Below are 72,089 nucleotides of genomic sequence, written 5' to 3' on the forward strand. Positions count from 1 at the left end.
TCTGGATCAGTGGTATCAAAGTGGTCTGCTTTCTCTTTGTTTTTCTTTGCATGTCCCCAACAAGGTCAGGATATAAGGAGTTAGGGCTTGAATTGGTTGAACCTTTGCAAGTCTAGCCTTGCAAATCCTGACAGCCTCCCATGGCAGATGAAAAGAAATATGAGGGGGCAGGATATCCTATCAAAATCTTGCTCGAAGAAGCCCTCGAGTGACAAAGGAATGCGATGATGGACAACTTTACCCAGATCCTTTAGCGACTACCCAGGGTCGATGCATCAACTTCCAACAGCTACTCTAGAAGTAACACGCCGTTTAAGGTACAAGTTAATTTAGAAATCCCCATATTCAAGGGCCAGATAGACGCAGATGTCATCGATAAATGGTTAAATCTGCTAGAGGGTTATTTTTCTAGTCATGACTTTTCCAGTCGGGAAAAGATTATTTTCGCTCTTCTCAAAGCAGCCCCCCATGTCAAGAACTAGTGGAAAACCTAATGCAAGTAGAAGGATGAAAGTACAAGCTCACTATTTTCAACTGCACCCACTTGGGATTCATTCCAGGATGCCATCAAGGAGTAGTATTACCTTGTTAGAAGCTATGAGGATCAATACATAAAGTGGACCATGTTGCGCTAGGGAAGGGACCAAGACGTGCCAGAGTTTACCAATATTTTCCATACCCTTCTCAAAAAGTTTTGCATCAAGGATTGAGAGCAGCATTTGGTACTCAAAAACTGCAGCTACTTACACAAGTACATCCAGGAAGAAATGGAATTCCTGAACATCCCCTTGCTTGGCACGACATACCAATATGTTTTAAAGGTCAAGAAAAAGTTTAAACAGAAGAAGATATATTTTGTATCTATAAATCTGAAGCAAGTGAAAGGTGCCCCCAAACCTCAGAACAAAGGAAAAAGCCAAGGCGGGGTAGCCCATGACAACCTACCAAAGTTGTAAGCAAAGAATAGCATCATGAATCTGAAAAAGGACATAGGAAAGTGGTGTGAGTTCCATAAGAGCTCCACTCACAACACAAGTGAGTGTTGGGCCAAGCAGTCATTGGTGGCCGACCTAAAGGTTTCAAAATCAGATGCATGTTTTGACTCTGAGTCAGAACCCAATAGGGGGAATAACAAAGGGAAGCATATTATCAATGCGGAGCGCAACACCACCATTGCCACCACGAAGATCTAGAAGGAGGAACTCGATGATCCAGAGGAGGAGGAGCATCTCTTCCACTCCCAGATGTGGGTAAAGGGCTTGCCGCTATAGTTCATTATCGACAGAAAGAGCCAAAAGAACCTCATTTCAGCAGAGGTCGTGAAGTAGCTGGGCTTACCGACCACAACACATCCACAACCGTACACCATCAGGTGGCTTCACCAAGGACGGGATCTTCACGTGAGCCAGAAGTGTCGCATTCCATACAACATCAAACCCTTTATGGATGAGGTATTATGTGACATTGCTCCCCTTGATGTTTGTGATGTATTATTAGGACAACCATACTTGTGGAAGCAACATGTTGTGTATGAATCAAGACCCCGTGTTGTTATTGTTACTTTGGGAAATAAGTTGTACAAGATATCGGAGGTAGCACCACCTACTTCCATCTCTTGGATTACTGCAAAACAATGGAGTAATCTCATTTCCAAAACTAGGAAATTTGTTTTCCTGATGATATGCCCTCAAGGAAATAAGAATACGGTGGCCATGACATCGAGACATGGTCCCTCAGCACGACAACTACAGATGGACAAAGTCATCGAGGAGTATGAGGACATCTTCACCTCCCCTCTAGGGGTTCCTCTGCACTGTCAGGTCAAGCACTCCATCGATCTAACCCCAAGTGCGCCACTGCCCATTGGACCAGTACATCGGCACTCCGTTCTCGATAATGATGAAGTCAAGAGGTAGAGTCAGGAGCTACTACAGAAAGGTCACATCCATCCAAGCTAATCGTCAATTGGGAGCTCGATCATGTTGGTATAGAAGAAGGATGGGACTTGGAGACTCTGTATTGACTATTAGGTGCTGAACAAGATCACCGTCCGTAATAGGCACTCGATCCCATGGATTGATGACCTCTTGGACCAACTAAAGGCGGGAAAATATTTCATCAAGATCGATTTAAAGTCAGGATATCACCAGGTACCAATCGAACCCACTGATGTGTGGAAGACTGCCTTCAAAGCCAAGGAGGGCCTTTTTAAATGGTTGGTTATGCCTTCTCGATTGACGAATGCTCCTGCAACCTTCATGAGGGTAATGGATGACATATTTCGACTATTCACCAACTCATTTGTAGTGGTATACTTGGATGACATCTTGATCTTCAGCCAAAGTTGGGAAGACCACCTCCATCACATCCGACAGGTTCTCCAAACACTGCAACAACATAAGTTATGTTCCAACTTGGAGAAATGCGCTTTTGGCATGACCCAGGTTCAGTACCTGGGATACATTATTGATGAATAGGCGGTGCATGTGGATCTAGCCAAGATCCAAGTCATTCGAGATTGGCCATCTCCAACCACTCTGACAAAGCTCTGTAGCTTTCTAGGTCTTGCCAACTTCTACCGCAAGTTCATGTTGGGATTTTCTCATATCAATTGGCCCTTGAGTCAAGTCACCAAGGGAGGAACGAAAGAAAAATTCTTTTGGTATAAATCTCAACAGAAGGCATTCAGAGAGTTGAAAGATCGCCTATCCATGGCACCATTGCTCACATTACCAAAATTGCAACGACCATATGTGGTCGAGACAAATGCCTCTAACTATGCTATTGGTGCAGTCCTTACTCACCATGAGCATCCAGTGACATATCATAGTGAGACACTTTCAAACATAGTCCAAAAGTATCCCACTTATTAGAAAGAGAGGTATTCCATTATGCGGGCCTGCCGACAATGGAAGCATTACATTTTGGGGAAGGAAAAGGTCGTCCACACAGACCACCAACCCCTATAGTTCATACAAACCCAAGGGAAATTGCAGAATGATCACCATCAAAACTAGTCCACATACGTACAACAGTTCCATTTGAATATCAAGTATAAGAAGGGTAGCACCAATAATGTTTCAAATTGCCTCAGTCGACCACCGATGATGGCGCTAACCATTGTGCTTAGCTCTTGTGGGAACGAGACTTTTGATTGGCCACTTCTCTATAAAAGTGACATAGAATTTGGCCACACATACCAGACACTCTTCGAGGGTCAGCATGTTGTAGATCTTCCCCTCCACAATGCTCTATTATGCCACTTGGGTTACCTTTGTGGTTCTTGAAGCGAGTGTGCTAAGATGATTTGGGAATCACACTACAGTCGGGCTGCTAGACATTTTGGGGTTGAGAAAATGGTGGTAGTACTCCAGAAGTATTTCTATTGGCCGAATCTTTGACATGATGTCAAGAAGTACATCAGATCATGCACTGCCTGCGCCATTTCCAAACCGACCATCAAGAAGCAAGGCTTCTATACCCCACTACCTACACTTTTTCAACCTTGGGAATCCATCTCATTGGATTACATGTCAGGTCTTCCTTCCACTAAGCATGGAAACGATTGTGTTTTTGTGGTCATCAACAGGTTCTCGAAGATGCCCATTATGGCTACCTGCAAGAAGAATATCACAACAGAAGCCACTGCTAAACTCGTTTTGAACGAGTCTGGGTACACTTTGGGGTCCCACACTCTATCATCTCAGATCGGGATAACAGGTTCCTTTGTATATTTTGGTCCAGTCTCTAGTCGATGCTCGATACCAAACTCACTAAATCCACAGCCTTCCATCCTTAAACTGATGTCCAGATAGAGGTTGTCAACAGGATGATTGTACACATTTTGTGCATGTACAAATCAAAGCATCCACACACATGGTACAAGAGTCTCCCCTATGTTTAGCATAGCTACAACTGGGCTCTCCACAGCTCAGCTGGCCACAACCCTTTTTAGGTGGGCTTGGGATTCCAACCACTATGTCCCATTGATGTGGCCATTCGATTTGTAGCTACTCACGCAGATTCAGCTCATGTCGAGTCTGAAACAGATAAGGCAAACAACTTCGTTGAGCACATCCAACATATTCGCCAGAAGGTCCATTCCATTATAGATAAATCAAATGCCAAGTACAAGCAGCGACATGATCAACATCGGGTACCACATAAGTTTTACGTGGGCGACAAAGTTTGGTTGCATTTGCGAAAGGAAAGCCTTACCGAAGCCTATCAGAAACTCAAACCACTCTAATATTGTCACTGCACCATTACAAAGGTTGTGGGAGACAATGCATTTGATCTTAGCATTCCCCCATTCCTTGGCCTGCACCCAGTGTTCAATGTGGACCACCTCTGGTCATACTTTCCACCATTACTAGACACATCCGAAATTGCAGAACAACTCACACCCACAGGTTAAATCCATATTTCATGGAACAAGCTACAACTATTTGGTTCATGGACACACAAAACAAGCACACTCAGCAGCAAAATATCCAACTGTATCAAGTTGTCAAAGCAGGCCAACTCCTTCACCAAGGCAAGTGGCTCACTAGGGGCCAAGTTCAACAGAAGCTTCATCATCTCATGGAGGAACTCAACGCAATGGGGACCATTGCTACCTAAGGGGGGAGGAATGATCCAAGTGGATATTGGTGGCCATCTACCAAGCCCACTTGGATGCCCACCATCATTTCTTTCAGCTTTTCAGTTTCCTTAATTGTAGCACAGTTTACTATTTTTAGCATTTTTTCGAGTCTTGAACTTCCTGAGCCATTTTGAGGCCCTAAATGACGTTTTTTGGGAAACATGGGAGCAACGTGGGTCCACAGACCTATGTTTCTCTTCCCAAAGTTGTAGTTCTTAGATAGATATTTCTAATGAGATATTGTGCACGTCAAACAAAGATCAGATGCCAAAGTTACGAACCCAGGAAGTTGATGTACCAGTTTACCCAAACAAGGCCCACAGTTTGGCATTTCATTTTCTAAGGTTAGGTTTTTGGATGTTTAGGATTTTCTATTGTTTCTCAGTGATAAATAGGCCTTCAAGCCTCATTGTAACATAGTTTAGAGGAATGTAGCCACCACATCTCTTCTCAGAGATAAGCTACCATCGCCCTCGTTGGTTTATTTCGATTGTTATTTGTAAGTATATTTCAGTATTTTACATTAATCAAATGAAGTATTATTTGTATTACATCTTTGTGTTTATGGTTATATCTATAATTTTCTGCATTGTTGTTTAAATCTGGATGACCTTCCTACCATTAAAATTTACTCTTCCAGGAAGTTTCCCTCATTTCCCTCTAAATTTGCGGTGCACAAAATAATAGAGTGCATTCCTAGTCCATTTTTGGAGACAAAAAGCACTAGAACAGGCTCTCCAAGTCCATCGTCATCGAAAATTTTATGGTCTCTTCAACATGACTCCCAAGCTTCAGAGCAAATAAATTGTAAAGGAAAACTAGTCGTTTAACATATAAAAGAAGATGAATATCTACGAAACCATCTTTCAGGTTTACTAACCATTAGAAACCAAAAATCTCGAAAGCAAACTAGTTGTTTTAACATATAAAGAAAATGAATATCTAAAAAACCATCTTTGAGTTTTACTAGCAATTAGAAACAAAAAAATATCGAAAGAAAACAAGTCGTTTCAACATATAAAGAAAATGAATATCTACAAAACCTCTTTTAGGTTTACTAGCCATTAGGGATGAAAATATCTCGACCAAAATCAACAAAATTGAAAATGCACAAACATCTCATTTAAAATTTATAACCATCAAAAATGAAAACTTGCAAAGAGAAACTAGAAAAATTTTAGCTACAACATGGTTGAATGTAATAAAATGAACTTAGAATAGATAGACCATGGTTATTGCAATAAAATGATAAGAATTAGCAAAAACGAAAATGGACAAATATATCATTTTAAATTTATAATTATCAAAAATAAAATCTTGATAAGAAAAGTTGGCAAAATTTTAGGTAGACCATGTTTGATTGCAATAAAATGTCTTAAGTAGACCATGGTTGATTATAATAAAAAGTTCTAGGTAGACCCTGGTTGATTGCAATAAAAAGTAGATCAAAGGAAAACTTGAAAAAATCTTAAGAATGTTGAATGCAACAAAACATAAATAATCGAGATAGAAACAATGATACTAACTAAAGAAACAATCATTGATAGTAAAAAGAAGAATGTATATTTAATTTCGTATCTAGTATGTAAGAATAACAACAGGGAATGCCTGAGTACACGACAATACTAACAGCAAAGAATGACCAAGTACATGACATTTCCAATTCGACATAGAAATGAGTACCACCAAGTACATAATTAGACACTATCATAAATTAATTAATTCAACGTTGACAATTACTTGTCCTCTATTTTACCTTTCAAGAACCCATACGAGAATATCAATATACCCACTACAACCATTCAAATATAAAAGTTCCTCTATATGAATATGATTCATGTTGAGCATACCAACAGCGGAGTATACCCAAATCACAAGAATTCAAAAAAAAAATCTATCATTTAATACCATATACACAATACAAGAACAAAATGCATGGAAATATTTCGTTAATAACAGCTCCATCATCAAGAATATTTTCTTAATAAAAATTTCATCAAGAATCAAAACACATTATTTAAAGAGTTCAAATGAGCATTTAAACAAACATAAAAATTCTATATATCTCTGAAAGTTATACTACATAGGATAAGTCATTCTCACCATGTAACATATGGTAAACCTACGAAACAATGACTCAAAAATTACCTAGTTACTAAGAGTCTAATTTGACAATCTATTGGAAAACCCCTCCTCTCTCAAGAATTTAATTCCATGAGTAAAAACCACATTTAGAAAATACCCATCACATGTAATCCTTTGCAAAAGAGTAAATCAATCAATCACCCTTCTTTCTAAAAGGGCATCCTTCAATTACTATTTTGTTTCCTTAGTTGGCTGACATACAATAGTTTGGTAGCTCCCACATACAACAACCATATGTGAATGACTGAAAATAGTAGTGTTGCATGGTTCAACAATTAAGATGTTTAGAGAAAATACTGACACAACTTTACAACTTCAAATGACACAAATTCCAATGAAAAAATAAATGAAATCACAATATACAAAGTAATCAGTAGATACTACTCACATTTGGAAGAGACCTTAGCACTTTACATCCCGCAAAAAAAAAATGAGTTCAAGAAACCAGACATCTAAAAACTAATGTGAAAAGAACAATTAACAGTCAAGCCAGTCAGTACCATGAAAAATGAGTTTGGAGATTGTGCAAGCCTTTTCAATTTGTTCGTTCTATTTTCCATCTCAACTGGGGGATGAAGAAAGTCAATATCATTAGAAAGAACTTGGAAATACCACACATGAAAAGCATTACAATATGTTAATGAATGAAATCCATATCCAATCCTTAACATATGCTAAAATGTTTTCAATTATATAAAAAATAACAAAACCACCACAAAAAACATTCTAAAAACATCTAAATCCCCTCGATTAGAACAATAATGACTGTCATAAACACCAATTGTTTCCAGGATTGAAATCGAAACTCCAATAGAAGATTGATATTTTTCAATAAGTCATGCTTAAGAATTTGCACTCTAACATTGGACTAAAGATAAGAATTTGCATGGCACTAGGTTGTAATGAGATATACATGTCGATAGGTGTTGTAGTGGCTACAACCACACTCCAAATTTTTTCCTCAGCATCATTTTTGAGCCTCCCTACCAACCATCATTAGCCGCATGTCTTGAATTTTCCAAGTACATAGGCTTCAACTAAGTTTCAATCACTTACTAGCCTGTGCTTGTCAACTTGTTTTCCTCCCATCCACAAGCTATCATTTCAGACTTAGTAATTTTTCTAGCTGAGGTGCTCACCTAGAAAAGTGCATAGTTCTGGAGGGGAACCACCCTTCCCTCCAGAAATTGCACAATCCTGCTTGGCTCTAGAAATGCGTAATCGAGCCAGGAAACCTTCCCTCTAAAATTAAGCAATCCAGCCCAACACTGGGCTTCATCTCAGAAAATGCACAATTATGACTGACAGCTAGGGCTTTAGTCCAGAAATTGCGCAATGAAAGAGAGACAACTAGTCTTGCTCAACCCAAAAACTTCACAAACTTCATCCTCAGGCTTGCAAACTATTGCATGTGCTTTCAGGTTGACTAGTTCCTCCCAAGATCTAGGAATCCTAGTTTGCATGCATGGGTTGCTTTTTCCTAAGAAGGAACAAAGAAAAAAAAACATTCCTATACTTTAGGGATCTATTTTTAGTAGCTAGAGGTTACACGCAAAGATCATTTCAGAAACTTCCCTCCAAGTGTCACTTTTTCTGAGATTTGTCACATGCGCATCATAAGCCTTATCCTTATCAAATTTATTTATTCGCTGCTACAGAGATAATTCCTCAAATCAATCTTGGAGCTCTGAAATCCCACATTGCATCTAGGAGTCTTTGAGACATCCAACTCAACTTTTTTCGGGTAAGTATGCTTTTCATGTCTTTTGCTACTTTTTTGTCACTTTTTGTATTTTGGTTTGTATGAATGTTGTTTGCTTTGTTTTGTTGAATGCCTGCTATCATTTTAATGTATGTTAGCTTATAAATCATTGTTTCAAGTTTTTCATTGCATCTCACGGTTGTCGCATGCATGACACTTTTTCTGCACAAATGATCGCCATTGTGGAAATTTACTTCACACATATGCTTGTTTTCCCATTTTATGAATCTTTCTCTCACTTTTTTCATGCATGATCATTCACTCTTGTTTACACTTAAGCTTCACCATGCATTTAGAACTTTTCATGTTCTCAGTCTGTCGACAGGTTTGGGCTGCTTTGGCCTAGACCTTGCCTTGCCCAGATAGCAATGCACATTTCTGAGAGTGAAGGCTTTGCCTTCCCTCCAGAAAATGTGAAAATCAGGCCCAGCACTAGCCTCCAGGCTTTCTTTAAGCATTTTTGGGAGGAAGTGCCTTGCTGGCCCTAGAAATTGTACAATGTAGTTTGTTGGGTTTGCATGTCATTGATGAATTAAACTACGCATTGCATAGTTTTAGTCCTTATTAGGCCAGGCCGAACTATGCATTACATTGTTTCAACAATTAGTTATCCCCCTGAGAGCCCAGACTGTGAATTGTGCCTTTTTGGCAGTTAGTCTCCCAACCTCAGGGTCAAAATTGCACAATCTTCCTCAAGTTGCTTTTGGTTTTCAACTAACAGATTTCTTTCCATAAGTGTTGTTATGTCTCTAGGTATCACAAGTCTTGATCCATCTCTGAGAAATACAGGTTCAATGGCCTCCAAGAGAGCAAGGTCAAAGGAAATTCTTGAAAGTGCAACTGTAGATGCAGTTGAGCTAGTGTTTATGAGCTTTCCTATCTACAAAGACACCAAGCTTTCCATAGAAAAATATATCAAGATGAAATTGTAGGACACCAATGATACATTCTCAAGCACATTTGAGGAAAATATGGAAGACTAGAGGGTCCATGTCAACATTTACAAGTATGGTTTGTACTAAATTGCATGCAGGTATCTCGCATTTCCATGCACGGACATGATCCACTAGGTTGTCTTGCATACGAATCCTAAGACAATGGTGTTGAGAAGTACCAGTGGAGCATAGATTGCTACGTTTAGGGAAAAGTACTTGTAGATGTATTTCTTGCCATAGTCGGTGATCACAATGGAGAAACCCTTCAATAGACCTAAGAGCAGTGCAAACTTAAGAGATATCTTGAAGAGTTGGGCAAAAGAGCCAGCCAAGTTCAAGACAACACCTAGCTAGGTTTACAAGGTGAGGACACTGAAGAAGGAATATTTGTACTTGGTCCTCTTTGTATGTCACTTATACGGCCAAGAGAGCATAAAGACCTTCCCACAAAGTTGGGTGATCATGTTGGACCAACTGGCCAACGAAGGAAGACTTTGCAACTAGTCTGACATATTGGCTCTCATGTTGAAGGAATTGGTGACAGAAGCCCAATATCAACCCAATGGTCAACAAGCGGAGATATACATGTCTGCCTACATTCTGGATGTAGTATGTGCCCGTCAGCAGTTCCCAGGCTTCGGTTGGGCATGATCACCTTTGGAAACCTCTATGCAAACTTATTGCAGATTGTTCTCCGAATGCAGCTTTTGTGGATTTATCATACAGTTGTTCTCCTCAGTGTAGAAACTGATATTTGAGCAAGATTCACCTTGCATGTCATAGGCAACAATGGAGGAATTTATCGACATAGCATATTGGTATGCCTCACCCCTCGGAACCTTCATATGATGTACACTGCGAAGAAGGCTCTGCATGTTTTATCGAATTTTTCCATGGACAAGCTCGTCATGCAAGAAGTGTCATATAACATCTCGACAGAGTTATCGGTGAGACTGCACAGGAAAAATAAGGCACCTTGGCCCGCTCTTCCTTTGTGGATCAGGTTGTAAGAGATTTAGAATATCAATCATGCTAAGGCCGAGATGGAGGAGTTCAAAAGATTCACCTTTGACACGAGAAGGTTCAATCAATACGACCCACATTGCTTGGTGAAGGACCACTTTTCGATAGTGAAATTTCCATGGATCCACAGGGTGTGTCATTGGCTTGAGGAAGACCCATGGAGATATTGTTATCACTCCTCCAGGCTCAATGAACTAGTCGGCATAGTTGTAGAGTGGTTGGCAAAGCAAAGGGAGGCATCATCCAAGCGATCAACATCATCATCAACAGTAGAGGGTAGAAGAACTATGCATGACAAAGGCAAGAGAAAGGTTTTTGATAGCGCAGAGGCATAGCAAAGTTGCAAGTTCTAAGAAGATCAACTTGTGTTGAAATAAGCTTTGGAGATTAAGGCTAAGAGGTGACAACAAGACAAGAGGATCACATAAAGGCTAAGAGAGAAACAGAGGAAGGAGGAAATAGAAAAGGAATTGTAGGAGTTGAAGAAGCAACTCAAGGAAGAATAGGTGTTGCGTAGAAGAGAGAAGGAAGCACAATGGGAAAAAGTACAAAAGGAGGCGCAACATGCACAGATTGATGAAACTGCACCCATATAGGTTATAGACTAATCGAAGCAAGTGGCATAGAGAAGACAAGGTGAGAAGTCGCCGGAGCAGAGCAGATGGACATGGGTATGGTCTAGCTAGAGTGAGATAGGATATTGACTTCATGCCTTGGAACCAAGAGGTAATCCTACCCACGTCACCAGATCCGGAAGCAGAGCAAGTGCCAAGCGATCAAGAAGACATAGAGATCCTTGTAGACAATCTAGAAGCAAAGATGCATAACATATATTTCAACGATTCACAAGAGAGAGTTTTGTAGTCGCGCAGCTTGCCGAACAGGTGATCATATCTGATGTGCACAAGCATCCAATAGTATTGTCCGATGTTACTAGAGCATAGGCCAAATCCACTAACTCGAGTGTTCAATTCTTGATAGCAAAGAACAAGCACATGGATAAGGAGTTACAACCAGTCAAGGAGGGAGGAGAACAGGTCACAACATCCACCAAAGTAGAGTTGAAAAGAGTGATACTAGATGAAGTACCATCCCTCAAGACAGTCATGCAGATGTTGTATTCTAGATTCATCATTGTTCACAAGTCAGTTGTCCATCTCAATGGTGGGTAGCGTCACTGTGCTAGGAGAGCACACATCTTGTCAAACCTACATACTATTCTCAATCTCATGCAAACAGGGAAAATGAGGTACAAAGGATCCCTATTTCACTTGCTAAATATGATGAAGCAAAAGGCAGTAGAGTTGACGGCATGCATCTAGAGTCAGATCCAAAACTATGAGGAACTCCCATAGCTCATCACCAGTTTGCAGGCTTCACATGCACAAGTGTTCAGAAGCATGGATGTTATTGTTCACACACACGCGATCCCATCCATTGGCACACTCACTGAGACAAAGTCAAACAACCAAGTCCAACTGGATCTGGACATGTACTTTGATGAGGTGATGCACATAGCCACCAGCATAGACTTGGAGATCAGCGCAGACACTATGCATCAGTATGTTGATGGCCCTTCTATAGTCAAGACTATGATGCACATGTTATCAGATGAGTTGGATATAGGTGCCAAATGAATGTACCCAGATGAAATGGGGGCAAGGATTCGCTTTCAATAGGATATCACTATTGAGCACGTGGATACCATAATGGACTACCAGGCTTGGTATCATTCGCCACAGTTGATCATCATGAGGATGTCGAAGAGTTGGTGTTCCCAAAGCTATCCGAGTCTTAGTAATGTCTTGCATGGCTTACTCAAGCCTATTTTGTCTCACATGGGTACATGTGCAGATTGTAATGTAACATCTAGTAAAAGTGAAAGACCAAGTGTCGATAGTAAGTGTAACAATCATGTAGTAGTTGAAGAGTCATGAGTGTAGGCGAAGAGTCACAAAGGGGAATTTCAATGTTCACCCCACCATTTTTTATTTATAGAAACTCATAGATCATTGTACAAGCTTTTGGGAGCCAATCTTCCTATATGTATCTTAGAGAAAGCTTGGAGTGTATTGTAACGAGCCTTGGTTTCTCCACAGTGCAGAGCTAGTATATCTCTTTGGAGGACCAGACAGTAGTGACTGTAACAGTCTATTGTTAGGACTAGTGGTTGGTCATAGTTGTATATATGATTGGATGTTTCACTTTCTTAATATAAAAAACCCAACAAATTTCATGCATATGTTGTTATCTTTTTTAATCTGTCTTGATTACTCTAATGATATATGTAGTTCTTGTTTACACATGTATGTACGAACTTTTCTATATATGTTTGTATGAATCTTAACGACATGTGTTCTTCATTTTGTTGAAAAGTGTGCAACAAGAAATGCTTGTTGAGAATGCAACAAGATGATGGAGGTTAGTGAAAAGAGTCACCTTCACTAAGTGGGCCCGCAGGAAAATTATGGCGCAAGTTCTATTTTTTATCCCAGCATGGATGATCATAGTGTGGGTGACCACAGTGTGAGTGATCACAATGTGGGTGACCAAAGTGTGGGTGACAACAGTGTGAGTGATCACAATGTGGGTGACCAAAGTGTGGGTGACCACAGTGTGAGCGATCAAAGTCTATTTTTAGACTGGCTGTTAAAAATAGAAAAGTCAAATATTATTGTCTCATAATAATATTTGGACTATAAACTTTGTCTTATTCTCTTGGAGCACTTCAAGATGAGCTACGGATGTGGTACATGCAAATCCCATAGGGAAATACATGGTTACCTATGGGATGACTAATATTTGCATGCAGGACTTCAGTTAGAACTCAAGTGAGTTGAGTTTAGTGGACTGGAGGTGCAGTTGATGGTGTTGTGTTCAATTTAGCCTTGCTAAACTAGTTGTATTTAGTCTAACTGATCAATAGACTAGAGATGAGTTCGGTGAATTATCTATTAATTAATTCACAAGCTATTAACTCATAATGCAACTATAGAATACATCAGTTAACTCAGTTGCATGTCAGTGCATGTTCAGTTGAGCAGGGATAGGTGTTAGAGGATCAGATTGCTATCAGTTGTGACTATAACTGTGCATTATGATTTGCACAATCAGAGGGATTGAGTATGCCAACGAATTGACCAATATCAAGAATTGTAGCCTGTGCTCACGTCCAACAGAGTGTGAGTGATTATTTGCAGGTCAAATACGAGTTTGTTAAGCCATTCGCATCAGTTCTTGAGCATGTATTGAGCTGTGGAGGCAGGCAAGCAACAGGGGAGATTTGGAGATCAGATCTGAGCTGTATTGTGTGTAACAGGTGGAGCTGGCACTGCATTGCTTGTGATAAGAATTGTACTTTTTAATGTTACATGATTCAATCAATATAATATACAGATAGTGTGGGGTTTTTAGCAAGATGCTTTCCCCAGGATACAGACTGTGTTAATGAGTTTGATTGATGCTTCTATGTGCGCCTGTGAATATTTTTGCTTATGTAAATTGATTATCAATGTAGAGGAGATTATGTATTATACATGTTCCGCTTATAATTTTATGATTAGGATAATCTCTGTGAATATGTGTTAAATTATTCAAAATTTCTACACGGTATCAGAGCTAGATGATTTGTAGAAAAATTTCTACATGATATCGGAGCTGCTTGATTTGTAGAAGAGATTTTTACAAGATATCAAGCGAGGATTGATCATCGGATCTATTATTCAAAAAGTGTTTACATTTTATTTCTTCAGGCAGAGTCTATGATCGGGCCCGGTAGCCTCTGGATTAATCCTTCTTTTGGAAGGTGAGATATCCGGTGAATGCCCATACAGTCGATCTCTGTACAAGAAATACTTTGTTCTCACGAATTCTAGATCAGAAGCGGTTGAGTTTTGAGCTGATGGAATTCGAATTTAACTCCAAAGCAAGAGATAAAACTTAGAAACATTAAGTGTGAGAATGGAGATAGTATGCCACAATATCTCACTAAGTTCACCCAATGCCGGGATGAGCTGGGAAATGTGGGGGTGACTGTCGGATGAGGATGGTAAGTCTAGCACTCCTTGACCTTCCTAAGAGTTGGCATAGCTACCAGGACTCGGTGAATGGAAGGGAGAAACTGTCAAATTGGGAACGACTATGGCCGAATTTGATGCAGGAGGAGATTAGACGAAGCACTAGAGACAGTTCTTCATCAATGCAGGATGAGGAGAACTGTACCTCAGCGAGTAAGGCGAAGAAGGAGAATGGGAAGGTTTCTCTTTCCGAATCCAATTCTTCCAATGATGGGAAGAAGGTTGACAAGGCGAAGGTGAGATGCTTTCGGTGTCATGTGTTGGGTCATTATGCTACTAATTGCCCAAAGAAGAAGTCCAAGAAGGGATCCGTGGAAGGATCTGAAGGTGAGGCACTTGCTTCACAGTTTGAGTTGGATTTCACACTCTTCGCATGCATGGTTTCATCCATGATGGGAAGTGGTTGGTTTCTTGACACTGAAGCTTCTTTGCACATGACCCGTGACAAACGTTTGTTCAGTACTTTGGAGGAGAAAGATATCAAGATACTCATAGGGATGGGTAATGATGAGAAGTATAGTGTCTCAAGTGTAGGCACGTTATTTTTCAGAGGGAGCATGGAGCTCACCTTACCTTGACCGATGTCAAGTATGTACCAGGACTGAAGAGAAACTTGGTGTCAATCGCGATGCTGGAAGACAGAGGTTATGATATAGTCTTCAGTAAGGGAAAGGTTTTCCGTAGACACATCATCACCAGACAGGTGAAGCAGATTGGTTCTCGGGTCAAGAACCTGTATGCTCTTGAGGTTCAAGATGCATGCAAAGCCTTGAGGAGCGAGGCAACTGATGGAGACTTGGTGGTTGAGAGGGAGCGTAAATTACCTCTCAACATGCAGAGCCAAAAGAAGTCTCAGACGATTGTGAAGGAGCCACGATTGGTGTAGCAGCTTCAGGAGGTTGTGGAGGAGCCACAACAAGGGGAAGCTGAGAGGAGATCAAGTAGAGACATCTACTCATCCAGAGACCTCCAGTAGGGGGAACCTTCAAGCCAGGTGGGCTGAGGGATCGCATGCAGCCATACCTCCAGGTAGGAGGTGGGGTGATGTGGATTGTTTGTCCCAAGGAGGAGGGGCAGGATCCTTGAGGTACCCAACCTCTTGGATGAGACCTTGCTACGGGAGCCCCAAATGTGTAGTAGCAGGAACTGACTGGTTGGGTAGAGACAGATGCGGACGGAGCGGTAGAGAGAGCGATAGTGCAGGGAATCCCAAGACAACGCATAGCTAGCAGGCTGCAGCAATGCGAGAGGCACAAGTGTTTTGCACAGTGCTAGGTGGCACAGAGAGGTGTGCAATGGTGCGACATGCATGGAGATGTTGCAGTAGCACAAATGTCAGAGAGGGAGCACTTGTCAGCAGCAGGTAGAGCTTCAGCATCAGAGGGTGTTTCTATCCAAACAGGGAGGTCAACTGGGAGGTGCAGTGCGGATGTAATGCTCAGAGATAGAACTAGTAGCAAGACAGATGCAGTCAAAGATCAAAGTGACAGAGGCTAGAGCAGTTAGATACTGAAGAGCACAGAGATGCAGAGTTTTCAATCGACAGAGGCAATAGCAGTCAAAGACTTTGATGACAGAGCAAGTGGACCAGCCAGATGTGTTGCATGGAGAACATTCCAGAGTTTCAGGATCGGGTTTGAGAGGAAGCCTTTCTTGTTGAGAGGGAGTGTTGAAAAGTGTGCAACAAGAAATGCTTGTTGAGAATGCAACAAGATGATGGAGCTTAGTGAAAAGAGTCGCCTTCACTAAGTGGGCCCGTAGGTAAATAATAGCGCAAGTTCTATTTTTGATCCCAGCATGGATGATCACAGTGTGGGTGACCATAGTGTGAGTGATCACAGCGTAGGTGACCAAAGTGTGGGTGACCATAGTGTGAGTGATCAAAGTCTATTTTTAGACTGGCTGTAAAAAATAGAAAAGTCAAATATTATTGTCTCATAATAATATTTGGATTATAAACTTTGTCTTATTCGCTTGGAGCACTTCAGGATGAGCTACGGATGTGGTACATGCAGATCACAGAGGAAAATACCTGGTTACCTATGGGATGACTAATATTTTCATGCAGAACTTCAGTTAGAACTCAAGTGAGTTGAGTTTAGTGGACTAGAGGTGCAGTTGATGGAGTTGTGTTCAGTTTAGCCTTGTTAAACTAGTTGTGTTTAGTCTAACTGATCAATAGACTAGAGATGAGTTGGGCGAATTAGTTATTAATTAATTCACAAGTTATTAAATCATAATGCAACTATAGAATACATCAGTTAACTCAGTTGCATGTCAGTGCATGTTCAGTTGAGCAGGGACAGGTGTTAGAGGATCAGATTGCTATCAATTGTGACTATAGTTGTGCATGATGATTTGCACAATCAAAGGGATTGAGTATGCCAATGAATTGGCCAATATCAAGAATTTCAGCCTTTTCTCACGTCCAATAGAGTGTGAGTGATTATTTGCAGGTCAAATACGAGTTTGGTAAGCCATTCTCATCAGTTCTCGAGCAAGTATTGAGCTGTAGAGGCAGGCAAGCAGCGGCGGAGATTTGGAGATCAGATATGAGTTGTATTATGTGTAACAGGTGGAGCTGGTACTGGATTGCTTTTGATAAGCATTGTACTTTGTAATGTTACATGATTCAATCAATATAATATACAGATAGTGTGGGGTTTCTAGCGAGATGCTTTCCCCGGGATACATACTGTGTTAATGAGTTTGATTTATGCTTTTATGTGTGCCTGTGAATGTTTTTGCTTCTGCAAATTGATGATCAACGTAGAGGATATTATGTATTATACATGTTCCGCTTATAATTGTATGATCAGGATAATCTCTGTGAATATGTGTTAAATTATTCAAAATTTCTACACGTTTAACCATGAGTTTGGATCGTTGGCTAACCTTATTTCTAGCTTGTGATGTATCTATGCTCATGTGTTCCCTTCCAACCTACATGGTATCATAGGTTTCCAAGGGGCACGCTCATTCCCCTGTTCTGTGTGTTAGAGCCATTCATGTAGCTTCCTTGAATTCCTACAGATGTAACATTCTTGCTACCAACATGGACATATTACTCACCTCTGCGTGAAACCATGGTCGAGGTGATACTGTATTACCATCTACTGGGACTCCTAGATGAAACGGTGTGAGGTCTTGCTGGGACTTCTTTCCAGGGATATCCTCAGACATATTGGTGGGCCCATCACCATCAACATTTCTGACACTAGAAGGAGGGCCATATCACATGTTGACTCCTCGCATCCTATTTTGAATATTTTCACATCTATCATGGATATCATTAGACTCCTCCCTCCGTGATGTCTATGTAACGATTAACCTATCGTCAACACAAGGGATTTTTATGATCTCTTATCAGAATTCATGTACAATGGTGAAGGCGAAGTGGCCTGGCCTGAGTACTTACATGACTTCCTTGCATTCCATGAGGATGTAAATGAGTTCTATGAAGTCAAGGTCATCTTGCTACATTCACACACACTTCGTGAATCCCCACAATGATGGTGCCACAACCTGCCTCACGGTTGTATGCACTCACTTAAGTATTTCAGTGATCTAATTAAATATACATTTCATCATTTTGATCCTGAACCCATTGACGAAAATATGTTGAAATAGCTGAAGGCCCTACATGAATCGCCTATGGATTTTTGGTAGCGCTTCCATGTACATCAATATGAAGCTATGAGAAAACAGAACAAATTCCAATATATTTGGGACAAATTCAAATATTTCCTTCACAAATAATTCTATCGTAAGATGAAGTTGAAGTTCAATCCCTGCTCAACATACTTCAGTGATGGAGCTCTGTAAGCATAAGAGGAAACAATCACTGTCACAGATGAATGTTCGCCTTCCCCTCATGAAACAACTCGACCACCACAACATGATGTGGGAGAACATGAATGCATGTTTGTTCAATTTTCATATCCTCCCAACATCACATCTCTCAATTTTCACACATATTGAGTTGCAAAGCCAATGGGTTGTCACATGCATTTGTTACCTCAGCCTTCATGTTCATGTTCTGCTCATCCACTGGATTGCACTATCCTGTGTTCTTTCATTCCAAACTCTACAGTTGTTTTGAATGAGGATCAAGCCATCGACAAAGTTGGTGTTTCCCAACCAACCTGCATTTTCATTTGTGATGAGTATGTACTATGACTGGGAACCTAAACATCAACTTGGGGTGAAGGATGATCTCCTGCTTCCCGCGCCTCCTCCACTTTTTCTTGACATCTTCGGTGATTATGCTATCTTTGATTTTCATTGTGTCAATCCTTCCATGGATTAACCTACTATTGATCATTTTCAGAACACGCCCGATGTTCGTCCCTCATTCAACAACGGAGAGGACAAATTGTTCATTGGCAATCCACTTGATTTTTCATCTGCCTTTTCAGGAAACTATTAGGTCCCTATACTACTAGTGTAACCCCTTATTGTTATTAATAAAACCCGCTTATTATATTGTTGTGCCCATGTAATCCCCATATGGTTATTATTGTGCCCCATAGAAGCTCACTATTGTTATTATTATGCCCTTACATTATTATTGTTATGTTGGCCCTCATTATATTATGACCCCTTAGACTCCTATATATAGAAATAAGGTCTTGTCATTTGTATCATACAAGAATTTTTCATTTACGTAATGTAAAGGAGGTTTACCCCTTGAAGAGGATGAATTCTAAGACGTTGATCTATCTTTTCTATCTTTTTGTGAGTTGGTTTCAAAACATTTCTTACGAGAGCTTTGGATTCTAGGGTTTTGCTGCTCCAAACAGCTCATCGTGAAAATTTCACTATAACATTTTTTCTGCGACCTTTCAGAAGCTAAAAATAAAACCCATTTGAGCCGAAATTGTTCTGCACTTTGGGTCCAAATTTCAAAATCAACGATCAAAATGTGATTGGCGATCGCATGTCGGAGAGGTCAGAGGACTAATGATAGTGGATAAGTGATGGTTGATACATTGATGCGCGATATGGTGATATCGCTGATATGCGATGATCGACGATAGGAGATTAGGGGTTTCAGAATGCAGACCCGACGATTTGTGGAATTGGGTTAATAGTATTTCATATCTGGCTTATGTGTTCAGCCGCATTATTTCCTATGTATTGCGTTAAAGTAATATGTTTTCGGATTATTAAAGGGAAACCTAATAAATACTTGGTCCATGGTTTTAATGCTTAAAAGCCTCGATGAATGCTTCCGATAGGCTTTGTGGGCCATAACCCACAGGCCCTAAGATCGATTAATTGTAAAGGAAATGGATTTTCGATTTACCCCAATATTCCTTTGCATCATCTTCCATCAAGACTCAACATACCAACATATGGAGGAAAAAGGGGGAAATTCTACTCTCCACGATCCTCAGTTTCTCTTCACTAATAGGAGGAGAATGGCTTCAACTGAAGCCATAAGTGTTAGATGCATAGAATAGGGCGAAATATACTAGTAATTAATTTGAATGGTTTAGGTAAGTTTGAGTCAATTTGTTGTTACATTATTGAATTCACTTATTTGTGTAAAACAACATTGCATGAGAAAAAGAAAATTCAAAGAACATACCCTCAAGGAGAGTATAATGCAACAAATCAAGATGCATGAAGAAGATAATAATTATTGGAGATGAGTTGCAATAGAAGATTTATATGTTAAAAGGGAATAAAAGAAAAATCAATTCCACAAGATCAACCCTTCAACAATAACAAAGAAGGAAAATGGAAGGAGATTAAAGAAAAGAGAGTGCATAGACTCATGTGGCGGTGGGGGGGTTTACAAGGAAGAAAATAAGACATCATCCACTGGACTCAATAAGAATTGATTTCTTAGGAAATGTAAGGTCTGCGTATCTTACATGACATACTCTTATTTCATTTAACTAGCAAATTTTTTATTATGCCCATTTTGAGTAGCTTTATCTTAAGGGGAAAAGCGATAACATTAAGTATTCTTTGGAGGAGTGAGCATATTCACTAAATCATCAACAGCAATGGAAAAGTGAGGAGAATATTATATCATAAAAAAATTGTATGAGTAGAAATAACACCAATTGTACTTTGGATTGCTACAAATATGCATTGGAATATGGGAGTGATTATCCATTGGATTCTCACACGTAAATGAGAAGCAAGGTATATGAAACAACAACGAAAACTGAGTAGTTGTTTATATCTCCTTGGGAGGAGTGTTGTTAGTAGTAATAGAGTTTCAAGAAGTAGATACAATTCCAAAACAGATAGTATATGTTTAGGGGGAGCATATCTGATATATCCAACACTTTACAGAAGAGAAACAACTATAAGAATCCATAAGGAATTTTTTTATTGATTGCAAGAATTATCATCCCTTGACATTGATGTCAAGGAGGGATGTTTGGCCTCCTTGGAGAAATTAGAAAGAAAATTTAATATAAATAGGTTGATTTATTAATGCTTTTTTTTTTTAGGTTTCTTTGGAAAAGTTCGCAAATGATTAAGGTTGTATATTAGATTGGATAACAACCTTCAAGTGCCTCACAACAGAGATATGAACCACTAAGGAAAGATAATAGTTTCCATGAGGAAGAGTGATAAAGCATCTAGTTCTCATAAGGAGAGAGATGGATTGACACTTTTCCATTGATGTCAAACGTGGGGGGAGGGACATCACAAGTTGCTCTTGTGTGATATTTCCCTCGAGCTTGTGGGAGATTTCCATCAGTTCCAAAGGGGGAGATTGTTGGCATTGTTAGGTTTGAATTTGGAATTTTTTAGGTTCCATTGATGTCCTCCTTAGTACATTGATGTGAACCTTAGCACATGAATGAGATGATTACACTATGGGACATTTTTGGCATGATTATGTTGGCAATGTTTGAGCATGCTAGTGGCTACAATTGTGTGTTGAAGTGTGGTACCTACCCCATTTGTTGTGGAGTAGGAGATTGATGAACGTTTATACTTAGCTCTTGAAGGTTATATATTCTAAGGATTTTTTTCCTCAAAATATAATCAATGTTTTTCTTAAAAATTGAACAATTGGATAGGCCTTCGAAGGACCTTTCCAATAATATATGGCAACTTGAAAAAGACCCATAAGTTCAACAGTTATTAAGTATTTAATTTTGACATGTTTATGAGGCTTAGGGTTTTAAGGACCTAATGATTCCACCAATGCCATGTTATCATGCCCTCAATTTTTGTTTGGTAGTATCACATATGAGAGAGCCCAAGAGATGGAATTTTTCTCAACAAAGTTGAAGATATTTCGTGTCCCACCCTAGAAATTTCAAGTCATGTTAAAATTCAAAGGCTTGTAGTTAACATACTTGAGAGATGAAGAAGATACTATTAGTTGACATGAATATTCATTTCCTACCCTAGGATCTTGGCTAATCGTTAATGCAAGGGAAAAATTATCCCACGATCCTACAATCTTGCAAAAAATAGAGCCCAAAAGATGGAAAAGAGGCTAACAAAAAATAAGAATATTGATGTTCCCTAGCCTATGGCGTAGAGGTGAGTTACATGGTAGCAATGGAGAAGGCTGCAGTTAATAGTCTAGGATAAATATATGGAACTGAAAATTTGGTCGGAAAATGGGAAAAAGATGGGAGAATAAATTTTAACATTGCAATCTCACCCCAGCCTATTTGAGATTGACAAAGTAATTTATCGTAGAACATAGGTGATTTTTACCTCTCTTCCACATAATATGATTTGGCAAGCAGTACAACATGGAATTCTCTTATTCCTCACAGGTTGATAGTATGGAGAAACGACAAAAGGATAAACATTATAATATTATTGGTTAACCAAGATTATGTGACAACTAGATTGGTACTGATGTTAACACGGTGATGACATGACATCTTATGAGAGAGAGATGTGGCATGCTAATTTGGAGTTTTTAGGTGGCCAAATGGGCCACATTTCGGGAACATGTGGTACCACTAAGATATGACCACATGGTAGAAGATATTTTAGTAGCTGATGTGGCTTGTCCTCGAAGTATATGCCAAGGGGCCCATGCTTGTGGATAATTTCTCATAATAACCAAGTTTGAACAAGTAGGAGAAAATGGAAAAAGAAAATCTAAGTAATATTGATTGATATGGTATTCCAAATTAAATTTGACATATAATCATCAACATATGGGGGGGTGCACCAAAGTAACCATTTAAAAAAATACCTAGATTCTCAATCTTTATTCTGCCTAATATGTGGACCCTAGATAATGGGAAAGTGGCACTATGACATGGAGGATAGTTGGTATTGATGTCACAAATAGGTGGTAGAGGTGATGACATGACAGTAGTAGCATATGACATGTAGAAATAAGAAATGGGATTTTTGTCTCGCTAACTAAGTGATTGGTAGGTGACACTTGGAATGTATAAATCAACATCAAGACACGTGCAAAGGTCAAGTTGATTGCATAAGGTGGCTTAGAAAATGAAGTGGAAATATCAATTATTTAATAATATAGGAGCATGCTAAAGTAAAGAGTTATTTTGGTCCACCTTCCAAAGTTGTGGAGGAAATTAAAGGAAAGTTTGATTTTGGTTCATGGTTTTGCACTAAAAGGCCAATGAAAATCCATCTATGCATTTAATAATATAGATTGGAGCCAGTTTGGTCCTTACTAATAAACCTAGATTATTAATTCAGGTGCGGAAAAACGAGATGATCAAGATTCTAGTAGCTATGTTTACACTAAAAAAGACGACATTTTAACATCCAACTAAATCCAATCATGGTACATTGGACCTATATATACCTAGATTCCCCAACGCATTCATTCAATTTGGCCTATAGCTCATTTAGGCTTCGAAAAACAATATGGCGCAAGACAAAGATACACTCCTACATATTCAAATCACACATTATATAAATATTAGTTACAGTCATTTTTGTTTTCCCTGGGTCATAGCACTTGGTTTTAACACTACTCCACTGAGTCGAGGAGGAGTCCCGTTTAGACACAAAGGTATTCTAGAAAAGTAATATGTCCAAATGATTGGTTATTAATTGCAATCATGTGAACTCTGATCTCAATTTTTTTGAAATAGTTACAAACATGATCATGGCATGTGGTTTCCAATGGTTAGGGGTTTAGAACCAGGGGGCCAAGGAAGCATGAAAATTGAAGAATAATGGATTTCATCCGAATTGTATCTCCATGACATGTTGGCTTTGACCATGTCTTTTCTAACAGAATCTGGTATAAATATCTTAAGTTGAAGAGACATAATGGGTGAAAGTAAATTGTTTGTGGAAAAGTAGTACAAAGTAGAAGAACAAAGAAATATAAGTTCTATAGGATTGAATGTAGGAAAAGTCTAGGAATGAAGTTTGAGGAAGACATCTGACATAGATAGTGAAGTTGTTCACTATGAGTGTGGATAAATGTTATAACATTCTTAATTACGATGTTGTTTGTAGTGTGGAAGAATTTTATTTGAATTCTAATGGATAGCATTGTGAAGAACTAGAATAGAATGGAGTGTGTAAAAGATTATAGTTAGTATTTTATTCAAGATTCTATGTTACAGAACACATAACTATCATTTTAGGGGACCGGTGTATCCTTCTAGTGAGTGCTAGTAAATCATTTCAGGTATTGATGTCACTGAGTTGGTGCCAGTAAATCATTTTAGAGGATTGGTTCCCTTCTCTTTAGTGTCAATAAATCAATATAATATATTCATGCCTACAAGATCATTTACAATAGAATTTTCGTACATATTTGATGTATTCTTATGTTGATAATGTGATTTCCATTTTATATGCATTGAAATGTTTTGAATAGTTAAAATCAACCATTATATTAATTCAACGCCCACCCCTCCCAATATAATTATAATTACAAAAATGGAAATGGAAGAAAAAATATCACTAAGGTCAATTCCATCTAGTGAGAAAGTCCCATTGCTACAAACAAACTTTGTAATTCTCCAATCTTCCTTCTACATTCTACTTCTGTTTTAAGAGCCATTTTCTCCCAATGGGATTTCTTGAAACTAGTGACTCCAATAGATCTCAAGCCTCATTCATTTGATCATTAGTAATAAATAAAGAAAAGTTTGAATGAAAAGCAGGTGGAATATATATTTTTGAATGCCTTCATTCCAAAACCACTCTCCTTCATACTAAAGTTTATGGTTCTTATTTTTCCAACATACCTTTATCAACATTTTTGAAGATTTATTATATCACCCTCTAAATTTAGATATGCAACTTGAGAACATATATTTCTATTTTTGGAATATCCTCTTATAAACAAGGCATCCCATTGTTACGTTCCTTGTTTTTCCATTTCATCTCCTTCAACAACAAGAATGAGAATATCTTATCAAACCTAAAGGTAGTTGTATCAATACCTATCACAACAGCCATACTATGTGAGAAGTTTGGTAGAAATTATAAAAAGTTGATGAGTTATATTCATTTGAAATTGTAATACCATCATATAATAGAAGACTTACCATAGTGTATGATTTATTGAGATGGTGTGTGATTTGTGTCTCCATCCTTCATTCTTAGGTTATACTTCTTTTCTACGAATAATTTGTTCACTAAGGACACCAAGGACTTAGAATCTTATAATGATCCTAACTTATCCCATGAATCATTTTCTATAGATTCCAGTGAAACATTTATTATTACTAAATATAAAAGATGTAATCATATTGTGCTCTTTCTCTTTTGATCCCACTTGGAGCAATATTCTAGTTTAAGCTTCCACTATTGAAAACTCTATCAATTGAATTTCTTGATATCTATATTTGAAGTAATAGCCATTTATTTTTTACCAAAATAATATCTCACACTATAATAGTGATTAGCAACAAGGGCCTCCCCTTGAAGCCAAAATTACTGTGATTCCAATTGTAGGTTTTAATCTTTTATATCTAATTGGTGTAATTATATTCTTAATAATAAAAATGCAATATCAAACACAAAGGTAAACACAAATATTTTATATTGGAAACTAAAAAGGAGAAAAGGAAATGAGTACAATGTTACAACATGTGACACACACATCCAAAGAAATAATTTTCATTGCATTTTCTTTTGATTACAATTTAACTATAACTACTTATCCCGAAGTGGAAAACCATGAAAAATCCCACTGTGCATGAGAGTGAAGAAATTCCTAGCAGGTGTTTATACAATAAATCAACTTCCCATCATCAAAATCCATTGGTCGTAATCGATGGAAGTTACCTAGAGGCCACCTAAGGTGATATATTAGAAAAGTCTAGGATGATTTTTTATGAGAGGAAACAACTAAATTGAAGAAATTCATTGAAAACAACAATTCATTTAAATAAAGTGTCAACCATATGAAGGAAAAAGCAAAGGACATGACATAAATGAAGAACAAGAGAATAAAAAAAGCAATAAAAGAAGATTGGGCAACAATAAACAATCAACATAAATTTCTTGAGGTGCTTCAAATGAAGATAGATTTGAGCATATTGTAATGTGAATCACACTTCATATTTATATCTAAGCATAGGATACATTGGTCTAAGAAGAAGTTGTAGTACCTTATATTGTATATATGTGGGATCAAGTATAAGAATTGTAACTATTTGAGCCAATGTTGATGTAGCTATGATAAGGAAAGAAGAATACAATTCAGTATATTGTATGGGTTGTGGTATGTCGAAGTCACTTGATAGTTCATGGTAAGCCAAAACCAATTTTCATGACAGGGGGTGGTTAGTAGTGAGTGAATAACTACTTGACTACTTGTGATAAGAAAAAGCAAACTCACGAAGATTATGATTATTGGTAATCCAAATAAAACTCATCATGTTGTTTTGGGTTAGCCAAAAAATGCCCAAGATTATGATTGAGCGTGATGTAAAGAGAGTGAAATTTTTTATGATTGAATATCTATGACTAAATCATGCATGGTAACTTTTTATATGCATTCAATAGAGGTAAATGGAAATAAAAACTTAGCTCATGGATACAATAGTTTATTTAATTCAAAGTATATTTATGAAGCCATTAGTTGATGGATATAATTTTTCAACAGAGTGTTGTAATATGTAACTTAACACTAAAGGAACCTATTATTAAATTATTTTTTTGAGTTAGATAGTCATTTTCTCAAGAACATCTAGGAAGAAGAAAATTATGCATAACTACCGTTGCATTTTCGTTTGATTACAATAACTATAACTACTTATCCCAAAATCCAAAACCAAGGGAAAGCCCATCATGCACCATAGTTAAGAAATTTCCAATAGGTGCTTATACTAGAAATCAACTTCCCATCATGATGGTTAATGGTTATCTAAAATCACATGTAAATTTTCTAGTGCTTGAAAACCATTGGCTGTAATGGATAAAAGTTAAGAAGAGAGCATCTAGGATGATATATTTGAAAAATACAAGATGATTTTCTATAAGGGGAAGCAAGTAAAATGAAGCAATTGATTGAAAACAACAATTCATTCAAACAAAGTGTTAGCCATATGAAGACAAAAGCAAAGTACGTGACATAAACGAATACCAAGACAACAAAAAAAAGCAGTAAAACAAGATTGGATATTGTTAGAAAAACAACATAAACTGTGAGAGGTATGTCAAATAAACTTGTAGTACCTTATATTGTATGTATGTGGGATCATGTATGAGAATTGTATATTTAAGCCAATGTTGATGTAACTATGGTAAGGGAAGAATAATTTTATACCATATAATGTTTGGGTTGTGGTAGGTGGAACCCACTTGTTAGTTCATAGTAAGCCAAAACCAATTATCATGATAGGGGGTGGTTATTAATGAGTGAAAAACCACTTGACTGCTTTTGATAAGCAAAAGCAAACTCACCAAGATTATGGTTGTTGGTAATCCAAAAAATTCTCATTATGTGGTTGTGGGTTAGCCAAAGAACACCCAAGATGATGAGTGGTCATGATGTAAGGAGAATATAATTCTTTATGATTGAAGATATATGACTAAACCAGAAATGGTGATTTTTATATGCCATTAAATAGTTAGGAACTAAAATTCCAAGTTAGATCATGCATAGAGTAGTTTGTTTAGCTCATAGTAGATTTATGAATCCATTAGTTGATAGAATTAGTTTAAAAAAAAAATGTTTTAATATATAACTTAACACTAAAAACACTTGTCACTAAATTTTTTTTTGGGGTAAAATAGTCATTATTCTTAAACACAACTATTTAAAAAACACTTATACTAATGTACTTTCAAATTAGATTGGATTAATATTAATAATGCAATCAATAAATACTTAACTGTTTTAGCATTTACGTACATAATAAATAAAATATATTTATTATAATATTTCCTTTTCAGTAGGAGTGGACGGATATGTATTTTTATAATATTTTTAACAGTATTGTTGAAAAAAATGATGGACAAAAGTTTTTTTCACGAACTGTATTAATTTTTGACATAGTCCAAAGGCGGTTTTGCTCCAAAAATAATGGAAATTTAGCAAGGTTTCGACAAAATAAGATAGAGATTTTTGGAAATCTTAGTTATAATTATGGAGCATCAGTTATCACGAATGGTCGAAAGCATGACGTTTCGACCATTCGTGATACCTGTCAGGAACGTTTAAAGGTTGTGACTATTGAGTCAAAGGAGCACGTTGTAGTAGATGAACAGGAACGTTTAAAGGTTGTGACTATTGAGTCAAAGGAGCACGTTGTAGTAGATGAAAGGGCCAAACAGTGCTATAGGCAAACAGCTGTGTGCAAAAGTAATTTACATTTCAATTTATTCCCAGTTTTATAAAACTGTAAACCATATGCATCAAGTATTTTTTTCACCATGCTACCCATACAATAGATGAGCTAATTCACACGAAACCCACATTGTAGATGGAGATTTGGGAAACAAGAATATGCTTTGGAAAACTTAATCTACGTTTTCAATTAAAAACATATGCGCCGGACAAACCTTTTATTTCACAGCATAACTTTAATTTATTGTAATACAATTTTTCATATATTTTTAAATCGTAAAATTTCTATATTAAAACATTGGTAAAACTTCATACACAACAGAAAAAAACAAATTGATATGTCATATGTCAACATTGTCCTTCCTCATTATAAGACTTTGATAGTAAAGCATATGCAGAATTTCATCAAAACACAAATCTTGCAAATATCAAAAGAAAAATGTCCAGCCTTCGCACATAGTCATTCAAAGATCATACAATCCACCTCAGGCTGATGCATGGTTTACTATATTTTATTCGCAAGCATCCGAATTGCGTCTTATTTATATCTTATATATGCCTTCGATAAAAATTAGTAAATATATGATTCAAAATTTAGAAGTCTTAAAACTATAATGCTTGCACTGCACGTGTAATATTCATGGGCACTTATGTTTATTGCGATGTGTTTTCAGGTTCGCATAGCAAGGGCAGAGATTCTCGTTTCCAGTTGTGCCAGGAGGAACACAATTGCATTTGCCACAGCAGGTGCCACAAGCTCTTAAACATATCTTTTGGCGGGAGGACTCTTTGCATCTTTCCCCACATGCTTTCTTGCAATCTGCATTAACCCCAGTTAATAACGCTAAGGATAAGGCTTCACTTCATAACACATGTTAAAACAACAAAAGAGTTTTTTTTTTTCATCTGTACCAATTCACACGGCTTTTGAATCACATGGCCTTTAATCCCAAAATGAATGGATTAAAAATTGATAACCACGATTACATGAACTGTATAAAATTTGGAATCAGTACTCGCAAACAGGCTAATTGTAACTGAAGGGTTAGGTTAATTGGTCTCTTTGATATGTTGCGAGTTGTTTCTGACCATGGGTTAGACTCTCAGTTGAAGGGAAGTCAAATAAGTAAGAACAGATGAAAAATGAATTATATATTTTCTTTACAACACTAAGATGATAATATCAAATATTTGCTACTTCAAACAAAAATTGAAATAAAGCAGGGACTTTCTTTGAACTTTGTGAGGGCCCAGAAAACAAGGTAACAAACAAAAACCATAGGTAAATTCTCCATTATCTTAAGAATAAGGAAACCTGAAATATATGGGTTAGCATTATTCAGTTTTGATGTCCAGAAATAGAAAGAATTATATTAATAAAAATATCAAAAGATAAACTATTTGTAAAATGAAACAAAGTTTTAAAGTTAGAAATAAGAAAATGAAGCAAGAATTTGGAACCATAAAAAAAAATATAAACATAATAAAAATAAAATACAAAAAGCACTAAAATTCCTATAAAGGGTCACTAGCTATCCTGTGGAAAAGTTTTGAAGGTTAGAAAAAACAGTAAGCAACAAATTATAGAAATAAAATAACCAACAAATCATAAAGAAGCAACATCTTTATAAAAATAAAAAAATATAAATTGTTCACATTAAAAAAAATAAAATAAAGAAATTATGTTCTTTGTCCTTGCACGTTTAAAATCTAAAGACAAAACCAGATAAATTTATATAGATAAGTATAATGCATCTGTGTATAAAAATAAATAATAAGCAATAGTTGGCGATAATGATCGGTTAATTTCTGACCTATTGGAGCTTTTGCCGGAGCTTTTGCGGGAGCCGGAGCTTTTGCGGGAGTGCTAGGAGTTTCTGGTGACGAGACTGGGGAAGAAACTATTAAACAAACAAAAAGATCATATTAGCTTAAGTAAATTACTATTGAGGTTACACAAAAGTATGGATAAAATATGCAATGTTGCAATTTCAACTAAAATATATTAAAATATTGCCAAGCTTAAAATATTTTCAAGATACAATAGCTTAACTCATCTACATAAGCAAGTGCTGGCATGATCAATGGCCTTTTAGTAAAGGTCAAAATCTAAAATCTTAAAAAATAAAATAATATAATAACAAAACATATTTTACCTCGAACCCCAGAGGATGTTAAAGGAAACACTGCAAAAAAACAAATAAAGTCAGCTTAAGTAGAAGTCCAAAAAAGGAAACAAGTTAAGACTGAAAGCTAACCATTTAGATCGTCTTACAAAATACGACCACCCTAACTACAACCCGAAACAGGTTCGCGAATACCATCAATCAATATCTACTGGAGGAGCTGGGATGAAAGCAATAATAAATAAAGAGGTTGCGATCAACAGGGTAGGGATCATCCAGACGCCGAACCATCCGATGTAAAGACGGTTTATAAAATCATGAGAGGCTCCCAAGCATAAGGCTAATCATTTAGATTGTCTTGACAAAATACGACCACCCTAACTACAACATTAAACTTACTGACTCCAAGAGAGAGTGAGCATATGACACCCAACAAAAACAACAATACAAAGCAAAGCGGAAAGAGTGGTATTAATAAACATTGAAGGTGGGCCTAGGGTTCATAATAAAATGTTGTTTAGCAACAGAAACCTCGGAGAAACTGTGACTTGACAGGAGAAATCTGAAAGTAACAGCAACTACCGCAGGATGTGAGAATGAGAACTCCGACTTTACAAGAAATGTGAAAGAAACATAGACAACAACAACTCACAATCAAAGATAATCAACCAATAATGGCTGAAACGAGCATTGAGTAAAACAACGACCAACAATAATTGGTGTGAGTAACAAGCGACACGCACGAACAAGTTAAATCATCAACCGCAAGTGTATCCAAAATGAAATTCGAATTGATATTACAAAGTTGAAGCAGTAACTACGATAAAATTGATGGCTATGCTTTTTTTGTCAACACCAAAAAGATATCAAACATTATAAAATAATGCAATACAATGTACGCCTTTCAGGGTAGATACCTGTTGCCTGTTGAAGCCTTCTGTTCATTCCATTTTCTTGCGGCTAGAATCAGGAAAGAAGGAAACCCCATGAGATTAGCTCAGTATAGGTAGAATTGGGCCTCTTCACTCATATTCAAAATGTATAAATATATACTTACATCACCGGTTGCTGAAGCTCTTATCCTGGTCGATTCAACATAGATCTGCGAATTCATGGATTAAAATCAGCTAAAACAGTCATATATATATTATTCAGAATTAGCGGACACAAATTACTTTTAATAAACATGTAAACGAAAACGGCAATTCAAAAAAGTTCTTACTGGAACAGCAAGTACTATCACCACCAGAAACAAAACAGAAACCCTTCCTGGAGAATCCATAGGAGCAGCTTATACGAAGAATAGATTTAATGGATATTTCACCGTGGAAGTTCTCCCTGAGATGTATATCTTTGACTCTGCAATGCAAATCGAGGGCACGGTGTCCATTTATAGTCTAATGGGGTAGATTTGATCGTTGAATTTTTTATTAAAATAATATGAATATTACACACGTTATTAATGGTAATTACTCCATACTTATCTACTTGATAATAAATATAAAATTAGTTTCTATAAAATTAATATCTTTGACTCTGCAATGCAAATCGAGGGGACGGTGTCCATTTATAGTGTAATGGGGTAGATTTGATCGTATTAAAATAATATGAATATTAGACAGGTTATTAATGGTAATTAATCCATACTTATCTAGTTGATAATAAATATAAAATTAGTTAATAAGAAAATAATTTTTTTTAAGTATTTTGATTAAAGAGATGATGTTATTTTATTGTGTCTACTGTAATATGGAAGAGATATTGTAATTTCTTATTTATAAAGAATTTGATTTGGTCCAATAACTTAAAAATAAAAATAAATCAAATATTGGATAGATCAAATCTTTTTACACGCGGATTTCACTTCTTGACAGGTGGTAGATCATGAACTAACATAGATCTGGCGTGGCTTAATTATTAATTATAGTTATTTTTTATTTTATTCTTATACTTATTTTATATTGATTCAGTCAAAATGTTAATAGGACATCACAACATCTCTACCATAATAGATGAGTTGTCTATAAAATTAAAATTAAAATAAATTTATTAGTTACAATTATTAATTAAAACATTTTGACTAGATCAAACTAAGTAAATAAAAAAGGAAATTAAAATAAAATAATAAAATTAGCATTTACAATTATAATATTAATTAATAATTAAATCAATTTACATTTCTCTAGCTTCTAACTTCAAATCTATCAAGGTTCAATCGAAATCAAATCTCTTTTCAGATTGAAAGAGGTTTGCACATAACGAGATTTGATCTTTTTTTGCAATTTGTAGTTCTATAGCTAAGATAAATCTAGGCTAGTGTAATGCTATGTTATGTTATATTTTGTAATCATTTTAAGTCATCAAATAACTTTCATACTCAAAAAAAAAAGTTTTCGCCTTAAGAAATTTGATCCCACTCCAAATTTAATAAATTTGGAATTAAAATAGATCTAAACTAATTATTATAATTTTTCTTTCTTTTCACACAAGTGATGAGTTAGTTTATAATAAAAATTGCAAAAAAATAGTTAGTAATAATTAATTTTAATATTAGCTAGATTATTTTATATTTATATCCTCTATTAGCTAGATTATTTTAAATTTATATCCTCTATTAGCTAGATTATTTTAAATTTATATCCTCTATTATATGTCCACACGAATATAAACCTCAAATTACAATTATATCCCCTCATGAGGAGTGTTTTTAGTGGTAACAAGGTGTAAGGACGAGATGAAATTCCAAAAGTGATAATATATTTTCAAGGGGACTTATCAACCATATCTAGGACATTAGAGAAGAGCCACAACTACAAGAATCCATAAGGAATTTGTTCCTTGGTTTCAGGAATTATTATCCCTTGAAATTGATCTCAAGGAGGAAAGTTTATTTTCTTTGGAGAAATTACAAGTAAAATATAATATCAATAGGTTGGTTTAATAGTGCTTGTTTTCTAGGTGTTTTTGGAAAAGTTTTTTAAATCATTGTGCTTTTGGTTGAGATTAGATGGAAATCTTCAGGTGCCTAACTAGAGAGATATGAATCATTGAGGTAAGACAATAGTTTGCATGAGGAAGAGTGAGAAAACATGTGGTGGACATGAGGAGAGAGATGAATTTGCCACTTTTCCATTGATGTCAAATGGGGAGAGACATACATCATAACTTGTGGTCGTGGGAGATTTCCATCAATGCCAAAGGTGAATATTTTTTGCATTGTTAGGTTGGAAGTTGGCATTTTTGAGTTGTAATTAATGTCAACCTTAGTGTTGGAAATATTGAGGGGGGGTGAATTAGTATTTCTTTTCAATTGTTATTTAACCAGTTAAAACATTTATATTTAGAACACAGGATGAACAACAAGAATAAATGCTTTCATTAATATAATATTTGCAATAAAGTTGATACTATATATATATATATACATATATATATATATATATATATATATATATATATATATACATATATATATATATATATATATATATATACATATATATATATATATATACATATATATATATATACATATACATATATATATATATACATACATACATATATATATATATATATATATACATATATATATATATATATATATATATATATATATATATATATATATATGTGGTTCCAATATGTTGCCAAGCACCAACTTGGACTTTTGTGAGGCTCCAACCTCGAGACCACCAACTATGTTTTGTTAAGGCACCAACCTTGGACTTAGGAGCACGAACTCCCAGGACCCTAATCCTTCCATTTCTGAGGCACCAACCTTAAGGACACCAATCCTTCTAGTTCTGAGGGACCAACCTCAAGGACACCAATCCTGCCAATTTTGAGGCTCCAACCCCAAGGGTTCTCACCCAATCTTGTCAAGGCATGTTTGATAGTAATGTTCCGCTCCCAAAACTCTTCTTTACTAAGTTCACTCTGTTTACAGCTTCACTGTAGTCTCCATGCTACAGCATCAATGGCAACCACTCTTCATATGAAGAGGCCTTTACAACTCCTCATACTGTCCACACAGAGTCTGCAAATGTTATCTCATGATGATACCAAATATCCATCATGATCTCTCATAATGTCTCCACACAGCTTTAGTAAGTCTACTATTAGCTGCACTAAGCTATGCACAAGAACCAACTCTCTCTTTCAAGCTTCCATTCTCACTATGATGGTGAATGCTTCGAGAGTGACTATTGGGCACTGTTCTTGCTATTGCAATCTCTTACTTCCTAGAAATAAATTCACATATGCTTTAATAATGGTGTTGGCTATTGTTCCCTTCAAGTGGTATCAAATGAAACTTTATTTATTATATCACAAAATTGTTCTTCAGTATACATTATATACTTGATTAATTCACTACAGGTCTGAGTCTTTCACAGGGTAACATGATCAACAAAGTTGCCTCCTGTCCTTCTGGACCTTTGTCTTCCTTCTATCCTGTTGGACCTTCACCCCTTTTCTATTTTGCTGGACCTATCACTTGCTCCTTTCTTTTGGTTCACCAAAAAACTACTATTTGAACCTTCATTGTTCACTGTTATAGAAGCCTGATACGCCTAACCTTTGGCTTTCGCTCGTTTCCTCTTTTCTCACTTGATATTTAGTCTTCCTCTATGCTCACTCTTCGACTTCCTCTATCTCTTCATATCCATCAAATTCTTATAGTACACATTAATGTGGAACAGAGGTCGTATTATAATAATATTTCATATTAAAGAAATAAATATATTAGAGAGGCCCCTCTTTTTTTCATTATTCATACAATGGACCCAAGCCTATCAAAAGCGTTTATTTGACTTTAAGTCGTTGGAAACACATTTACTAGAACCACAGGAATACAGGGAAATACACCCTCCGAACACATAAGGCTGGACTTGAAATGTATTACGCCCACATCTATAACTTCATTGGGTCTGCTCCTCCACAACTTTATCGCAATCGGTAGATTCACACATAACATAGCCAATTCCCCGATACATGGACATGATATTATTTTAAATTATTTTAATTACTTCGTCGGGTCCATATATATATATATATATATCGTAATCGACACTTTCAATGTGGCAAGGCTTTACAAGGGGCTTGCGATATGTGACGGATGCGATAATATATTAATGTTCTAGCCGGGTCCGTATATTATCACAATCGACACTTTCAATGTGGCAAGGCTTTATAAGAGTCTTGCGAAATGGCGGATGCGATGTAACTTTAAGGTGTATTACAATGGAATCCTAGGGCCCGAGTATTGTATCGCATCTATATAATATATGTATATATCGCAATCACATATTTAATGTGCCATCCCTTTATAACTTATGATATGATATTAAGTAGTATTCCTTAGCGATCCTCCACCATTGATTTGCTCACGATCCGATGGTCAACACTTAACCCGATCAACCCAAAACCGTTCATTGATCCTTCATTGTCAATCAACCGGCATTGGATCCAATGACTTGCATGAATTTCGGGTGAGCAATTTGAAAGGGAAATAACTACCCAAAAAAGTGGTTTTCTCTCTCCACTTGAGTGCTATGTGTTACTCATTGAATGGAATCAAGTGCTCTCCTCTAAATACCACTTACTGCCCAGCATCCACCCGAAAATCACTACAAGTATTACAAACCTAATTATAGTTGTTTAACGTGGAGTAACAACTGTCTGCTCCAATAGTTATTTTTCCCCTTCTCTGGTCTGATATGGCTCTATGCAGACACACAGATTAATGACTCTCTGCTGCAATAGCTCTTTCCACTCCTCTGGTCTGATATGGATCCACAATCATTTCCGATACAGTGCTCCAATAGATTTTCTCTGATATTCCTCCTCTATCACTTGAAATGGCTCCTCTATTAACTTCTCTTCTTCTGGCTTCTCCTCCTGATGCATGTTCCTTTTTTCTCCTTCTAATGAACAATATGGCTACTCTGTTAACTACTCTTTCGCTTATGCACCTCCGATATGTGTTTCTCTTTCTTTTTCGTCGCTTTCGATTACATCTTCATCTTTGCGAGACTTCTCGAGCATATAATACATGCGATATTGTCGATATGGCTCCTTTTGCTCCAATACGTCTTCCTTTGGCTTCACACTGTCTTTCAATAAACTTCTCTGATACCTTCATACCTTGTTGGCTTCTTGTATCTTTTTCGATATGCCTCTCTTGCTCTAATCTTCTACAATACTCCTCTCATGTGTTAACTCTTATAATACTCTGGAATACTCTTAAGTATAAGTGATAGCTTTGATATGCCTCCTTTGTCAATTCCTCCTTTAACAGACTCTTACTCATGGATTGGCTTTCCTCATGGCCTTGTTCCTTGGCTTCTTACTCCTGTTTCTTTATGGATCTCCTGTGCTTCTCCTTGGCTTCATATCATCATTTAGTATCCTAGAATATTGCCATATAGACATACTCTTGTTGCTTCATGGATCTACTCTACTTGGCTTCACATCATTGTTTACTGTCCATAATATTTCCATATTGACTCCAATGACAATCTAGATTAATAATATCCCCCTTTGTTATTGATGGAAATATTCCTCTTCTCTCCCCCTTTGACATCAATGACAAAGGAGTACACAAGGGCTCCCCGTGTCGAGTTGCTTCTCTTCTTCATGAATAGTAGATCTTCATGAGTCCGTTATTCTTCCTGTCATAGTCCTCTTATTTTTACTCAAGATAGAAGGACTGCTACAACTAGCACATTATCCCCTGTTCATGTCTCAGAACTACTTGATCATGGCTTCAACAAAGCTTAAAGATGCTCCACTTCAATGCTTTCAAGCATATTGCATATAGATACACACCAAGTGCGCAAGTCCAAGTTTTTAGGCTTCAACCCATATTTTGTTGTCACCACAATCAGAATTAAGAGGCATTCATAGTCTGAATGAAGAGAAAATGCCCACTAAAATTGTATTTCTTGATATCTCTCTTTAGATCAAAGTTCCTTTATATTTCTGTGCATTCTCCTTAAGTTGCTGAGCTATATTCGATTGCACAATAGTATTTTGAAGAACAATTTTTCCTTGTATTCTTGAAAAAGGATCTCTGCAAGTTATGTCCGTGACCAGATTTTGATATCCAATCTAAATTATTTTTAAATTATTTCTACTGATTGGCATCATTTTGCAATGGTTCAGTTTTGTTAGATGCTACCAACTGCTCTTGCTTCATGTTTCATTCCTAGATGTATCTGTTTCTTTGAAGGTTGTCTCTATTTGTGTGCATAATCTACCTATTCTCACATCAAATCCCTGAGTCAAAACATTTAACATTTGTAATATCAACAACATAGTTATTTGCCCTATTTCTCTAGAAGTGGATGGACTTCTCTACTGCTCCAATTTATACTTAGTGATTAAGTGGAAAGCATCTTTAACATAATCCAAAGAATGGTTACAGGATCATGTTCTTCAATGGAGTGCTCCTAAGAAATGATCTTTATCAAAGAATGATTGTTAATATAGATCAACAAGGATTTTATAAGGACCTTTTCATGAATAGCTTCTGTAATAATGATCAAGAATCACAGGCTCCCCTGACTGTATGCATCATCTATTTTGGTAGAGTCTTCCCATCAAATGCTTAGATTGTTGAAGATCAGGTCAACAACATGTGTTCTTGGCTGGAGATTTCAAGGGACTTTCAGATTGTATTGATTTCCTTCTCCATACTTGTGTAACTTTCTTCTTTTGCATGGTTCTAGCTTGTGTAAGAGCTCATGTTAAGTTACAATCATGTGCCATATGACCAATGTTATGACACTTGAAGCATTCTACATGGTTGATGAATAAGAATTCATGATTTCTTCCTGCAAAATTGTTCCTTCGAGATTGTTGGGGAGCATAATATCTATCTTTATGATATGGTTGGGGACCATAACATCTATCTTTATGATATGGTTGGGGACCATAACATCTATCTTTATTAAATACTTTACCATCCTCTTCCATGTGACCAAAGTTTGTACAAGAATAACAATAAGCAAGAAATAAACTTTGGTACCTAAGAGATGGAGATTTCCTTGATGTACTTCTAAAGTCTTTCTATCTTGGGATCCTTTGATGATAACCATTTCTTCTAGCATCCTTGACATTATCTACATTTCTTCTTGTAGTGGGATTTCTTCCATTGTTTCCTTGATTTTTCTCCTTGCCTTTACTGGAACTGGGAGCATCACCATTTCTTTCTCGCTTCTTCACATCCATTTGGTTTGAAGCATTATCATTCTTGTTTGAGGATTCACTTGCATACCTAAGACTTGATTTATCAAATGGACATCTTTTATGACTGAGCATGTCATCCAATGCTTGAGATCTCTTCAACGTTTTTTTCATCCCTTCAACCTTTTTCTTGAGGAAGACAATCTCTTCATCCAATATTTCACACTCATATTTATTCTTAGCAAGTTGTTTCTCGGTTTCTTCCTTGATATGAGTAGCTTCATTTGCTTCTATTTTAAGGGAGATGATATCTCACTTCATTTTGAAGATTTCTTCATTTTCCTTTGCTAGACTTCTCTCCATTTATTCCTTGATATTTGTAGCTTTACATGTTTCGGCCTTGAGAATTTTGATGTTAGATTTTAATTTGAAGATTTCTTCGTCCTTTGATTTTAGCTGACATATCATGGTGTTTCTCTCCTTTTCTGCTTCATCGACCTGTTCTTCTATTATTGTTAATGCTTCCATTATCTTCTCAGCTCCTTGTGCTAACTTTATTGCTTCTTGTAGTTGACTTGACAAGGTATCTTCCCTTTTCTTTGCTTTATCCAATTGATTTGTCATGGATATGACTTCTTCATGATGGTTTCTTTTCTTTTGATGAAATTTCTTCTTAAGCTTGGAAAGCTCTTCACCCCTTTCTTGTACTTGAAGCTTGACAAGATCAACTTGCTTCCTTGTTTGGTCTTGGTCACTGGCTAGTGCTTTCTTCTTAAGTTCCTTGTTTTCCTTTTTCAAATTGATAATCTCTTCCATGGCAGCCATAAGTTGAGTGAGGAGATCTTCTAGAAAATCTTTTTCATTCTCTTCATCTTCTAGATATTCTTTAGCCTTGATATCATCATTCTCATTTTTAGCTTCTATGATGGGTTCTGGATTTCCTTCTTGATTTCCATAATCTATTTGACTGATGGTCATGGTCAATGCTCCTTTTGAGTGAAGGTAATGAAGTTTGTCCCATATACCCTTTGTTGATGAACATTTTCCTAAATTGTTCTTTATAGAATAAGGTAGCCCATTCAAGATTTCCTTCATTGATTTCGCATTGTACTCCTTGGATTCTCCATCCATCATGCTACCAACAATCACTAATTTCTAGATTTCAATGACTTGTGTCTTTAAGAAATTCCTCATTCTTGCTTCTCATATATTAAAGTTTCCATTGAAACATGGAGCTTTCTCAAATTGATTTTCTTCTATTTTAGTGGTAGAGGGAGACACATCCTTAGGAGGATTGGAGACTTTCTTCTTTGACTTTTCCATTTGTGTTCTAAAGATCAACCTTCAAGTTGTTACACTTTGAATGAAGGTATTGAATCTGATACCAATTGTTTGAAATACTGGGGGGGTGAATAAGGATTTCTTTCCAATTGTTATTTTACCACTTAAAACATTTATATTCCAAACACAAGATGAACAACAAGTATAAATGGTTTTATTAATATAATCTTTGCAATAAAATATATAAAATATATATATGGTTTCAATCTATTGCCAAGCACCAAATTTGACTTTTGTGAGGCTCCAACCTCCAGAGCACCAACTTTGTTTTGTTTAGGCACCAACCATGGGCTTAGGAGCATCAACTCCCATAACACCAATCCTTCTAGTTCTGAGGCACCAACCTCAAGGACACCAATCCTTCCAGTTTTGAGGCACCAACCTCAAGGACACTAATCCTTCCAATTTTAATGCTCCAACCACAAGGGCTCTAACCCAATCTTGTCAAGACATGCTTGATAGTAATGTTCTACTCCAAAAACTCTTCTTTACTGAATTCTGTCTATTTACAGCTTCACTATAGTCTTTGTGCTACAACATCAATGGCAAACAATCTTCATATGAAGAAGTCTTCACAAATCTTCATTCTATCGACACAGGGTCTACAAACGTTATGTCATGATGATATTAAATAGCCATCATGATCTCTGATAATGTCTTGACACAGCTTCAGTGGGTCTACTATTAGCTTCACTAAGCTCTGCATAAGAACCAACTCTCTGCTTCAAGCCTCTATTCTCACTGTCATGGTGAATGCTTCCAGCATGACTACTGGCCACTGTTCTTGATATTGCAATCCCTTACATCCTAGAAATACATTCACATATGCTTCAATACTGGTGTTGGATATTTTTCCCTTCCAGTGATATGAAATGATGATTTATTTATTATATCACATAATTGTTCTTTAGTATTTCTTTCCACTGGAAAAATTGTAATCTTTCATTTATGTTTGAAAAATTACATGTTGTAGATGCCTTTCGGCATATGCTGCATTGGCCTATTGCCATTTATGTAAAAAATTTCAAATAATGGTGCTTTTTTTTTCAAGAAAGATGCATAAGTCCTTCATCACCATGAAGGGTGTTCAGTTCAGAAAAAACAAGAAAAATAACAAGATTAATGTACATGGTGGGAAAAAATCAGACTTTTCGCCCTTTTTTCTTCTCCACCTTTCTCCAACCCCCTTGTGACTCTGTTGGAGTTATGAGTGCTAGTGTTGTTTCAACCATAGGTTGTGGGTTGTCCTTGTCAGAGTCTGATGTGTCTGAAATGTGTTGCCGTTTTGATCTGCTTGTATCCATATTTTCTGTTGGCCTTGCCAGTTCTGTGGCTATATGTACCTGTGGATTTGTATCTTCAACCTCTGATTCTTTGTTCATCTGATTGGTTTCATTGGGGACTACATATTCCTCTTCTTCCTCCTCCTCATGTTCCGAGGGTGGTGGGGGGATTTGCCACCCCTTTGCTTGTTTTCTAGTTTTCTTCTTTCCGGTTGTCTTTATTGGCTGCTGGACATGTGCCTTGTAGGTGTTCTATTTGTCGACATATTCTACATTTGAATGCAGTGTTTTCATAATCTAGTACCTGAGTCCCGCTCCTCTATCTATGCCTCAACTGAATTTGGTCTGGTAGACATTTGCTGAGGTCTACTTCAACACATATTCATGCAAAAGTATAAATTCTTTCCTCTAGTTGATAGTTATCCATTTTGATGTAGCGCCTAGTAGTATTGTCGATTCCAGATAGTACTTGACGATTCCAGAGAGGAAGTTTGAGATTGTGTAGACGCACCCAGACTGACATCTTAGAGACAATCATTGTGTTTGCATCAAATTCTGGAAACCATGGTGTAATGAAGAGTCTTGTGGATCCCCAGAACCAGGGTCCTTCCTGTATTACTGTGTCTCTGTCCTCTGCTGAAAGAAAGTACACAATGAAAAAACCCTTGGAGCAGAGATGTATTTCACATTGTGTGGTCCAGTTCGTGAAGATCCAATGAAATAGATCAACCGGTTTGGGCCAAAAGAAGTTGAATCTACATATTATTGCATTTCTTTCATAAATGGCACAGTGCTCATCTGTTTCTGGTATATCTATGTTGTATTCTGGTATATGATTCAGCTGATCCACAATGTATGGCCTTGCGTCCATACCTATTTGATTTGGTGCTACTCCATCTGTATTTTTCCCTTGTAGTATGTGTTCTTTAGTATGCATTATATACCTGATTAATTCTTCATAGGTTTGAGTCTTTCACAGGGTAACATGATCTGCAGAGTTGTTCATCCTTTGACTTCCTCTTATCCTGCTAGACCTTATCTTCCTTCTGTCCTACTGGACCTTCAACCCCTTTATATTATGCAGGACCTACAACTTTCTCCTTTCTGCCGGTTAACCAAGAAACTACTCTTTGAACCTTCCTTGTTCACTGTTATAGAAGCCTGATACGCCTTACCTTTGTCTTCCACTTGTTTCCTCTTCGCTCGCTTAATATTTCGACTTGCTCTGCGCTCATTCTTCGGCTTCCTCTATCTCTTCGAATTCATCAAATTCTTGTAGTGCACATTAATGTGAAAGAGAGGCTATATTATAATAATTTTACATATTAAATAAGTAACCATATCAGAGAGGCCCCCATTTTTTCAATGTTCATACAATGGACCCAAACCTATCAAAACCGTTTATTTGACGTTAAGTCCTGGGCAACACATTTATCAGAACCATAGGAGTACATGGAAATGCACCCTCCGAACACAGAAGGTTGGACTTCAAATGTATTATGTCGACATCTGTAACTTCATCGGGTCAGCTCCTCCACAACTTTATCAATTAGTAGATTTCGACATAACATAGCCAATTCCAGGATACCTGGACGCGATATTATTTTAAATTGTTTTAATAACTCTGTCAGGTCCACAAACACACATATATATCACAATCGCATATTTAATGTGCCATCCCTTTATAACTTTGATATGATACTAAGCGGTATTCCTTAGCAATCCTCCACAATTGATCTGCTCACGATCCAATGGTCAATACTTAACTCGATTTACCCAAAGTTGTCCATTGGTCCTTCGCCATTGATCAACCTACGCTGGATCCAATGGCCTATGCGAATTTCAGGTAAGAAATATGCAAGGGAAATAACCACCCGAAAAAGTGGTTTTCTCTCTCCACTCAAGTGCTACGTGTGCCCCACTGAATGGAATCGGGCGCTCTGCTATAAATACCGCTTACCTCCTAACATCCACCCAAAAGCCACTGCTACTATTACAAACCCTCTTATAGTTGTTGAACATAGGGTAACCACTCTCCACTCTAATAGCTCTCTTCACTCTTCTCTTGTCTGATATGGCTCCACGTGGATACACAGTGTAATGACTCTCTGCTCCAATAGCTCTTTCCACTCTACTCTGGTCTGATATGGCTCCACGATGGATTCTGATACATTTCTCCAATAGCTCTTCTCTGATATTCCTCCTCTATCTCATGATATGGCTCCTTTCTTAACTGCTCTTCTGTTGGTTTGTCCTCCTGATGCATGTTCCTCTTTCTTCCTTCTAATGAACAATATGGCTCCTCTATTAACTGATATTCCCCATATGAACCTCCGATATATGTTTCTCTTTGTTTCTCGTGGCTTCTAATGACCTCCTCCTCTTGGTGGCACTTCTTGGGCATATAATACATGCGATACTCCCAATATGGTTTGTCTTGCTCCAATAGGTCTTCCTTTTTTTTTGCACTATCTTTCAATGAACTTCTCTGATACCTTCATACCTTGATGGCTTCTGATATCTTTTCTGATACGCCTCTCTTGCTCTGATATTTTGCAATACTCCTCTGATGTGTTAACTCTTCTAATACTCTGTAATTCTCTTAAACATGAGAGATAGCTTTGATATGCCTCCTTTGTTAACTCCTCCGTTAACAGACTCTTACTCATGCCTTGCCTTTCCTAATGGCCTTGCTCCTTGGCTTCTTACTTCTATTTCTTCATGGACCTACTTTGCTTCTCCTTGGCTTCATATCATCATTTAGTATCCTTGAATATTTCCATATAGACATACTCATGTTGCTTCATGGATCTACACTACCTGGCTTCACATCATTGTTTACTGTCTATAATATTGCCATATTGACATCAGTGACAACCTAGATTAACTTAGTACATTGACTTCAACCTTACCACATTGATTATGCCAGAGGAATTTGTTTGCATGGTTATGTTTCCATTGATTGAGAATGCTAGTGGATATAGTTGAGTGTTGAAGTGTGGTCCCTACCCAGTTGGTTGTCGAGTAGGAGCTTGATGGAGGTTGATTCTTATCTCTTCAGGGTTATATATTTTAAGGAATTTCTTCCTCAAGAGGTCATCTCAATTTTTCTTAAAAATGGCATAATTCGATAGGTCTTGGAAAGACCTTTCCAATAGTGCATGACATCATGATAAAAACCCCTAGGTTCGAAGGTTATCAAGGCTTGAAGTTTTACATGTTTAAGACATTTAGGGTTATGAGGACCTAATTGTTCCACCAATGCCACATCATCATGCCTTCAATATTTTTTTGGTACTCTGTCCAATAAAAAATCCCAAGATATATAACTTTTCTCAATAAAAGTTGAAGATATTTCATGTCATGGCACAATTCAAAGGCCTGTAGTTAATAGACTTGAGAGATAGAGAATACATTATATGTTGACATGAATATTGATGTCCTAGCTCAGTATTTTTGCTAATGGTTAGTCCGAGGAGGAAACCATCCCACAGTACTACAACCTTACAAATAATAGATCCCAAAATATGGAAAAGAGTCTAGCAAAAGACGTGAGTATTCATGCTCCCCACCCTAGGGGCTAGATGTGAGTTAGGTGGTAGAAATGAACAAGGTTCTAGTCAATAGTTTGGGAGACATATATGAAAATGGAGAATTGGTTGGAAAATGGGGATAAGATGGGAGAATAGATTTTAACATTGAAATCTCACCCCATGGTATTTTAAATTAAAAAAGGAATTTGTCATAGAACATAGGTGCTTGGGACATCTATTCCATATGAGATGACTTGGTAAGTGGTACACCATAGGATTCTCCTATTCATTGTAGGTTGATAGTATGGAAAAATGATAAGAGGATACATATTATAATCCTATTGTTTGAAAAATATGATCTAACATCTAGAGTGATAGTGATGTTAACATGGTGATGTTGTGGCATCTTAGGATGGCATCCTAATTTAAATTTTTTTGGTGGACAAATGGGCCACATATAGGAGACACGTCGCACCACTCGGAGATGACCACATGGTAGTAGTGACATCATTAGTTGATGTGGATTTTCCTCGAATTCTATGCCAAGGGAGTCATGTTTGTGGAGAGTTTTCGTAATAACCATGTCTTAACTTGTAGGAGAAGATGACAATTCTTTTTTGAAGTAATCTAGATTGGTGTGATTATCCAAATGAAATTTGATATATAATAGTCAACATATTGGGGGTCTACCAAAGTAACCACTTAACAAAATACCTAGATTCTCAATCTTTGTTTTGCCTCATATATGGACCCTAGATAATGGGAAAGTGACAGTATGACATGGAGGATATTTGGTAGAGATGTCACAAATAGGTGGTAGAGGTAATGACATGTAAGAAATTACATATGACACGTAGAAAGAAGAAATGGAATTTTTATTTGGCTAACTATATCATTGGTAGGTGACACATGGAATATATAGATCAACATCAAGACATGTGGCAATCTCAGGTTGATTGTATAAGGTGACTTACGAAATTAAGTGGAAAGATTAATTATTTAGTAGTGTGCTAAGTTAAAGTGTTTTTTAACCTAGATTCCAAATTTGGTGGAGGAAATTAAAGGACATCTTGATTTTAGTCCAAGTTTTTACAGTGAAGGTTAAATTAAAATCCATTTGTGCATCTGATAATATAGATGTCAAAAAATATGGTCCTTAGTAATTATCCTTGATTCTTAATTCATGTGGGGCCAAAAGAGATGATCAAGATTCTGGTAGTTGTCGTTGCACTAAAATATAGGACATTGCAACATCCAACATAATACAAGCATGTTACATTAGACCTTTTTAGACCTAGATTCCCAAGCTTATTCATTGTATTTGGCCTCTGCCTCATTCACAATTCAAATAAAAATATGAAAAACACAGCTAGACTCCTAGATATTCATATCAGACATTATATGAATATTAGTTAGATCCATTTTTGTTTTCACTGGGTCATAACACCTAGTTTTAACGTGGCTCCACACAGACAAGGAGGGTTAATGTAAGCCCTCTTTACACACAAACACAATCTAGAAAATGATATATGAAAATGATAGATTATTAGTTGCAATCATGTGTACTCATATCTCAAGTTTGTTTTAATGCTTTCAAACATGATCATGAAATGTGGTGACAAGTGGTTAGGGTTTTAGACCTAGGGGGGAAAGGAACCATTAAAATTGAAAATTAGTGGAGTTCACCTAAATTACATATCCATGTTACGTTGGCTTTGACCATGTCTCTACTGTTGAAAAATGGCAACAAGAAATCCGAGTTTAAATTTGTCCTTGAATTAAAAATGAGAATTAAAATAGAATTATATTCTGATAGCAACTTGTAAATAGTTAATTAAGTTTAATTAGCTTAATTGACTTTGAATTTCGAGTTGGAAGTCTTTTGGAAGTCATGTATATATTTTCCCTAAATTTTAGGGGTCCAATATGAGTTTAGATTGAGTTGTCATTAGATAACTATGTTTATTGAGTTATAGTAAGATAAAGTAGTTCTAACTATTTATTGAACTAGTAGAGAATTAGAAGTTGGTTGGTGCACTAATGCATCCAAAAGTGTCACTCTAGTTAACTGGAGATTCCCTCATTGGAAACTCATGCATGTCGATTATGAGAAATACCCAATTGACACTAGAATGCAAGGACAATGTACTATCAGTTGTATGATTTACTAAGTTGTATAGATCATGCATGCAACGAGGAACAAGAGCTAGATCTGATTGAAAAGTTTTGGAAGCAGTGGATTCCAACTAATATGGGCTATTCAACCACAGGAATTTTGTACGAAATAGGGGCTTAGCAGGTAGTGTAAATTGGGTAAGTGTTGGCTAATAGCGGGCTTGTGAGGCAAAGATTTGAATATACTTATGTGGAATTGTTCTAGTGAGAACAAGCTTTGTATATTCCCTCATATTTCTAATTAATATAATACAAAAAGATGGGGTTTGGAGCAGTGCCTTTTTCCAGATAAACTTATTGTGTTATGTGCCATTGATTTATCTTCTTCTTGTTCATATTGTTTTCATCAATTTTTTGGCTTCCAACAGTTCAAAGTAGAAGTAGTTTCTTGTCCTATGCTTAAGTACGTTGCATCAGATTGTGAATCTACAAGATTTTCTTCATGGTACCACAGTTGAAGACAGTATACTAGAGGATATTTTGAAGTTTTGAGTTTTGGGTTATAGGTGAAATTCAGATTTGTAATACATACTTCAGGATCAACAGATGGCATTCTATGGTTTGTAGCTCGACTACGCCTTAGACGAAAGATAAAAGTTTATAGTCTGGATGGACAAAATGGAGGTTGTACTAGAGGATCATTTCTTGATAGAAACCTTCAAGTGCCTTGCCAAAGAGATATGAACCACTGAGGAAAGATAATAGTTTCCATGAGGAAGAGTGAGAAAACATCTCGTTATCATAAGGAGAGAGATGGATTTGACACCTTTTCGTTGATGTCAAATGGGGGGAGAGAGACATCAGAACTTTTTCTTGTGTGATATTTCCCTCGAGCTTGTGGGAGATTGCCATCAGTTCCAAAGGGGGAGATTGTTGGCATTAATAGGTTGGAAGTTGGCATGTTTTTAGGTTCTATTCATGTCCCCCTTAGTACATTGATGTGAACCTTAGCACATGAATGAGACGATTATGCTATGGGAAAATTTTGGCATGATTATGTTCGCAATGTTTGAGCATGCTCGTAGCTACAATTCAGTGTTGAAGTGTGGTCTCTACCTCGTTGGTTGTGGAGTAGGAGCTTGATGAAGGTTTATGCTTAGATCTTGAAGGTTATATACTTTAAGGAATTTCTTCCTCAAAATATCCTCTATGTTTTTCTTAAAAATTGCACAGTTGGATAGGCCTTCGAAGGACCTTTCCAATAGTATATGGCATCTTGAAAAACACCCATAAGTTTAAAACTTATTAAGCATTGAATTTTCACATGTTTATGAGGCATAGGTTTTTGAGGACCTTATAGTTCCACGAAGGACACATCATCATGCCCTGGATTTTTGTTTGAGTCTCACAGATGACAAAGCCCAAGAGATGGAAGTTTTCTCAATAAAGATGAAGATATTTCATGTCCCACCCTAGGAATTTCAAGTCATGATAAAATTCAAAAGCCCATAGTTAACCTATTTGAGAGACAAAGAAGATATTATCAATTGACATGAATATTTGTGTCCTACTGTTATAGACATTTTTGTGCCTTACAGCATGAAGCATAAAATGTCCATAATCTAAGGGATCCAAAGTCCCTAAACATGTTGTTCCTACCCCTAGAGGAATAAGGCCAGTAAACCACAACACTGAACAAAAGTTCTCCACCTGAAAACACTCAAAAACAAGGCAATTCTGGATCATGTCAACTGCTCCACTGAGCATCTGCGCTGAATGTCAAGTGCTCCACTGTCTACCTGCGTTGAATGTCAACTGCAAAGAAGGCTACCTGTGCTGGGCAAGTTTGGACAAGTGGCACAGTCATTCCTCAAGGTGTCAATGCCCAGGAAGCTCCCAAAATGACCCTTGGATCAGGGAATTCGACTGGTGATGAGTAAGAGGTTCCAAATCACCAAGTGGAAGCAAGAACCTCCAAGTGGACTCAAGAACTAAAGAAGAACTGGAGTAGGAGAGGACACTAGTCACATCTCAGGCTGACTCATCCTCTCTCCAAACTCCTATATATGGATCTCTCTCCCATGAGATCCAGGGGCTGGAATCTTGTGAATGTAAAGAATTGTTGTTGGTTTGAGTTTAGAACAATTGGGTGATTTGCTTTGAAGGAGGTAAAGAGGAGATTTCTTTCTGCTGGGAAGGTGATGCTGGATTGGGCCTCTTATGGTTGTATCCCTTCCTGAACCTTACTTCTTCCATTAATAAAGCATTTGAGGTTCTTCTATATACATGTGTCTCAATGGCGTATTGTTATACTTGTGTATTTGATTTATTCTAATCCTTGAATCAATTATGAATGTATGCTTCTTGTAGTTTCCCTCTCTTGCCATTTTGCAGGATCTTGGTGTAGCTGGGTCAGTGAAAGAGGAAGGAGCTGGGGGCAAGCAGCAAGGGGAGAAGATTGGATCAATCATTAGCGAAAGACATCGGTTAGTGGATCTCTTTCTCCCCTCTTTTACATCTCATAAAGAAGTAATCTCAGATAGATTTGCTTTGATTGTTGCTAAGGAACTATCACCCTTAGAGTGGGATAGGGTCATTCCGTATTGGATACTTTTCCCAACAACAAATTGGCGACTCCGTTGGGGATCGTATCTTGTTGGTTATTTGTGTTTTTGCTATTCATTTCCTAAACACAGGGAGTACCGAATCGAACTGCATTTGGATCTTTCAAATGCAAAGTAGAGGGCAGTTACTCTAGCTCAGTCTCTGGGCATGTTTATGATTTGAAGAGCTGATCCACAAGGACTCTGAACAACTCTTAGTGATAGCTTTTCATCCTCCTTTGAATCATCTCCTCAAAAAAATTCTTCAAACCCTCCTGGGCAAGGGAAACAAAATTTTCCATGTCAAATATGTGACGAGGAGGATCACTGGACAAAGAATTGTCCATTCAAAGCTGAGTTAAAGAGGTTCTTTAAAAGTTCCCAAACCTCAACTGTGTTAACTGATCTGTTTCCGAACCCAGGTCAAAATATGGTTGATAGTGGAAATCCTTCCCCGTCGCAAGTGCTTATGTTGTCGGTTCAAAACAGCAGAATGATGCTTTGATTTCGACAAGGAACAAAGATTATAGGAATCCTCAGCTGTCGAATGACAAAGGTAAAGATCAACCAAGTAGTTCGAAAACAACTTCAATAGAAGTTGTACCACCCATCATTCCTGAATTAACAATAAAACCGCCAAAGGGAGTAGTACACAAGTCGACGTTTAATCCTCGCGCCAGGGCAGTGCAGCATTATAACATAGTGGAAGGTTTGGCACAATTTCCATCCGCTATGTCGACTCTTGAGGTACTACAAAATTGTCCGACCCAAAGGTAGGCGTTGTTATCAGCAATTGGTGGGGTCGATCGTAAGGATTCCAATCTTGTATCCTTTGATCACAAAGGATACGATCCTCAGTTACCAGCTCAACTAGCTTTCCTTATTCAAGTGAAAGCCCCCAACAAAACTGTTCACAGAACAATTATTGATGAGGGAGCATCTACATGTATTATGTCAATGAGTTGCTGGAAAACATTAGGATCTCCAACCTTGTTGCGATCTTCGACAGCATTAAAAGCTTTCGACGGAAGGACTTATACCCCGTATGGTATCCTTAATAACTTGAAGGTTGAACTGGGAGGAAAAACAGTAGAAATTGATGTTGAGGTCATCGATGGAAATCTTGACTACAACATCCTACTGGGTAGACCATGGATTTATGCCATGGCAGCTGTGGTGTCGACTTATTTTAGGAAGATCGCATTCCCGTTTGAAGGAGGGATTACGGTCGTCAACCAACAGAACTTCCTCCGTAATGGTTCACAAGTTACAGGAAGCATTCCCATGATCCATGAGAGCAACCATTCGCTTCAAGATATCAGAGTAGGATTATTGAAAGACCCCACATTGGTGGAAAATTTAGTGCTACCAGCTCCTATTTACATAGGCAATATACCGTTTGTAGCAACCTGCAACATGATATCTTCCACGAAGGTCACGAAAGACAATGTCGACATGGATCATGCAATTGTTTTGCCCCCAAGCCCTTTAGAAATATTGTAGCAATCAATGTTTCAAGCATGGGAGGCGAACGCAAATCAACGCTCGTCAAGCGTTTGGGTAGATAGGTCTAGAGAATATCGTACCTCATTAGATCCTTGGTTGAAAGTAGATGGGACTGATGAAGGAATCTTACAATCAATGATTGAGGGGGCACCATGGAATGATCACCACCATCGTTCCCTTCTTCCGGAATATGAAGAAGATACTCAAAGTGACCTTTATCACCGTTCATTTTTTGAATTCCTAACAAATACTGTAAATACGGTGGATTCCGAGCGAAACTTATCCAATATTGAAGAGACTATAGCCATAAATATCTCGACTAAAACAGGTGTTGTAGAGAATATTTATGTCGGCAAAGGTTGTTCCCCTTCAGAACTGGAAATATATAACGCTCTTTTTCGCGAATTCAAAGACGTCTTTGCTTGGTCATATGATGAAATGCCAGGCATTGACTCGAGTATCGTTGAACATGAAATTAAAATGTATCCTGATGTCAAACCAGTAAGACAAAGGCTTCGGCAGGTGCACCCCAAGAAAGCCGCTGCCATTAAGGCGGAAGTCGAAAAACTTCTCCATGCTGGATTCATCTACCCGGTTCCTCTAACTGATTGGGTATCGAATATTGTCCCTGTTATGAAAAAACAAGGGACGATTAGAGTGTGTGTCGATTATAGGGATGTAAACCAAGCTTTTCCGAAGGACAACTACCCTACACCCTTCATCGACCAGATAATTGATGAATGCGCCGGATGTGAAATCTTTTCATTTATGGATGGATTTTCTGGGTATAATCAAATAAATATCCGCCCACAGGACTAGTCAAAGACTGCATTTATTTGTCCGTGGGGCACATTCGCTTATCGAAAATTACCCTTTGGTTTAAAGAACGCAGGAGCGACGTTTCAGAGGGCAATGAATTATGCCTTCCATGACATCAAGAACATCATTCAACCTTATCTCGACGACCTTCCGGCTCATTCGCAAAAGCGGACTGATCATCCGCAGCATTTAAGAGCGATATTTCTACGTTGCCAGCATTTAAGACTCAATCCACACAAATGTGTGTTTTGCGTCGGTTCTGGTCGTTTACTTGGCTTTGTAGTCTCTAAGGATGGGATTCGTATCGACCCCTGTAAGGTTCAGGCAATCGTTAATTTGCCTCCACCTTCAAATTTGCTTCAGATTCAGAAACTCCAAGGGAAAGCAAACTTTTTGAGGAGGTTCATTCCAAATTACGTAGAACCTGCTAAAGGTTATACTCGTCTTTTGAAAAAGGATGTACCTTTCATCTGGGACCAGGAGGCGCAAGCTTCCTTTGATGCTCTAAAAGATTGTTTAGTAAAAGCATCATTAATGTACGCCCCAGGCTATCAAAAAGATTTTAACCTGTATCTGGCTGCAGCAGATACGACCATTGCAATAGTTTTAGTTCAAGAAGTCGATGGAATTGAACATCCTATCTATTATTTAAGTAAAAACGTAAATGATACAGAAAGTAAATATTCTTATGTTGAAAAACTAGCGCTTGCAGCTGTTCAAGCGATTCAAAGATTTCGACATTATTTCCTCTTTCGGAAAACTACCATCTTGTCAGATTGCAACCCCATGACTTATATACTGTCGCGACAGTTGCTGGGGGGCAAATATTCAAAATGGATAGCGATCCTTCAAGAGTTTGATCTGGAATTCATAAAATCCAAATGAAAGAAATCTCTAGTTTTCGCAGAATCATCATGCGATCTCCCATCGTCGTTCAACGATGAAACATCAGAAGAGTCAATCGTGGACGAAAGTTTGTTTCTGATATCTACAAGCGATGAGTGGTATGGAGATATCATAGTTTATCTCCAAACCCAAAAATTCAGGCCAAACACCTCTCACTCCGAACAAAAACGTATACGATACCAAGCAAAAGACTACATGATCATCGGTGATACACTTTACCGATGTGGTACCGATACAGTTCTGTGGAGGTGACTTACCCATGAGGAGGCCGACAAAGCCCTGAATGAGTGTCATTCAGGCGCGTGTGGGGGGGCATCAATCTGGATATGCAACAACACAAAAAATCTTACGAGCAGGATACTTCTGGCCAACTATGTTCAAAGATTGCATAACCGCAATCAGAAGTTGCCATGCTTGTCAAATTTTTGATAGCAAAACCAGAAGACCACCCACACCTTTACAGCCGATACTTGCTGTTGGGCCTTTCGCCAAATGGGGCATCGATTTCATGCAATGTAACCACACCTCGACCGGGGGGCATGGGTATATTATAGTCGTTGTTGACTATTTTACCAAATGGGCCTAGGCGATGCCTACATTGGATAACACTGGTGAAATAGCTACCCTTTTCTTTTTCAATCATGTAGTCGCCAGGTTCGGCATACCACAGGCTATAGTGACAGATCATGGGTCGCATTTTCGCAATCACATGATGGTCGAATTAGCTGCCAAGCTAGGGCTATCTCACGACAGCTCTACAACGTATTATCCGCAAGCCAACGGACAAGTTGAAGCAATCAACAAGGTCCTGAAGCGTATGTTGCAAAGGATGATCGGGGTTCATAAAAGAAGGTGGAACCTAATCCTGTACTCAGCCTTGTGGGTTTACCGAACGTCGGTAAAGAACACAACCGGGTTCACACCTTTTCAACTGGTGTATGCCCTGGAAGCAGTCTTGCCAATCCAGTGCGAAATTTCATCGCTTAAACTCGCAATTGATCTCCTCCCCGGAACTTCAGAAGAAGAGGCTCGTTTCTTGGAATTAATCCAATTGGACGAAACCCATCATGATGCCGCTTTGGCTAACGAAGCCCATAAGAAACGAGTCAAGGCTCAGTTCGACAAAAGTGTCAAACCCCGTGTCTTCTCAGAAGGTGATTTGGTCTTGCTTTATGACCAAGAATCCGAAAAATTGGGAGCAGGTAAATTTAAATCCTTATGGATGGGCCCTTATATTGTTAAAAGGGTGTTAGCAAAAGGAGCCTACGAGTTAATGTATTATGACGGAATTCCACTGGCGCAGCCCCGCAACGGGTTGTACCTCAAGCGTTACTATGCTTAAATAGTAACCTGCATGCTTTTGTTGTATTTTGTTTTCGCTAAAGTATTTGTTCTCGTTGAGTGATCCACCTTTTTCATTTGTTGCAGATGTCGAACCTTCTGGAGACATGTGTTGGATATGCCGACGGAGCGAGTCGTAGTTCGTGGAACCTATCCTCCGCAGCCTGGGCCATTTTTGATCCAAGCGGTGAGTTAGTAAGTTTCAGAGGTGTGTGTATTGGGCAATCAACGAATAACATCGCTGAGTATAGCGCGTTGATAGAACTACTCTCTGATGCCATCACACGTGGCATATGCCGACTAATTGTCAAGCTAGACTCACAACTCGTAATACTACAACTCAATGGTATATATTCCGTTCGCAATCCAGCTATTTATCGCATGTTCCTAAGGGTTAAGATTTTGGAAAGACAATTTGATTCAATTCAATACCAGCATATTTCCAGAAACTTAAACACATTAACCGACTCATTAGCAAATTATGTGTTAGATAGACATTTGCGACATTTATAAAAGAGACACATCATCAATGATTGTACATATGGATCATATAACTCAACCAGAATAAAACTCGAAAATCAAAATATATATAAGATGTTTATAGTTCATACATAATGTTCTGTAACCAAGACAAAAATTGGTCATATGACCTAAAACTCTAAAAGTGCTAGGGGGCACCCTAGCCTAGTGGTGCTCATGATAGCACGTCACGGCCTGTGCAATCATGCGCAAAAGACGAGTCCATCGTCTAGGCACGCCAGTAGTATGCTGCTACAACTGTAAAGGTAAGTCATCAATCCTCACATCGGGAATGCCGAGAGTAAGGCTCTCAACCTGCTCCTGCACAGCTGTAAGGGTCTCAGCATCGTCAAGGTCGCGGAGAATAACTCTCCCAGCAGGCTCCACTGCCGGGGCAGCAACTAGCGGTCTCGGACGAACTGCTGGACGAACAGGACCAACATCTGCATGCACCCAAGATTATGATTAAAATTCTTGATAGAATAAAGCACAACAACATTATGAATAAAACAGTAAACAGTGATATGGTCAAAGAGTTTACAAATAGCGCCCCACTATTCGCCATCCGGTAGCACCAAATCCGGATCACCTCGGAAATCCATACCCATATATGGATACTCGGAAAAGACCATCTCCTGGCGCTCGAACCACCTGAAGAAGGCATCAGTGAATGTGATCTGAGGTTGACCAGCATGCCTAGACATGTGATCGACCCACCTCTGCATGCGTGGCTCGGTCGGAGAAGGCAAGTCGAGTATAATATACTGAGGCTGCATCAGTGGGATTTTCTCCAAGGCGAAGGCAGTCAGAATAGAACCAAATCCAAAGTTCTTCAGCTTCCCGTCCTTTACCTTGGTCAAATGACTTTTCATCTGGACAAGTACTGCATCACACCAGTTGAATACTTTCGGTTGGAGACACTCCAAGGCGTGCTGCACATAAGATCTGTTGGCAACATGTAGAGCTGCGCTACTGGCCATCCTACCAATGGTATACAGAATGGACATGAGAGACCTGTCAGTAATCTCACGGATAACAACCTTGTCGTCTCTGCTCGGCTGGGAACCTTCCCTGCAATACTGGCGGACATAATCTCTCATGGAGTCAGTCCCCCGGGCTGAACCTGACAAAGAAATGGGGGCACCTCGCCTTGACAATCCAGTCAAGAAGTAAATGTCCGCTATGGTCAAGGGGATGGACTTTCCCCTAATCTAGAATACTTGGTTAATGGGATCCCAAGCATCAAGCATATACTGCAGAAAAGTAATTTGTGCTCTCATGCTAGAGATACGAAAAAACTTCAGCAGGCCACAGTTCCGCAGCGCGTTCACCGTGACAGGGTCATGGAGGGCAATCATGTCCTCCTCTTCATGTTCTCGTTCTCGCCATGTAAGGGACATTTTGCTCAAAGATCCCTACAAAACAAACAAGAGAAGGAGTAAGTTCCTGAATTTGATAAAAAACTGGCAAAAATTCATCAAAAAGTGTGCTAAAAACTCAGTTTTCTGAGCCCAACGCATGCAGAGAGTGTCCCACCTGTGTTGAAGGTCAGGTTGCCTTAAGGTAGCTTGACATTCAACGCAGGTTTCGAATGGGAAACCTGCGCTGAAGTTAGGGCGCCCTGGAAAAACCCCTGAGGCTCAGAAAAGCTGGGAAACAGGCACAAAACTGAAAAAGGAAACCATGAAAAGAAAGAGCTAGGGTTTAGCTCCTACCTGGTCCAGGCGACGCTGAAAATCGTCCGCAGAATCTCCCGGAATTAGCTGGTGAAAATCAAAGGGGAAGAGGCACCTCCAGAGCTCCAATAAACCAAATGCAAATGAAATGGTAAAATGAGAGGTAAAAACACTTTTTAATAGCTTTTTACGTAGTTCAAAGCAAAATATTAGGGTTTTCATCTCATGATTATGTATTTCGAACAAAGTTTGTTGCAAAAATTGAGAATGCAGTACTATCCTTGAAAAGATAAAAGCTATTTATGGTAAAAATCAAAATTTGACTATATAAACGAGCAGTTTTAGCATAAATTTCATGCTCGTTAAAAAATAAACGCGAGATACAAGCAGTTTTAATGCGGTCTTCATGCTCGTTTAAAAATAAATATAAGCAGTGAGCAGAGTTTCCTCCAGTGTTTAAGCTCATTTTTAACTAAAAAATGAACCTATCCCGGTAAATAACCACTGTGACCGTAAATTTATCAGCCATAAAAAGCCTTGGTCGTGTTTATACCTGCCACCTCCACTTTCATTTGGGCGATCGTTCACCTCCATATGATTGTTTACCCATTTTGAGGAACATCTGCGAAGAGTGATTTCACATAGACATCCTTGTGACACTGCCGTGATTGGAAAATTCCAACCTGTACCTGAAATCAGTTGCTATCCTTGTTTATCACTCGTTCCTCAAAATACGAGTCTTCTTTGAGCTCTTTTCTCCTGACTCGTAAAATATGAAAAGTTTGCTGAGTTTTGGCCTTCTAGCTCGTTAAAATGACCGGAAGAGCTATCCCTCCTCTAGATTTTAATGTTTTTGGACCTGAGGGATTATTGCACAAAAAGGACGAGCGCTTGTTTTATTCGGCTCGTTAAAGTTATCGAAAACTCATCCCTTCTCTATTGTTTTATACTTTTTCGGACTTAAGGGATTAGATGACGAAAAAGGACCTTTGGAGTTAACTTTACGTACCTTTTCAGACTCTCTAAAAATGAAAAGGATCGAGTTGTCTTTGTCGCTAGACTCGTTAAAATGCATTAAATAGCGACAAACTTGTCTTTAGACGAGAACGAGTTTCCCTATCGCTAAGCTCGTTAAAACATAGCGATGGGCTTGCCCGAAGGTCAGGTTATAGAACAAGCATATGTTATCCTCCTCAAGCTTGATAAAAATAAAGAGGTACTGGTCAGAAATGACTGGGGAAAAATTGGGAGAACCTCAAAGCTTTAATGGTAGCAAGTTGCTCTTGAACATGACACTTTTCCTCCGTACCACATCGGGTTGGGTTGTTTCATTCATCGGTCTCATCACCATGGTCTCGCCAAACCATCCACATTTGGGGTAATGATACCGATCGATCGCATCAGTGTCGTTATATGTTCAAGAGATGTTGTTCAGAAAGAGTCAACCGTGTCCCATCCACTACCATACATCATCTTTCATCCTTTCATGACCGCCACCCTGAATCATATTTCATAGATCGTTTTCACCTTCATCACAATCATTAGCTCCGTTCCGTGTCACTGATGTGGGATTCATTAAGTCCCTCCTTTGACGGATCGCTTCTTGTCGACTTCAACTCATTATCCAAGAAGTTGATCTAGGAACAACCCCCTCAGTACTTTGAAGCTTGCATGCCTCAATGGCAAGTTTCTCACTTCCGGCGACAGGTATACATCAATGACCTTCGACCGAAAGATTTTGCATGGTGTTCGACGCCAAGTACTTTATTCACACCACGTGGATTGTACTGTCGTACCTTGAGGGTCATCATCATCATCCGTGATTCCTCTCGTGCTTGTTAACAGTTTACATCATTGACTGGTAATCAAGCGATGTCTTTCCATGTTCGACTCCAAGAAATTCTCACATGGATCGACTTGTACTTAGAGTGAAGATCAGACGAGTTTGAAGACCCCGGATCTAGTTTCATCCATCCGGGCTGCGATATATATTCAGGAAATAAAGACATTGACATGTGCAGCAGATGATCATCCTACTCAAAGGATGATAATTTCAGCAGAGAATTATCAGTCTACCATCAGACGATTGTCTGTTCTATGTACAGAAAAATGTATTTATAAAGCTGAGCATGGGAATGCCCGCCTCAGCTAGATCATGAAAGCAGTATGAAAAGTAATGTATTGTATTGTATCTTGTTACAGGTCACCTCTCAGCGATTGAATGAACTTCGGATCCCCCTGATAAAGCATTTCACCCGATAAACGACCTCATACTTTAGGGGGAAACTGTTATAGACATTTTTGTGCCTTACAGCATGAAGCATAAAATGTCCATAATCTAAGGGATCCAAAGTCCCTAAACACGTTGTTCCTAACCCTAGAGGAACAAGGCCAGCAAGCCACAGCACTGAACAAAAGTTCTCCACCTGAAAACACTCAAAAACAAGGCAATTCTGGATCATGTCAACTGCTCCACTGAGCATCTGCGCTGAATGTCAAGTGCTCCACTGTCTACCTGCGTTGAATGTCAACTGCAAAGAAGGCTACATGCGCTGGGCGATTTTGGACAAGTGGCACAGTCATTCCTCAAGGTGTCAATGCCCAGGAAGCTCCCAAAATGACACTTGGATCAGGGAATTCGACTGGTGATGAGTAAGAGGTTCCAAATCTCCAAGTGGAAGCAAGAACCTCCAAGTGGACTCAAGAACTAAAGAAGAACTGGAGTAGGAGAGGACACTAGTCACATCTCAGGCTGACTCATCCTCTCTCCAAACTCCTATATATGGATCTCTCTCCCATGAGATCCAGGGGCTGGAATCTTGTGAATGTAAAGAATTGCTGTTGGTTTGAGTTTAGAACAATTGGGTGATTTGCTTTGAAGGAGGTGAAGAGGAGATTTCTTTCTGCTGGGAAGGTGATGCTGGATTGGGCCTCTTATGGTCGTATCCCTTCCTGAACCTTACTTCTTCCATTAATAAAGCATTTGAGGTTCTTCTATATGCATGTGTCTCAATGGTGTATTGTTATACTTGTGTATTTGATTTATTCTAATCCTTGAATCAATTATGAATGTATGCTTCTTGTAGTTTCCCTCTCTTGCCATTTTGCAGGATCTTGGTGTAGTTGGGTCAGTGAAAGAGCAAGGAGCTAGGGGCAAGAAGCAAGGAGAGAAGATTGGATCAATCATTAGCGAAAGAAATCGGTTAGTGGATCTCTTTCTCCCCTCTTTTACATCTCATAAAGAAGTAATCTCAGATAGCTTTGCTTTGATTGTTGCTAAGGAACTATCACCCTTAGAGTGGGATAGGGTCATTCCATATTGGATACTTTTCCCAACAACACCTACCCTAGGATCTTGGCTAATCTTTAATGTGAGGAGGAAATTACCCGACGATCCTCAAATCCTACAAATAACAAAGCCCAAAATATGCAAAATATGCTAACAAAAAATAATAATATTGATGTTCCCCATCATAAGGGCTAGAGCTGAGTTACATGGTAGCAATGGAGAAGGTCGCAGTTAAAATTATGGGACGCATATATGAAAATGGAAAATTCTTTGACAAATGGGAACAATATGGGAGAATATATTTTAACATTGCAATCTCACCCCAAGCTATTTTAAATTGATAAAGCAATTTGTCATAGAACATAGGTGCTTTTGACCTCTCTTCCATATGATATGATTTGGAAAGCAACACAACATGGAATTCTCTTATTCCTCACAGGTTGATAGTATGGAAAAATGACAAAAGCATAAACATTATAATCCTATTGTTGACCAAGATGATGTGACAGCTAGAGTGGTAGTGATGTTAACATGGTGATGACATGACATGTTAGGAGAGAGAGATGTGGCATGCTAATTTGAAGCTTTTAGGTGGTCAAATGGGCCAAATTTGGGGACACGTGGCACCACTTAGATATGACCACATGGTAGAAGAAATTTTAGTAGCTGATGTGGCTTTTCCTTGAGGTATATACCAAGGGGCCCATGTTTGTGGATAATTTCTTGTAATAACCAAGTTTGAACTAGTAGGAGAAAATGGATAAAAAAAAGTTCTAAGTAATCTTGATTGATGTGGTATTCCAAATTAAATTTCGCATATACTCGTCAACATATTGGGGGGCACACCAAAGAAACCACTTCAAAAAATACCTAGATTCTCAATATTTATTGTACCCAATATGTGGACCCTATATAAAGGGAAAGTGGCACTATGACATGGAGGATAGTTGTTAGTGATGTCACAAATAGGTGGTAGAGGTGATGACATGATAGTAGTAGAATATGACACATAGAAAGAATAAATGGGATTTTTGTCTGCCTAACTAAATGATTGGTAGGTGACACATGGCATGTATAGATCAACATCAAGATATGCCGAAATCTCAGGTTGATTGTATAAGGTGGCTTAGAAAATGAAGTGGAAATATCAATTATTTAGTAATATAGGAGTGTGCTAAGCTAAAGAGTTTTTTTGACCCACCTCCCAAATTTGTGGAGTATATTAGAGGAAAGTTTGATTTTGGCTAAATATTTTGCACTAAAATGCCAGTGAAAATCCATATATGTATTCAATAATATAGATATGAACCAATTTGGTTCTTAGTAACTAACCTAGATTATTACTTAAAATGGGGAAATGGAGATGATCAATATTCTGGTAGCCATGGTTACACTCAAAAAGAGGACATTACAACATCAAACTTAATCCAAACATGGTACATTGGACCTATCTATACCTGGATTCCCAAACGCACTCATTGAATTTGGTCTCTTGCTGATTTAGGCTTCAAAAAACAATGTTCCATAAGAAAAAGATAGACTCGTACATATTCAAGTCACACATTATATATATGTATGTATGTATGTATGTATGTATATATATATATATATATATATATATATATATATATATATATATATATATATATATGAGTTACATTCATTTTTGTTTTCCTTGGGTCATAGCACCTGGTTTTCACACGGCTCCATAGAGTCGAGGTGGAGCCATCTTTAGACAAAAAGGAAGTCTATAAAAATAATATATCCAAATGATCAGTTATTAATTACAATCATGTGAAATCTAATCTCAATTCTTTTGGAATAGTTTCAAACATGATCATGACATGTGGTTGCGGTGGCTAGGGGTTTAGACCCAGGGTGCCAAGAAACCATGAAAATTGAAAAGTAATGGATTTCATCTGAATTTTATCTCCGTGACATGTTGGCTTTGACCATGTCTCAAATAAGATAATGTGGTATATCTTAAGTTGAAGAGACTTAAGGGGTGAAAATAAATTGTTTGTGGAAAAGTAGTACAAAGAAGAAGAACAGAGAAATATAAGTTCTATAGGATTGAATGTAGGACAAGTCCAGGAATGAACATTGAGGAAGACATGTGACATAGATAGGGATGTTGTTCAATATGAGTGTCGATAAAAGTTCTAAAATTTTTAATTACGATGTTGTTTGGAGTGTGAAAGAATCTTATTCGAATTATAAAGAATAGCATTATGAAGAACAAGAATAGAAAGGAGTGTGTAAAAGACAATAGTTGGTATTTTATTCAAAATTCTATATTACAGAACACATAATTGTCATTTTAGGGGACTGTTGTCTCCTTCTAGTGAGTGCTAGTAAATGATTGCAGGAATTGATGTCACCCAGTCAATGCCAGTAAATCATTTTAGGGGATTGGTTCCCTTCTCGTTAGTGTCAATAAATCAATATAATATATTTGTCACTACAAGATCATTTACAATAGAATTTTCATGCATATTTGATGTATTCTTATGTTGATCATATGATTTTCATTTTATATGCATTGAAATGTTTTGAATAGTTAAAATCAACCATTATATTGATTCAACCCCCGCCCCTCTCAATATAATCATAACTACAAAAATGGAAATGGAAAAAAATATATCACCAAGGCCAATTCCATCTAGTGAGAATCCCATTGCTACTAACAAAATTTGTAATTCTCCAATCTTCCTTCTACTTTCTACTTCTATTTTAAGAACCATTTTCTCGTAATGGGATTTCTTGAAACTAGTTAATCCAGTAGATCTCAAGCATCTTTCATATTATCATTAGTAATAAATAAAGAAAAGTTTGAATGAAAAGCAGGTGGAATATATATTTTTGAACGCCTACCTTCCTAAACCACTCTCTTTAATACTAAAGTTTATGGTTCTTCTTTTTCCAATTTTTTTCTTATATATAGTCTACTTCATTACCCTTTAAATCAAATTCCATATTTTCTAGTTCATTTTCTATCAATAGTACTTCATCTTTGGGAACATATTTTACTTCTGTAAATACCATATCTTAATTTCATGGTTTTAAAACTTATGACCATTCGAACCATCTTTATATTAAATAAAGATACACTTTCAAATTTCTTGTCCATATTACACCCATTCTTCTTTGGAATGTGTACATAACAATCACACCCAATTAACCTAAGAGGTTTAATGGAATCATTCTTACGAACACATACCTCATGTACAACCTCTTCCCGTACAACACTTATGAGGGTGATCTATTTACTCGATAACATGCAACATCCATTTTCTTCACCCATAGTTGTTTTCCTAAGTTCGAACCAATAATCATGATCCTTTCTTTCTCCATCCACATCATTTTCATCCTTTCTGAAACTCCATTTTTCTACAGTGTGTATTGAGTAATATTTTTTATTTCTATACTCCACTTCTTATAGCATTCTTCGAATTCACCTCCACATATATTTCCATTGTTATCTGTTCTCAATACCTTTATTTTATACTTCGTCTAATTTTCCACAATAACCTTAACCTTTTTGAGCTTGTCAAGGAATTTATATTTCTTGTTGAGGAAATAAATCCATTTATTTCTAGAGAGATCATATATAAATGAGACATAGTACATATATCTACATGGTGATGCAACTAATGTAGGTATAAACACATTATTTTGCACCAACTATAATATTCCCTTTTACCTTTTAGAATCGAAGGATAGTCTTACTTGATTATGTTTCTAATATAAATAATCTTCACATAATTTAGAATCTAATATGTCCCAATAGTTGATGCCATGATAGAATTGTTTTCCAAATGTTGCATGTGTTTTTCTTCTTTTGATCTACTATAAGCACAACAAAACTATTTAATATGTCACTAATGATACTTCCCAACATCTTATACATTGCTACAGTGTGCAATCCCCTCATCAATACAATTTCTCCTCAAATCATTGTGTAGGTACCCATTTATAACGTTATTTTTACACCCACATTGTTCATCAATCAAATTATTGGCTAAACTTGTGATGCACAAAACACAAGGGAGAGTTATAATCCTTCCACCCATGAGGTTCAACATGGTTTTCTTCCATCCAATGAAAACGTCACCAACGTTCAATATTTCATACTCAGAAAACCACTCTCTATGACGAGTCATGTGAAAGAATGTACTTGAATAGACCAACCACACCTCATCACCTCTGAAATATGAAGAAGGTAAGTACACATACCCCTTTTCATCCAATGTTTTTTCTTCTACAGAAAGAGAAACATGAAATCCCTTCCCTTTATCAACAATTTTGGATCTACAATCTTTGTTATAATGCCGTCTTTGAGTACACATGTCCAACATACAATTATCAACATCTTTGAATATTTATTATATCCCCCTCTAAATTTAGATATGAAACTTGAAAACATATATTTCTATTTTTTGAATATCCACTTACAGACAAGGCATCCCCATTGTTACATTCCATGCTTTTCACCCTTTGAGAACAGGGATGGGAATATCTTATGAAACCTAAAAGTAGTTATAGTACTACCTATCACAACAACCATACTATGCGAGAAGTTTAGTGGGAACTATAAAAAACTCATGAGTTGTATTCATTTGAAATCGTAATACCATCGAAATGAAATGATTTTCTTGGGAGAAAAATCACGTCGTAAGGGTTTGAAGTGATTCAACGACTGCTGCTAATGGAGAAATGTAGGGGAGGGAGATCCCCTCTCTCCTACAAAATTGTTGTGGCCAGTAGACGCAAGTCCCCTCTAGGAAAATTCAAAGATTCGGAGGAAGAGGATCAGAGTAATAGTGAAAAGGATATAGAGGGCAGCAAACCCAAGGAAAATGTCAGCACTAAAGACAAAGAAGAAGAAGACAAAAGCGAGGGCACAAGGAACAATAAACCAAAGCGACCGTGTAGACCCAAAATGGAGGTCACTCCTAGAGTGGTGTTAAACGATCCTACGCTTCAGGAACACAAAGAACATATAGCGACTGATGCTATAATCTGAAAGTTTATGGGATTATGGCCCAAAGAAAAGGCGTTGCAATTATGGATCAAGTATCACTAGAAACCCAAAAGAGGTATAGACTTGCATCTAGGGTCCAAGGGATTTTTCACTGTGGTGTTCACAAACATTGAAGACAAAGACAGAATATTCGAAGGAGGACCCTATTTTTATGCAATAGTTGGCCTCTTTATGTGGCCTTGGAAGATGAACTTTGTGCCAGAGCGGGAGACTTTCACTTCGGTTCCGGTCTCGATAAGACTTTATTCTCTTCCTCTTGATTATTGGCAAATTGAATCGCTTGCTGCCATAGGTAACAAACTACGACGTTTTGTCAAAGCTTCGGAAGCCACAAGAAGGGGCAAATACAGTTCCTATGCTAGGATCTATGTAGAAATGGATCTATCAGGTGCTCTTCCAGATGAAGCCATCCTGGAATTTTTTGATGAGGAATGGGTTCAATTAGTAGACTATCAACATATCCCATTTAGATGTTGTAAATGCCATGAACATGGACACTTGTTCAGAGATTGCCCTCATAGTCAAGTAGACAACAAAGGCAAACCTAAGGAAATGAAGGATAGAGATAGCTTCCAAATCGTTATAAGAAGAGGAAAAGGTGGAAAAAAAGGATGAACGCAACTACGTAATGAGGGGTAAAAGGTTAGTGAAAATAGGTATCATGTACTAGAGGAAAATATAGAAATGGAAATTGAAGACCAATCTATGGAGGACGACCCTAATGGAATGGAAACAGAAATGAAAGAATATTGCAACCCATCACAAGAGACGGATAATAAGTAAGATACCATACTGAGTGAATCAGAGCTCGAGATGGATCAGGAAATGACCCAAACTGAAACAAATCTGGAACATCATGAGATTCAGGAAATTCTAGATAAGGAACATCTTGATCTGGAAGGGTTCTTGGGCCAAGGGTCCATGTGAGGGATAGATTCGCTACCCAAAGAAGACTGCAACAAAATTCAGCAGCTATTCTTATGGAAAACTCGGGAAAGAGATTTGGTTAATGAAAAAACCATTGGAAAACTGGAACACAGAGGAGTTAAAGTAATGAATACTACTCCAGTATTAGCAATAAGAAATTCAAGAAAAAAGAGAGGTAGGAAAAAGCAGAAGGACCTCTTGATGGAGTGTGGTAAGTTAATGATAGACTCAGGTAGATGAAAGACCTAAATAGTTACTCATTTACAAATATTTAAATATGAAGCTTACATTATGGAATATCAAAGGTCTAGGTAGTAAACGAAAGCAAAGAATGCTCAGTCATAGAATGAAACTGGAAATTCCAGATGTTATCTTCATCTAGGAAATAAAATGTTCAATCCATAAAATAAAACAAATCCAAAGAAAATGGCTCAATAGATTTGATTTCCTAGAGGTTAAAGTTGAAAACACAGCTGGAGGCATTCTTACTCTGTTGAACCCAACGAAAATCAGTATAACAGATGCAGAAGCATCTAGAAACTACTTATCAATGATCATTCAACCAGTGAGGGATTCAAATACCTTCCTGGTCACGAATGTTTATGGTCCTCAAAGAATATATGACAAACTCAAATTGTTAGACTCCCTTATTGATCTTAGGCACAGACAGGTTGTGCTTCCTTGGATCATGGGAGGGGACTTTAATATGATCAAATCTCTCTTGGAAAAGAAAGGAGATACCAGAGCGCTCAACAAAGACTCCTTAGCATTTCAAACTTTCACAGAGGAGATGAAACTGGTTGATTCAGACCTTAACAATGGATTTTTTACTTGGAACAAAAAAGAGGAGGTAAGGGACAGGTAGCCTCTAAAATGGATATGTTCATCATTTCAGAGGAGCTATTTCTTACAGATAAAGAGATTACAGCAATGGTCCTTCCCTTTTGAGGTTCTGACCACTGACCAATTCCACTGGAAATCAAGGGTTTGATTTCTCCCAACAGACCCTTCAGATTCGAGAATATTTGGGTCTCTCACCCAGATTTCATCAGCAATATTGAAAAATGGTGGTCAAAGGACTTGCAATTCTAGGGCTCAAAAATGTACCTCCTTCACAAAAGACTTAAGCATGTCAAGTTTAGACTAAAATAGTGGAACAAAAAGGATTTTGGTAACATTTTTATGAACAAAGGATATTTGGAAATGAAATTACAGGAACTGAACCAGGCTCTGATCAAAGAAGGGTTTGAAAAAGTCAAAACTAATCAGGCTGACAAATATCACCAAGAATGGGATAATTTATGCAAACAAGAGGAAATATTCTAGAAGTAGAAGTCTAGAGTGCATTGGCTCAAGGAAGGAGAGCGGAATACAATATTATTCCATAGATCCATGATGGCCAATAGAGCACACAATAGAACCTCAACGATAAAGGATGATAATGGATAGCTACATAATCCCCATAAGAGTATTGAAGCCATGCTTGTCCAGTATTTCTAAAAATCACCCGAGAAAAGAATCCAAATAGAGAGCATTACATCCAGGAAATTACAAGGCATATTCCCAAGTTAGTGCCTAGAGAGGATAATTTTAATCTCAACAGACCTCTTACTGAAGAAGAAGTTAGTGAGGTTCTCAAAGATATGAAGAACTGCAAAGCACCAGGTCTGAATCGTTTCAATGTGGATTTCTTTAAAGCTTGTTAGCACATTGTTAAACAAGACATTCTGGATGTAGTGGAAGACTCCATATCTAGTAAAACGACCCTGAAGGCCCTCAATACTTCCTTCATCGCTCTGATTCCCAAACAGGAATCAGCCCAAACTGTAGATGAATATAGACCCATAGCTTTATGCAATGTTGTTTACAAGATAATCTCTTACGTAGTGGAAATAGACTTAAACCTCTCCTTCCCTCTTTAGTTTTAGAGGAATAATCAAGTTATGTGGAGGGTAGACAAATATTAAATAACATCATTCAAGCCCATGAGGTGGTTCACACGCTTACCAGCAAAAAACAGGTGGGGATGATAATTCAATTAGATATAGCAAAAGCTTACGACAAGGTTAATTGGAGCTACATCAAAAAGGTTCTCAGGGCTTTTGGGTTCGACCACAACTAGATCTGATGGGTCATGGCTCTGGTGACCTCTTCCAATTTTTCAATTTTGGTGAATGGCTCCCCCTCAGAGATCTTCATTCCTTCTAGAGGTCTGAGGCACGGAGACCTGCTCTCTCCCTTTCTTTTCATTCCCGTGGTGGAGGGACTAGGCAGATATATTAAGGATGCCAAGGAAATGGGAAAAATCAAAGGTCTTCAATTAATGAAAAATGGTACAGCTCTGACTCACCAACAATTTGTAGATGACACCATGCTGCAAGGGCTCCCCACAGTCAAAGAAGCTTCATCCTATAATCTAATCCTAAAGGAATTTGCTTTGGGCATAGGTATGGAAGTCAATCTTTCCAAATAAAAAAATTTCTTCTTAAACACTAACATTTCTATTCAGAGAAACATTTCAAGAATTCTGGGCTTCCAAAGGGATTCCCTCCCCACAAAGTATTTGTGAGTTCCTCTCATAGATAGACTAATGAAAAAAAGTATATGGGAATAGACGATTAATAAATTGCTTCACAAAGTTAAAAATTGGACTTTCCGGGTCTTGAACTTGGCAAGCAGGTTGGTTTTAACAAAGGCAGATCTACAATCGATCCTAGTTTCATGTTATCAGCCCTCCTAGCTCCCAAAGGCGTTTTAGAGAAATTTAGAAACATTCAAAGAGATTTCCTCTGGGGTTATGAAGAAACTAGGAAGAAATGGGCCCTCGTCTCTTGGGACAAAATCTGTAAACCCAAGGGACAAGGGAGTCTAGGGTTGGATGATCAAGAGATTCGCAATAAAGCTCTAGGAGCCAAGCTTTGGTGGCACTGGGTTCAAGAGCCATAAGCTCAGTGTGCAAGAATCTGGAAAGAAAAATACGCCAGCTCTTGGCACACTAAGGATCTAATAAGAATGTCTGGAAATGTGAAAGCGTCTCACATCTAGAATAGAGCCTGGGGTAAAAGAAGCCTTGTTCAAAATAACAGCTTCTGGGAAATCACAGCCGTAGATATGGCACTCTTTTGGGAAGACAAGTGGCAGCAAGAACCAATACTGTTAACAGAGGACTTTGTGAGTCTCAAGCGGGAAACAAACAATCAATGGCTAAATGAAGTCAAGGATTTTTGGGATCTGACTCAGACCTTTGGAAAATGGAGAAGCTGGAGTCAATTTGATTATGGAGATGATAACCCCATGAAAATTAAGGTAGAGAATCTTCGGATCTTACTTAAACAAAGAATGATTTTAGCTACAGAGGGGCAGGATCAATTGAGATGGGGCAATAACAATAAAGGTAATTTTGATCTTAAGTAAGCCAAAAGTAGTCTTCTTGGGCTTGATTACAGTGCTTCAGACAAGACATGGCAGCTCCTCTGGAAGCACCAATATTGGATGAAAATCAAGATTTTCATGTGGTTGGTTCATTATAAGAAAATTTTAACTTGGGATAACATACGGAAAAGGGGATTCATGGGGCCCTCCAGATGTGAGATTTGTGAAAATAAGGAGGAAACTATGGAACACATTCTTAACAGATGCTCTTATACTACCTGGTTATGTGATTCCTTCTCTTCCATTTTCTAGTAGTCAGACAAGGATAGTAGTAGTATCACTAATACCCTAAACAATTGGAGAGTTAACTTTTCAGAGAATGAGTTCATTAATCTGGCCTGGGCCTTCACGCCAGGCTTCATATCTAGAATATTTGGAAAGGAAGGAATAAAATGATTTTCAAAAGTGAAAAGTCCACCACACAAGGTCTTTTTAATCTTATCCTAAAATAGCTTCGGGAGAGAGTTAGTACCACGATTCAAAATCTCCCCAAAAATCCTCCCTCGATGTCTGAGCTGAAAATTCTCATACAATTGGGATTGAAAGGGATTATTCCTCAAAGTCTAAGTAGAAAGGACACAAGAATGGATATAGGGAAGGAGTTCTGGCAACCTCCACCGAAAGGTTATCTGAAATTCAACATTGATGGGGCCTTAAAAGGCATTCCAGGAACAACTGGTTTTTGAGGAGTTTTAAGAGATGAAGAGGGCAAAATCATATTCATCTTCCATTATCATCTTGGCAGAGCCACTAATAATATGGCAGAATTAATGGCACTGGAACAACGTCTGGAGATCCTGATCCAGCATCATTGCTCAAATGTCATTGTTGAAGCGGACTCCGAGATTACTATTAACTCTGTGAAAAGAATTAATTGTGGTACTCGATAAGAGAAAGTTTCTAATCACTGGAAACTTCTCTTGGATTACCAAAGAATCCATGTTCACCTCCAAAAGCTACGAACAGTGAGTTTCAACCATGTTCGACGTTCGACCAATAAAATAGTGGACCTTCTTGCCAACCAAGGGGTGAACAATGCAGCAAGCGGGATAGCATACAAATGGCAGGAGACTCCTCAAAATCGTTTAAAGGCTATCTGCGAGGAACAAGCTATGAAAGACAAGGAAATGTTTTGTTATCAGACCGGGATGGCAAGTATTAATTATTTTTTCTGCCAAAATGCTTCTAAACCTTTTGGAATGTATTTGATAAAAAGACATTCAAGTGTATGTCTCATGCCCTACTAGAATCAGGTGAACGGAAGTCTCAGATTCTCATAGAACTTTTTAAGGGGTCACTCCTCCAAGGAGTTTAGTATCAGGGGTAGATACAGTTTAAAGAATAGCTAGAAAATGGTAAATAGTTTGTGGGCTACGATTTTTCCCCCTCTTCCCACTTTAAATTCTAAAAACCATGCTTGGGTCGGCTTTCTGGTGATCACGCGTCCCTTAGGCGGTATGTGGTTTTCAAGTTTTGGTAGCGATCGCATAGAGAGGGAGACACGTGGGCAAGGGTGGGACTTGGATATCGCCATCGATCGCACACTATTCTTCATACAAGTTGGGGTGCGCAAAATGTTCCCTCGCTGTTGGATCCAACACCAAATATCAACGGCCGAGAATGCTGGTGTAGTTTTGTGGCCTCGATGAGTACTATTCATCTTTTCCTTTTGGCATGTCCTCTCCCTCTTTTGCAGGGTGTGAGTTTCACGCAAATGGTGTAGTTTGTGTTTAGTTTGTAGCCTTGGAAAATGTACATGTACAAATTTTCCCTAGTGCGCGAAGGCTCTGGTAGCCTTCCTTGGCATGTACTCATCTTGTAAAAGTTTCAGGTGGTTGTACATATTTGTAATCTTTCTTTTGCTTTAAGGAAATAGAAGGTTCAATTCTTTCTTTAGCAAAACAAAATAAATCATAATACCATCATATAATAGAAGACTTACCATAGTGGACGAGTTATTGAGATGGTGTGTGATTTTGGTCTCCATCCTTCATTCTTAGGTTATACTTCTTTTCTACAAATAACTTTTTCACTAAGGAAACAAAGGACTTAGAATATTATAATTATCCTAACTTATCCCATGAATGATTTGTTATAGATTCATGTGAAACATTTATTATTACTAAATATAAAAGGCACAATCATATTGTGCTCTTTGTCTTTTGATCCAACTTGGAGAAATATTCCAGTTTAACTTCCACTATTGAAAACTCTATCAATTGAATTTCTTCATCTCTATATTTGAACTAATATCCATCTACCTTTTACCAAGAGAATATCTCCTACTATAATAGTGATTAGCAACAAGGGCCTCTCGTTGAAGCAAAAATTACTGTGATGCCAAATGTAGGTTTTAAAATTTTATAATTAGTTGGTGTGATTATATTCTTAATAATGAAAATTCAATATCAAACACAAAGGTAAACACAAATATTTTATATTTGAAGCCAAAGAAAAGAAAAGAAAATGAGTACAATGTTACAACACACACACACACACATCCAGAGGAATAACTGTAATTGCATTTCCCTTTGACTACAATTTAACTATAGCTACTTATCCCAAAGTACAAAACCATGGAAAATCCCACCATGCATGAGAGTGAAGAAATTCCTAGTAGGTGTTTACACAATAAATCAACTCCCCATCATGAAAATCCATTGGTTGTAATCGATGGAAGTTACCTAGAGGCCACCTAGGGTGATATATTAGAAAAGTCTAGGATGATTGTTTATGAGATGAAGCAAGTAAAATGAAGAAATTAATTGAAAACAACAATTCATTTAAACAAAATGTCAACCATATGAAGTAAAAAGCAAAGGACATGACATAAATGAAGAACAACAGAATAAAAAAAAACCGATAAAATAAGATTGGGTAACAATAAACAATCAACACAAATTTCATGAGGTGTTTCAAATAAAGACAAAGTTGACCATATTGTAATGTGAATAACATTTCATATTTATATCTAAGCCTAGGATACATTGGTCTAAGAAGAAGTTCTAGTACCTTATATTGCATGTATGTGGGATCCGGTATGAGAACTGTAACTATTTGAGCCAATGTTGATCTAGCTATGATAAGGAAAGAAGAATACAATTCAATA

At 37.6% G+C, this 72,089-nt stretch overlaps 1 pseudogene across 1 annotated transcript; it reads right to left on the reverse strand.

The window, feature by feature from the left end:
• Positions 1-6,923: 6,923 nt before the first annotated feature.
• Positions 6,924-31,806, reverse strand: LOC149213091 (uncharacterized; annotated as a pseudogene). Its single transcript, XR_016250030.1, has 8 exons — positions 31,679-31,806; positions 31,514-31,558; positions 31,374-31,416; positions 30,487-30,516; positions 30,145-30,231; positions 7,292-7,391; positions 7,179-7,208; positions 6,924-7,049 (listed from the first exon to the last, which is right to left on the reverse strand). The product of XR_016250030.1 is annotated as an uncharacterized LOC149213091 (transcript).
• Between the last annotated feature and the right edge of the window lie 40,283 nt (positions 31,807-72,089).

The sequence above is a fragment of the Pinus tabuliformis genome, chromosome 1_1 (assembly GCF_031772625.1).
Source record: "Pinus tabuliformis cultivar Carrire ecotype Pingquan chromosome 1_1, CPIR1, whole genome shotgun sequence".
Classification (NCBI taxonomy): Eukaryota; Viridiplantae; Streptophyta; class Pinopsida; order Pinales; family Pinaceae; genus Pinus; species Pinus tabuliformis.